The sequence below is a fragment of the Protopterus annectens genome, chromosome 2.part0 (genome assembly GCF_019279795.1).
Source record: "Protopterus annectens isolate FY-2018-M chromosome 2.part0, PAN1.0, whole genome shotgun sequence".
Taxonomy (NCBI): domain Eukaryota; kingdom Metazoa; phylum Chordata; order Ceratodontiformes; family Protopteridae; genus Protopterus; species Protopterus annectens.
In genome coordinates, this window is record NC_056728.1 from 1,831,306,417 (window position 1) to 1,831,378,505 (window position 72,089).

The 72,089-nt window shown below is 41.2% G+C and overlaps 1 protein-coding gene across 4 annotated transcripts; it reads left to right on the forward strand.

The window, feature by feature from the left end:
- Nucleotides 1–2,269: 2,269 nt before the first annotated feature.
- On the forward strand, nucleotides 2,270–32,520 carry ZNF395 (zinc finger protein 395). Of its 4 annotated transcripts, none has more exons than XM_044061862.1 (10): nucleotides 2,270–2,499; nucleotides 8,813–9,048; nucleotides 10,201–10,454; nucleotides 12,322–12,428; nucleotides 14,094–14,308; nucleotides 14,726–14,826; nucleotides 16,744–16,999; nucleotides 19,955–20,047; nucleotides 25,308–25,411; nucleotides 26,584–32,520. In XM_044061862.1, exons 2-10 carry the CDS (start codon nucleotides 8,818–8,820, stop codon nucleotides 26,693–26,695), a joined length of 1,473 nt encoding a protein of 490 aa, XP_043917797.1. In that variant the 5' UTR covers nucleotides 2,270–2,499; nucleotides 8,813–8,817; the 3' UTR covers nucleotides 26,696–32,520. The 4 variants fall into 4 exon arrangements, with proteins under 4 accessions (XP_043917797.1, XP_043917798.1, XP_043917800.1 ...); XM_044061863.1 differs by lacking the exon at nucleotides 2,270–2,499 and adding an exon at nucleotides 2,685–2,767; XM_044061865.1 differs by lacking the exon at nucleotides 2,270–2,499 and adding an exon at nucleotides 3,437–3,852 and having other exon boundaries at nucleotides 16,744–16,861.
- The last annotated feature ends 39,569 nt before the right edge of the window (nucleotides 32,521–72,089 follow it).

Consider the following 72,089-nt stretch of genomic DNA (forward strand, 5'->3'; position numbering starts at 1 on the left):
GGATGTCTTTAGAATCGGTGGCGATTTTGTTTTCGTAACTAGCTTTGGAGGATTTTGAGGGATCTCAGCTTCTTACTAAGGCCGACCAGGGAGTTCCTCCAATCGTGGGATTTTACTCTTTTTTGCAACAGTTTCTTTCTTCTGTTGTAGAGTTTGTTTATGGCAGGGGACCACCAGATTGGCTTCCTTTTTTGGAGGATAGCATCTTGGTTCTGTTAGGGATTGCACAATCCATGCACTCATGTAAGTGCTTATAAAGTGCATTTGTGTGGGATTCAGCAGTCATACCTCTATTGTCCGTCTGCATGGGTGTTGTGAATTTTGCCACTTCTGTCTTAAGAAGCGTGAAGTTGGCTTTGGAGAAATTATTTACGGTGGTTTTACTAATGGGGGTGGGAGCAGGATGTGGATGTCTAGCGTGATTAGCTTGTGGTCAGATCTGACCAACGAGGAATTGACCTCTGATGTGGAACACCGGTTGCCCATGTTGGTAATGACGAGGTCTAGGATATTGCTGCCCCTGGTAGGAGTGTGGATATGTTGATCCAAGGCATTGGAATTTATGAATTCCAGAAAACGTTGAGCGAAAGAGTTTGTACATGAGTAGTTTTCCCAGCTAATGGTGGGTTAGTTGAAATCGTCCATTATTAGGGTGTTAGGTTGTACCCTAATATTTTCCAGTGTATCAAGAAATGAGGAGTGGGAATTCTGGGGCATGGTGGGGGGATCTGTAGCAAGCTAACATTTGGATTGCGGTCTTGCCCAGAGTTAGTTGCAGTTGGATAATTTCAGATGCATTATGCTGAGCAACTAGCCTGGAGGTGTGGATATCCTTAATTAATATGGACATGCCTCCGCCTTTAGTGTTTTGATCCAAGTTAGGTGGCCGAAAGGTGTGGTATGAATTATAGCCTGGTAATGCAGGGGTGCTCTCTGGAGCCTTGAACCAGGTCTATTGTCACAGCCCAGATGTTGATGTTCTCCATTTTAAGGAGTGCCTGAGTGAGTGCATTTTGATGTTTAGACTTCTAGCATTACCTCAGATTTTGCTTGCTTGTACCCATTACGGTGGTGAATTTGTCATTTGAACCTTGCCTAAAAAAAGGCACTATAGGGCTGGCATGATACTTGCCTTCCAGGGCAGCATTTCACACCCATAGGTAGTATCAGTGCACACCAAACTGTATTGATAAAGAAGGGGCAATGCCATCTGATCTCTATATCTGTTTACAAAGGCCATGAACATGCCTGCCATCCTCTTAACCAAGAAATCTGGGCAAAGCCAAAACTAGTGACGGGTGTAATCTGCAAGAAATAGAGACAGATTTTAAATATTCTACCTTTAAACTTAGAAAGTTGCTAAAACATGATTTGCATCAGCATACATTTTCTGAAGCATATGATGTGTGAAACTCAACACATACCTCTCAATTGCACAGATTTTCGCAGAATGTCCAGATTCTTGCCTCATATCTTTGGTTCGTGTTTCACAAAATTGTGGTTTTCTAGTAAATCGGTGACAAATAATTGAAGATTAAAGTAAAAAAAAATAATGGCATTTTAATTTAAGACTTGCTATCCTTCATTCATAGCAATAAATTCACACTTATGTAAAACCTGTTATTCTTCTATCAGTTTTCGAAGTTTGTAAGAGCAATATTTTAAAATTGCCCCCCCCCCCCCCCCATCTGGTCAGTTTACAGGTACGTTCCTTGTCTTTGAAAAACTACCGCGGCTCTGTATATTCTCGTTTCTACATAATTCCCTTGCTCGTATGCCATACTAAATGAACATGCGTATGATTTTTACTTCACGTAGCCAAGGCCGTGATGCATCCATTGGAGTATTAATTTATGATTAATTATAACATTGCCGCTAGTTTACTGATTTGTAATACTGTATTTTAACTGTGCCATCAGCGAGTAGTTTGGCACGATGTCTATCCAAAAACTCTAGCTTTATTTTGGTAACACTGAGGAAGGTGGCAATAATATCTTTTTCGCAACAAAATAGTTATACCACCAACTGGAATTACGTGTCTGTGGCCAGTGCCCTACCCCAGTAAAGGAATTTACACAGTAAAGTGCTGTGAGTAAGTATTTAGATGTGTAAGCAGAGGCTGTCCATTACCAAAGCACAAAAATGTCCTGCCCAGTGTTGTGTTTAGAGAAGACATCGTGATTCCCACTCCAGGCTCTGAGAAAAGCCGGCAGCTGCCACTTCAGATTATTGGCTGTGGGCGGGGGTGTCACCCGGCATTTGGCGGTACACTAAGAATATCTTCCTACAAGAAAGGTGGGCGTGGCGCTGTGCTGTAATTTACTCAGAACTCCATGCCATGTTTTCACAAAAGCCGTACGTGACCATTTGTACTCTACTCCAAGCCGGGTTAAAGGAAAAAAAAAAAAAAGAGAGCAAACGCTTTCAAAACAAGTACGTTTGCCGGTGGTGGGAATAGACAGAAGCTGCGAAGACTCACTGTGGATTGGGAACACGAAGGTGAGTGACTGCTGGGTTACAGGGACAGTCACTTATTCAGTTCTTTTACATTGGGATATTTAATCGCACCATGCATGTTAACTGCTGGCAAGTTGTGCAGGATTGTTAGACACATGGCGTTGCCTTGGCACATCGAGGTGACCGCGGGGTTTACTTTTGGGCATAACGCGAGTGTATTTATTTTCAACACTTTCATCCGCGCAGTTACTGATCAGGCATACCTTTGCTGTGTAGAGTTGTGGTAGTATTTTGGTTCGAATCTGTCTTGGTTAGTTATTTTATTTATATTGTACGTTTATTTTTTCATTTAGCTTGGGGGGTGCATTCGTCTCAGTGTCGTGCATTATGCACAGAGGATTGTTCTTTTGCCTTTACAGCTTCGCAATACGAAGGGGGCGCGCCCCTTCGTCATGCCATTCCTGTAGAGTGTTGCGTTGCTTGTCATGATGAACTATTCGTAGATAACTGAGTACAATTTCGGGGCATTGCACTCATAAATTCAATAAGCGAGGCACCCAAAAGTACGAATAGTCCGTGGTATGTGGGGGGCTCTGCTTTATCAAGCGTAGTTACCGGTACGAACTGGCTGCATGGGTTACCGCCCCCCTCTTAGTTGGCGAAGCAAGTATTGTTGCTCTGGGCTTGGCGCTTGCAAACTTTATTTCGGGGCTGCGCATTGAGCGTGTTGACAGCTGCCAGACTTTCGCTTTTTAGTCTAGTTATCAGAACAAGACGCTTGGTTTATAAAATCTTTCGGGCATTCCATTTTTGCAAATGAGTTTAGAGTACTGTAAATGCATTGTGCCCCACCCATTCCTTGCACTCCTTGAGGAACTGGGTAACTACTGCGCAGTAGCCATTTCGTCTCCATGTGCGTAGCTTGTTTATCCTTCGAGTTAACTTTAAAGCCACACGGGGGGGGGGGCGTGTCACTGCGCGTGCAGTAGTGGGTTCTGGCTGTTGCGCACGTGCGTGTGTGTGGTGGCAGCAATGTGCACGCTTCATGATGTCGATTTCTTTAAAGACAATTACTGTTGTATGTGCACGGAAATCTATTGTTTTGCGGGACGGCTATTTTACGGCTTTGCCAGAGCTTAAGTTCTAGCTGTTTTTCAAACTGCATATCTGATCGCTAAAGTTCCCTTTCTCTTGTAGAGACCACAGTCTCGGTCAACGTATCGTAAAGAGCATTAATGGTTTGGGTCTTTTCCGGAAAGCAACTAAAGTGCGATTACTCCAGGATCAAAAGTTATGCGACATGTATTACGTGTAACGTACTTTGTTTGTGCTGCCCAATATTGTGTACTTGTTTCAGTATAGTCACTTGTATACGTGTATTTTAGGATCGTTAAAGTAAGTAAATTGCATTGGAGTGCTGCACTTTCTCCATCCTCACATGTTAGATTTGTTGCTGTTTATTTATATGTGATTCTTGGTGCGTGGCTGGTTTGGTTGTAAATCATTCTTACTTCAGAGGTGCAGTTGTGCATTTAGCCTGTAGCGGAGCTGTGATTCTTGTATTCCATTCTAATGTTTCATTGGACAGGGTCCACGTGTCTGGTGTATGCTTTCAGTCGTGAATGTCAATCTTTTTATTGTAGATATTTTAATTTTCCATTTCCCTGGTTTAACTTGCCATTCTTAGGAAGCAATAGTTTAAGCAAGTACAGGGGCTAATCAATTTCTTCCAGCAGGTGTGGTATCTTTGAGATGCTAAAAAAACAGCGGAGTTTTTATTTGTGAGGTGGCGCACATGCCCCAATGGTACCAATGGTGGATGTAAATTGTGCAGTAGATTATCGCACTGTGCAGGATAGCATCACATTAGTGCTCAAGGCATGTTGGCACTAGGACAAAATGTACTTCATCTTTTTTACACAGTGGAGCAGGATTTTCAGCAAGGTGTAATCTAGATAAAAAATACTTCTAAAAGAGATGTAGTGCTCTTTCTAGTTTACTGCAGCTGTAAAACATTCAATATATTGGAGTACCCATAAATTAGGGTGGGCTTTTACTGATTTGCTGTCTCTCATATAAGGAACACCATCATACTACTCCTTAAGTGCACTTTTCTTCATATACAATAAACGTGCCAAATGTTGTGTACATGTATATAAAAAACCTTGTCTCTTGTTGGGGGTGGCTGTTGCCTGTTGTTCATCGTAGAAGGCAGTGGCATTGTGCGTCTCTCTCTCTGTCTCTTTTTTTTTTTTTTTTTTTGACGACAGGCAGTTGAGCTTTTTCCCTCTGGCCTTTTAGCGTGTTGTTTTCCTGCATCCATGTAATAGTGGGTTTAAAATTGTTGGGTTTGTTTCAAGTTTAACTACTTATGCATTATGCCTCTCCACGAGAAAACTATTACATGTTCTGTTCCAACTGTTAGATAGTTAATCTTCAGAGATTCAGTCTCACATTGCTGAGGCAGTCGTCACATTGAAATGTAGGGGAGGGGTGGTACTGGGCAGGACTTCTGATATAAGGATGTTAAAGGCATTGCTATGCTTAAGATAATGCCAGAAGTCCATCTAAGTTAAAACTTTTGTTTATCAGAATCTTTTGAATCATGTTTAATTACGGGTTATTTGTTTGCTGTCTTATACTGAAAAGAAGACCTGCGTACATAGACAAGTCTGGTCCACTGAAACTGTACTTCTGTACCTGGAGTATTTGTTTGCTTTGGCCTGCTAGTTATGCTTGCTGTGTTTTTAAGGGGACCGTGCTGAAGCTGGGGTGCTGTTCTTGTTTGCATGCTGTTTGATATCCTAAGACTTGTGGCATTTTTCATCTCCAGTAATGTTGTACCACAGATGTGCAATTTGCTGACTACATATTCACTTGCAAGTTACATTTCAGTAAAAAGCAAACTTGGTGGCTTGCATCCAGGTAGTTTTATGGTAGCTGTAATCAGGTTGGTGAAGCACTTGTTTGTGATCACAAGTCCTCAAAGTCGTATAGTGGTGGTAACGGGGACCGTTATAAATGGAGAAAGGTTTTAAGTAATATGAGAATAAATGTTAGTATCCGTGGGGATTTTAAGATTAATGTGAGTCTTCTGTGTTTTGGATGTCAAGTGTGTGTCTTTTTAGACTGGTTCAGAAGTTAAGAACTCCAAGGAACTAGTATTGCTGTTCTAGTTGTGGGATCGTGATTTCTGTCTGGAATGCTTTAGTACCCAACATTTAGGGCTTCACAGCCTACAACATCTACGTGTCTTAATGTTTTCCTTTCAGGGTTTTTAATGTACTTGTGCGCTTAAAACATAAGTTTAGCAACAGTATATGTTGTTTTGTGCATAGCAGTCGCGTGCTCTCTCTCCTCTTTCGGGTGTTCCGTTATGATCCACTGTGACCCGTCTGTTTCTATTTTTTCCTGTCTTCTGCATCTTGCTGTGTCACACCAACCACCTGCATGTCTCTCTCACCATATAGCAGTTTTGCTAAATTTGCAAATACTTTTACTTGTTTACTTTTTTGTTTTTGCTCACTTTGCTCCCATTTCCTATCTATCACCAGTCCCCTCCTGGCCAGTTGGCCAAGTTTTTTCCCATTACACCTCCTAGTGTGGCCCATCCCTTAATGGGTGGACAGGCAAAGCCTCTGTGCTCCTTGCCTAGCTGCTCCAGTATAGGGTCTGCTAATCAAACCCCGGATGGCTGAGTTGCAGTCAGAGCTCCATCCCTCTACACTACAGAGACAGCCATAAAATTGTAGCTTAGACAAGGCTGCTTCTAGCTGTACAATTTTTGCCCTTTTTTCTTTTCAGAGTAAATAATTTTGATTCAACAAGTAGGTAAGTAAGCATAAGGAGCCTGTAGAAAATTGTACATTATGAAATCAATCCCTTTCTGGTTTTAGAAAATGTCCTGACACTTTCATGTTATAGGGGTGTGGGGTTTCACATTATACATGTGTTACCAGGGATGTCAACTAATAGTTAGAAGCAGCATTAGAAGGTATGGCATTGGCTAGGTTAACATGGTCAGTCCTGCAAGTCTGAGTCTATTCATATTTCTTGGAGAAAAAACATAGGACATTGCATTGCAACTCTAGAATTGAAGTGATTTATTTGTGGGGGTAAGGTTGCTGTTATCGAGTGATTGTTAAGCCAGTGAAGTAAGCCCCAGGAATCATGAAATGATCAGTTAAAACTTTAAACATGAAAATAAAAATCAGACTAAGCACTTTCATCTTACAGCCTCTTTCATCACTTCTTTGTGGGTAATGTGTGGTAGTTTGGTTTCATCAAGTGATGAGATATCCTTGGGGTGGCCTGGGTGGTGAATGAGAGATTTCTAGCAAAATTTTTTTCGTGCTGCGTAAATTTTGTGTTGGTATGTGCACATTGCCAATGGCTAGTGTACGTTTAACCATTGAATTTAACAATAAAACAAGTACTTAAGAAGCAGCAGTAGTACTATGGGAAGAGTGTACTTTTTAATGAGGCAATGGGCATTTTGCTTATCATGCAAATGCCATAAGTTTGGGGGAAAGAGTATAGAAGTCTTGTTCTACAATTGTAGCAATATATTCAATTATTTTGATGTCATAATTTTTTTGAGTATGTAAACCAATTAAATATGGGTGATAGTGTGAACATGATGCTGCCAAGTAGAAAATGAGATAATTGCCAGAGTTAATGCATCCAACATTAATTAGATTTTTTTTTTCTCTATGGTACTTTTTTACATTGATGGAGTGGCATATGCATTGTGATTTTGTGGGCTTAGAAGGGTGCTGGCAGTTGGAGAATAAAGTGATTCGTCTGTATATCTTCATACAGTGAACAGGCAGAGAGCCAAAAGTAATGAAAGGCAAAGGTCCAAAAAGGAAGACCATTTTTATGTAATAAACTGAATAATTCAGGTTTTTAATCAATGTGTTTTTTAAAGAATACAATGCAAAATCTAATCTCTAACATGACTGTAATTTTAGTGATTCATGGGGGAAAAAATATGAAGGACAGGGCAAAATGTGAGGCAAAATTAGGGATGTTGTGCATCACCAAGGACAGTCGAGCACTATGCTGACAAGTAACTGCCCGTGTTCTGAGCTGATTAAGCAGGCTATTAATCTACTACATACATCTATTTGCGTTCAGGATGCAATACTTGTAATCTGATTAAAAGGAATGCTTAGCAGAAGAAATTAATAGTTATTCATAAACAATGACATCAGTAGTACAGAACAGCTGCTAGACAGGTCAGGTCATAGACCAGTATGACTAACAGCTGAAACTGGCTGAGGGTGTCTTGTGAAGATGTTAAGATTTTTAGATGAATACAGTCACACAAATATGCTTTTGACTTAGAGCTATTTTACATTAACTGTAAATCGGTCTGTCAGGGTGCATGTTTATCTAGATACTGTTGATTTTCACTCACTGTAGGTCCATCACTCTGGTATATTAAAACTTGACTTGCATCTTCATACTGTTCCTTTTAATGTAAAACACATGACTGTTGAACCAGGGCAGTGATTCATAGATGTCGCTTTATAATTGTTTTGTATATTGTTTTATACTGGTATTTTAGTTATATGTGGGACAGTAAAAGTGTAACAAACTGAGCTGGGCTGCATACAAAAACATGATAAATGGTAGAAGTGGAATTGTATAATGAAAAACTTTTTTATTCATGTATTTATAACTTGTTGGTAACAGACTCAGATTTAAGAAAGTGAGTCAAACTTTTAAATGTAGTTTAGTATGCATTACTACAGAGTGGTAAAAAGTCCCATTAAGTTGCCTCATTTTGGATAAGTCCATTTCCCCTCTAGTGTGACTGTGCCTTTGGATTGCCACCCTGAAGGACTGTGTAGTTACGAAATCCTGGAGAGATTCAATGTTTTCTAATATTATGATAAGACATTTTGCCACTCTTGTATGCCCATAGATGGGTCACCTACATCCCTGTCCTTGTGGTGCAGATTGTGTTTGTACTGACACTGACTTTGCTGACCAGCATTTGTTTTCACAGAATATCCACATTTTTGCCTCAAACATTTATGTCTGTCTCACATAACATTTATGGTTTCTAGCAAATCTACTTCAGATCCTTCAGAAAGTTTATGAGAGTTGTATTTTAAAATGTGTCCCTATTTTTGGGCCTTGGTCCACTCATTACTTTTGGCTTGTCTAGATTTCTTGTGCTAAAAGGTTGAGAGGTATGACAGGAGACTTATTGTGCTTGTTTTATTCTTGTGTTTTTATTTAATTGGGTGTCTGCTATACTAGAAACTCACTTTTTTGCATTGACTTTCATTTGTTCATATATTAGTAGTTTCTAAAACTATAAAACTTTTTAACTTTTTTACAGTGAAAATGGCAAATTCTTTGACAAAGCGCCTTGGGAAGCGGTCAGTGTTTGGATCCCGAGTTGATCCCTTAAACACTCCGGGAGATGGTATGTTATTTCCAAGCCATTCTGTGACACAGCTGGAGTCCAATGGTGTTCTGTGTTATGCTTCTGATGTACGACACAACGAACGTGTCAGTAAAGACAACACTGGAACAGTCTTGCCGACTCGAAGCAAACTGTACCCTGGTCAGAAAGTAAGTTTATTTATCAAATGTGGAGTTACTCACTGCAGTATGTTTTAACATGCTTTAACTAACTGCAAAGAAAAGGTTGTCTGACTGAGCTGGTGTATGCAGATTTCAATGGTGTTCCTTTTCATGGAACTTGTCTTGTGCATTTGCTTTCAGTTCTTGCTTTTTGTAGATATTTGATATTTAAAACAGGCCATTTTTTCTGTATTTGTTCCGCACTATTTTTTGCAGAGTAGGAATGAAGTATTACTTTTTGTCATATACTGACATACTGTTTTAAGTGTTTCCCACCATAGTCCAGTGCTGACAGAAAATTATTTTCTACTTGTCCTTCGGTCATCAGGTTTACCTGTCAGGGATCCCATTCGATACTTTTGGAGTTTTCTGTGTTAGAATCCAAGGTGGTAGCCACATCATTTGACCGATAATTGCTTGTGCTAATCCTAGGCCTGCTTTAATTTAACCATTCCTGTAGTCGTTATGTGCAGGCTTCGTTATGGAGTAGGGGCTGGATTTGATAGCTCATTTGAAGATGTAAAGGATATGAAGGGAACTGGCTCAGTCTTTTTTTTTTTTGAGAGAGAATTTAACTGTTTCTGTTAAACAACTTTTGTTTGTTTGGTTGCTTCACTGTTTATTTCAGCAGAATTCAATAGTTTTGAGACCAAAGTCATCAGGCCTACCTTGATCACTCCATTTGTTAATATACTTTGCCCCTTGTTTCTTATGAGAGACCTTTTTTGTAAGCTTCAGGTTCCATCCTTCATGATGTAGCCATGTTAACTTTCATGTTAACTTTCACACAAGCCTGAAGAGAAATACTTCCTGCCATTTTATTTCCGTGACCTTGAGTGGCAGAGCTGGTTTCCTGCTGGAGTAAGATTTGTAAATTGCAGTACTAGTGTTGTGTAAAGCACTACTTTATTGCTAATTTTTTGGGGGTTCCATTCTGGCGCACTTGAGTCCAATACATTTGCATACTAGGTAGGCTATGGTAATGATATGTAATGGGGAATAGAAAATGTCTGGCAAAATCTTGCTTGCTTGTTGCCATTATGTACTGTTAGAAGGTAAGACAGGTTAAGAATTAGAACAGTCTTGTTTTTATATAACTATATGTTTGTATTAACTGAGAGTTTTTGTTGTGTGATGTAGGTGTACATTACATACAACGGACAAGAGCTCAGTGGTGTTGTTGAACAACACAATCATGTGGATGATGAAGTGACTGTGTTTGTACCACAGCTGGGGGACCGCACCTGCAGAAAATTTGAGGATGTGCGCCTTACTGAGATGCAGAGGCCATCTGTTCTGTGCCGTCATGAAAGCCACCGCCCTAGCAATACAACATCTGTAATTGTGGGGCCACAGAATCGATCCACATCAAGTAACATTGATGTGCCTAAAAGGTAGGTGTTGTAGGAACAAAAGCATCTCCCTGGGCACAGTCTGAGATTTTCTGCTAGACCTTTAGGAGAGAGATGGGTTATAGATAGTTTTATGAGGGGTTATAGTTGCTTCTTCACAAGCTTGTGTCATGTGCAGCAGAAAGAAATATCACGTCATAAAATACATTATGGAGGTTTGTGATTAAAATGCACCTGATTTTGTTTTGTTTGTGTTCATTTGTAACTGTCTTTTTATTGCTTTTAATCACACAAAAACAAATATTTGCAGTTACTTAACACTTAAGCAGTTGTCTTACAGTTGTTCTTACCCCTTTCCATGCTTTAGCTATGCCATTGTAATAGCATTTGTTGTATGTATGAGTACACTTAATATTTCTAAACAGCATTGTCTGGTATTGCTACGGCTAAGAAGCAAATCCGGTCTAGTTTCACTTTTCTTTTACCTAAGTTTCTTCAGTTACACCCCCCTCTCGTTTTATTTGTCCTTCACTATGCTTTCTTTGTATCTCATCTTTATACCTTATAATATACATTATCTTTGTGCTCAGCATATATTACTTAGTAACTGCATGCTCTCCATATCTCGCCATTAATGCCCCTTGCTTTGCAAACGGGTAACCATGCCCATGGCACTGCCTAAAGGCAGCGTAGGTTGTATACCTGTCCTCTTCCTCCCTGTACCACTCCTCACTTTTGTGTAGCCTAATCTCATTTCACTTTTGTCCCTGTTCATTAAACGTACTGCAGTTTTTGGACCAGTGTTAATTTGTCATTACCAGATTTCAGTTTTGAGGTTTTTGTCTTGGTATTAGCTTTTTATTTAAAAAAGGTTAATCTCTTATCTTAATTAATCTTTTCTTAACTCATAACCAGGCTTAAACTTTTCACGTCTCTGCTATGACCACATAATCTCCGCTACCACCTGCTAGCATTCCCAAATGATTAAGGAAATCAAACATTTCTTCCTTCTGAGCGTTTCACTGTCATTTAATAAAAAAAATACTATAAGCAGAACAAACTAGTGCATAGTGCACACCCCATTCATCCACATAAATTGCCTACTTAGCAGGATTAAATGTAACCATTCAAAGAGCCGAGGACCCCAGGTGCCACTCTGCTTGCAGTCTTTGGCTAATGGATCCAAATTGGCACCAAATTGTCCATCTTGATATTCTGCATATCTACTAATTCCGTTAGATTATAGGGCAAAAAGGGGCAAATCTTTGATGTCCAGTTTCCCCAAGTCTTTAACCCATTTCCTAACTTTCACTCTCCAGCTTTTATCTCTCACAATTTAAGCATTTATTTCACTAGCGTATGTTATTTGATATTTGTTTACCTTAAAGGAAGTAATGTTACAAATGATCAGTAACAATTTTACATCTGTGTAAAATTTCCCAAAAGAAGGAACACAAAATCACTACTGCTGTTCAAGCAGATATCGTGCAAAGGTATCTTGGAGATGAGGAGAGGAAGGGGAGCTTGCTGCTGTGCAAAAAAGCTTTTATCGTTGAAAGTGTAGCGACACTGGAAATGAAATATAATATTTATAATACAACTTCTGCCCAGTGCCTGAAGAAGTAATGCAATCCAAGTTTCTCTGTTTTATTCCAATATAAATACAAATAAGCAGCTATGAAAGCATTAGTCATTCATTATTTGATCTTCAGAACCATATTTTAACTGACTGACGGGTTCACATGAACTGCACCTGTAATTTAGCTGATGTTTTACTGCTGTTGGCTTTTTTACATTATTGCTAAAATATTGCATTCTGAGGTTTACATAGGATTTAACAAACCAGAAAACCTCTCTTCACTGATTGCCATCTTCATTGCACTTTTTTTTTTTTTTTTTTTTTTTACAGGAATGAAGAGTCTGTGGATATGGATGAGATGATGGCAGCGATGGTGTTAACCAGCTTGTCGTGTAGTCCTGTGGTGCAGAGCCCGCCACACACAGAAAGTGGCACAAGTAAGTTCTGTAGAGTCTTGTACGGTGCAGTGTCATGCATGGGTCCCCTCCGGATTATCTGTGGTATGATCCCAGGTATTGTCATTAGTGGTAATATATAATTGTCAACTGTGGGGTGGGTAAGGCCATGGGTTTGGCTAGGCTTAAAATGGTCCTCAAGGGCAGCTAGCCTAGTACGTGCCTGTAAATCTGCTTCATAATGGGTGTTGCTAATGACAGTAGTGATTTGGGGGATTCTGAACAAACGTGACTATTAAGCATTATTAGAAGCTATGATCATCAGTCCGTCTGGACTGTAGTAGTAACCTGCTTGTATGTCTGCAGACTTGTGGGCACACGCTGTGCACTTGAATGGCAAACTGCTATTCTCATTCTTCCTTGGAATTCGGTGGTAACAAGAAATGAAGTAACATGCACTTGATAACTTTATTGGTTTCAGCTGTGTATAGTATGGTAGAATGTATTTAACACTATTTTGGTATGGTTAGTATTGTTTCCACTTAACTGTCTTCATTGTCCTGCTTGGCATAGTTTTTCTTCATTATGTAACCCCTTCTTCCTGTTACTATCAGGTTTTTTGTGGATGGGGATTTGCAAAATGGACCAAAGCATAAAACAGAAGTCCAGTTTCTTTTTAAAATGGACCTAAGCACAAAACATTTTCTTTTATGCAGACACCCACTTCCAGGTATTTGTGTGTTTTGAAAAATGGTAACATAAGTTACTTCAGCCCCCCCACACACACACACACAGACAGACATGCACACGCAGCATAGTTTTAATTGTCCTATCACTTTTTCTGCCAGTTTATCACACTGTTGCCAGGAGACCAGTGCTGAATTATGGGACAAGTGCTGTGGTTGTATACCAAGAGGGCTCCTGAAGTGGCCCCTTTTTAGAGCCCTTGCTGCATGTGGTTAAGTAGTGGGGCTGCTAGTAGAAAACACATCCATTAACAGACATTTCTAGACAGCAGTTTCAGGTGAAGGGGCACAGGGTGAACAGGTAGATAGCTTTTGCAGTGGAAGCCTCAAATAGTGGATTGGGAGGCACAGAGAAGTATGATGGAAAAGGTTAGTCAGTACTCATTTGGCAGATGGACTAGCTGATAAGACCTTAAAGGTTACTGTAGTAGCTGCAGTGCTGGAGAATCTTTAAAAGTGAAGTGAGGCATGGATTTTGGTTGGTCTGTGTCCTACCTTCCAATCTCATCTCTTCATTTTCAGTGGTCACATGCTTTCATTGTATGGTAGCTGACTAATTAGGGTACCATAGTCTACCTACATGTTTTAACTGGTTACATTTTTCTTTGATAAACAATGCAGACTAGCAAGCAGGTATGTTTTCCACTAGTAAAACAAACAATAAAAAAGAATGTGTGAATATTCAGGCTTGCATTCAGAATGGTCATCTGAAATATTAGCAAGAGTGGAGTTCAAAGTGCTTATCTTAAGTGAACACTTGATCTGTTGCCAACAATGCAGTGTTTATTTGCTTGACAAATGAGCATATCCTTGACTTGTATGATTGGACAAGATTAACTGAATTCTTTTTACGTATTTGACTGCAGTTGTTTCGTATAGATAGAATACATACATACATACATACGTATGTTTCTTAACTTGGAGTATGTGGAAATTGTTGATTGTGTTTTGTATTCCATAGCATTCCAGATCCCTGAAGGCTCGTGGAAGGAAAGTGGAGACATTTCAGACAGTGGCTGCAGCACTGCCAGTGGACATTGGAGTTGTGGGAGCGCATCCCCTACATATACAGATGGACTCCCTAGTGAAGCATCTGGTTCACCCCATAGGGACGATGGGTTTGAGACTGACTTGGATTCAGTCCTCTTTGACGAGCCTGGCCCAAGGAAGAGGAAGGTACACAGCTCATTATAGTGTTTGGTTTTATCTGCTTGAAGGAGAAAGGCTATGTTAAGTGTGTTGATTGCAGCAAATGTTTTATTTTTAGTTTTAAAGTGATTGTGAGTAGCTGGGGCCCCCTGCCCAGCCTGTATTTTCTGTTACTTGCTTTTTTAAGTAGTGGAGATTTGCTTTTTAAATGTGTTGCATGCTTATCTGTCACTTCAACGTTATTCAAAATGCATAGGTCTTGGCTGGATAAAAGTGTTTGTTTTTGATGCTGGGTCTGCTGGTGTTAGACATGTGTCTGTCTTATTGGTCTCATTTTGTCATTTGCTGTTATTTCACTAAACATTTCTAGATAGTTTGTTTCTGTATGCCTTTCATCAGCGGGTGTGGTGTCATGTGATCTAACTGGTTTCCTTTGTGCCCTAGAATTCCATGAAGGTAATGTACAAGTGTTTATGGCCCAGCTGTGGGAAACTGCTTCGCTCCATTGTGGGGATTAAGCGTCACGTTCGAGTCCAGCATCTTGGGTAAGAAACCTCATGCATTTCTGTTTGCATGATACTCAAAGACTTAGTGGTGTATTTTATATAGCTCATCAGTGGCAGAGCAGAACAATACCAGCAGTTTACCAGTGGCAGTGCAGAACAATACCAGCAGTTTACCAGTGGCAGTAATTGTAACTTTAGGTCCAGAACTGCACCGAGCTCTAACTTGTCCTGGTGTATGAGTGGAAGTTAATACTACCATGAGGTGACAGAATGATTAGATGTGGCCAGGTGTATACTGGGAGTCCCAAGATAAGCTGGCACTTGGGACATGAGAAACTGCAGCAGAGTATAATAGACAAGCAGCAAAATGTACATGTATTCCTATCTTTGGATTACTTGAACTGAATGAGTGAATGAATGTCATTGTTCATTTTTGCTGACATGTCTGTCTGGATTTTGCTGTGTGCACCAGTTTCCTTTCACATTCTAGAGAAGCTTCATAGGTGTGTGTGTGCTGTGATGGATTCATTATTTTCCAGGATGAGTTTCTCTGGCTTGTGCCCTCTAAGTGGAGGGATAAGCTGTGGCTGTTACCAACAATTTATTTATTTATTTATTTTTTAAGTGACTAATAAAAAAAATTGGTAAATTTAATTACGTTCTGAGTATTGTAGAGTACAGCACACCTTTTTAATTCAATGGATGATTGTAGATATGAAAATCAAAGGGGTGTCATCACTGTCCTGTTTTCAGCATGTGAGCTTCACTTTTCATCTCAATGGAAGTGCAGCGTAGGTGATTTTTTTTGTGTGGGGCAGACACATCACACTGCTGGATGTGCAGGGGGTGGAATTTGTTATAGAAGTATGAAGGCTGAATTGAAGGTAGTGAAAGTAGAGATGTCATTGACCTTGATGGAGTTTTGTCAGAATGGCTAATGAAGGTGGAGTCCCTATATAGAATTTTTTAAGGGGGATGGGGGGGCACAGTGTCTGGGTATGCATTATTGTTAATTTGTTCCCTTGTTTTGTTCAATATGTTCATCTGTCCTTTCACAACTACATTAATCTGAACATGAAGATTTTTTTTTTAATCAGGACAGGGTCTTGTGTCTTTATATTTGAGTAATACTTTGCTCCATGGTGCATTTTTGCATGCAGTTAGAGTAACTTAAACCAGATGGAGTAGTGTAGCCTCCGACTCTTAAGCATTAAAGCTAGCTACAGTGGGAGTTCAAGTTGAAAGTTTCAGGGTAGCAGTTGAGGTCCTTGGTGCATAGAATATTTAATTGTGAGTAGGATGAATGTGTAAGTTATCTGGGCGTTTTTCCTATTCTCCAGTTTACAATGATTTCAGTTTCTGCAGAATACTGCAACATATATTAAAAATAACCACATTCTAGTAACACTTTTTTTTGTATTTTAATTCTTGAAGCATTGTGATTTAGTGTGTGATCTCCCGTGCCTGATAGGAAGCTGCACATTCCTATCTCTTGTAATGTTGGTGACCAGAGTTCAGAAATGAGTCTTGGCTTTCTGGTTGGTCTGCTGCAGTGAGGTGAATTCAGCAGCTGGCAAGTTTACCCAAAGAGGTGGAAGTTAGTTATTGTCCCTTTTTGAGAGATGAATCTTTATGGAAACCAGAAGTATAATTTGTACTTTACAGGGAAAAGTGTAGCAGGAACTGTGGCTTATGTACTGGTGTGTGTGTCTTTGTGTTCAGTTATTAAGGTCTTTTATTGTGATGGTGTGACAAGGCAGTGATCTGCAGTTCACTTTCTTGGGAAATGACTGAGTCAGTTGGACATGAAGGTATTTAGCTTCTTTATAGATCAGCGGGATTGAATGGTAACCTGAGTAGTACAATCATTTTCCATGTTGTAGTATTTCTCTCTGGTGTTTTGTGAAAGGTCATGTATTTGTAGTGCTTCTTACAGTGCTTATTTCTCATTTTCAGACTCAGTCCTGATTCTGACCAGAAGAAGAGGGAGGAAGATTTCTATTACACTGAAGTTCAGATGAGCTCTGAGAGACCTTTCGCCAGTACTGGCAGCCCCAGTACCACATCTCCTCCGGTAATCTTTCAGCAGGCTCCAGTAAAACTAGACATTCAAGGATCCGAACACCATGTCATGGACTATCCTCTCACTAGCCTGCTTAGTCAGTCGGCACCAGGCTCCTTTTGGCACATCAAGACAGATCACGCCTACCAGGTATCTGATGTTTACCGAAACTGAAGTATTGGTCACTGCTTGGGGCTGTGTTTGCCACTTGCCCCATCAGTGGAACCCTGGAACAGGCACCTGCTGTCTTGCTGACACTGGCTAAGTCTCACCGAGTAGCACCATGTAATGGCAGCTTCTCTAGGCTAAACGTTTTATTTTTCTTGCTTTCTTTTTCTTGGTAAACACTCCATGAATTGTGTTGGTGTTCTGTGTGGTAGTCTAGATTATCTTTGTCACAACTCATTGCTGTGTGTCTTTGCAAAGTTTATCAGCTGAGCAATGCCAACCTGGGTGCAGTTATAAACTCCTGACCTGTTGTATAGCTTCAGTGGTAACCACTTGTGCAGCTTTTTAGTATATGGTGACTTTGGGCTCAGGGCCCATAGCAGCATAGATTTGCAGTGAACATTTTCAGCTGAGTTTTAACTTTTGGCTGGATGGCACATGAATATTGGCATGACTCCGCGGCATATGTTAGGCTTTGGAGGGTCTAGTAGTACTGTGAAGTCATTAACAGTCAAACTGGATGAAAGGTGTGCTGATGTGGTACCATCATATTTACTATTGTAGCCATTCATTTTTAAATGCTTTTGTTATGGATGTTGCTAAAATAGAAGGTGTAAGATGTCCATTTTTAGGAAGCATAGGTTACATTTCTTTGGGGGATATTTTTGGGTTTCCACACAGTCTGGGTACACTGTTTTAGTCTGTTTATAGTTTTTCTTAACTATGATTTAGCAATTGTTCAAACTTTTCTTTTGAAAAGATGTGAATGGACTCTGCAAGGTTGGATGAGTAATTTTGCAGAATTGGTTTAACCATAGGATTGTGCACTTGTGAAATAAGATCACACTATTGACCCAGTAGATGTTTTAAGGGCAGCATTTCAACACCTGTTGAATGTGTAAGGCCTTTTCTTCGTGGTGCATCTCTGGTTAGAGATCCTTTACCTTCTTGAAAATATAATGTCACTTGCCCTCCTTTTTGAGTCCACTGCATTTGGAAATCTACAGTCTTCTAGGAAGACTTTATTTCTAGTAGTTGCCTCAGCCAGACTAATCCTGGAACTCCAACCTTATCCCTGTCTCAGCATACCTTATCTGTTTTTGAGTAGAGGGTTTGCTGCATAATCAGTCTTTTTACCTCATGTTTAAAGTGGCTATAGAGGCTAATTTAAACCAGTATGTGCATTTGCCATTTTTCTACTTGTTTCAAAGTGAGCATCTTCATTGCTGTGTCAATAGGTCAGGTACTAAAACCAAAATGATGAAAAAAATTGTTTTATCTCATTTGTTACAGCTTTTGAAGGTAAAAGGAATGCTAAACTACCTATCTCAGTCACTTTATTTTGTTTTGTTATGGTAATTGTAAAAAAGGATGCCATGGAGCACATCTTTTCATAGCTTTCTTGACATCCATTGCTTTGTTTATTTTCTGAAATGCATTTCTGAATGATTTTGGTGCTGTGGCTACTTTGGTAGACTCTGAACAGCTTTGCTAGATATTACACTTTGGACGTGTCCTATAGGCCCAGATGCTGCTTTTGAGACACTATTATTTTCCCTGTTTCTGTATGCACCTGACATATTTCTCCTTGAGCCTTTTACTTGCTACATCATGGGGCAGGATTTGATGGCCTGGAAAAGACTAATGTGGTTCTGCCGCATCAGTAATAACCATTTATACAGCCAAAGTCTTTCTCCAAGAACTCATAATTGTTTTCCCAGTGGTGTTGCTGTTGCAGGAACACACCACCTGAAAAACATTTGTGTCTTCTTTAGTATCCGTGTCCAGGTGGGAATGTACCTGTTTGTATTTTTAGGAGAGGCCTAGGGATCAAAAATTGCTGCTGCAAATAGCAGGCAACAAACTTTTTTTTAATAGTTTGCTTAAGTGTGTATACAGAATTCCATGCAGTAAACTGCCGGCTGTAAAAACAGTGGCATCAAAGTGCACAGTTGGTTTAGGGAACGCCAGTCACTATGTGAGCTTAAACAGTGAGTAATGACAGTGTGCTGTGTTTTAAGACCTGGGTGGCAGATTAGTGATCAGGAGAGGAACAGTGGCTATTAGAGCAACTAAATGCACTGATAAGCGGCATGTTGCAAACAGAAAGGGCCATAAGCAAAGTTACATTTCATTCAGTCAGTTTGTTGGGTTTGTGAAGTTTGTTTGCATGTGTGGAAGGTATATAATTTGGGCCTCCGGATTTTGTGATGCAAGTTATTTATAGCATTTTTTTAGACTGACTTGTAAGAGGTTAGAAAAGTTTTATTGTTGGTCTGGATTTATTAAAATAAGGGAGAAGGGCTATGTTTGAGATGTGCTTTTTCAGGTCCACCAGAATCTTGAAAGCTCAAAATCTCAAATTTCAAAAGACAGAGTCCAAAGTCTCAAAAGTTCAAAATATTGAAAACTCAAAATACTGAATCTCATATCGAAAAAACACAGGGCACCAACACTTAAACTATCATCTTGATTTGTTGGGAGTATATTTTCTTGAACAAAAACTGGACTTGAGGAATGTTAAGCTTTCATGTGACACCCTAGATAAGTTTAATCTTTCAGGCTATACTAGACCTGAACACTCTTCTAGTGCAGGGTTATATATAGTTTGAATATGGAAAGTTCTGCAACTCTCTGGCTGGTACAGCAAGAGCAAGAAACCACCCACCTTGTTTGTTTTAAATTGTATAAGTTGTTGAAGTAGAGACTGTGGGAAGTGCACGTCTTTACCACAGCACTAGTAGATGTGTCACACTTACACCTCCATAAGCCTTGATTATAGCAGGTACTGCAATTTATTGGCTGTTGTAAGCACCAAATCCATTTGTTTGCTTAGGTGGGGTGGCCCCTGAAAGTCACAGTTGGGTACTTTTTTGTGTGTGTGTGTGTGTGAGAGATCTTTTGAATAACAAACGTTCTTGTGTTTTCTTTTTAAAGGCTGTTGTTCCTATTCAGATTCCAGTCACACATCAGATTCCTGCAGGATTTAACTGGACAGTGGCTAGTGCACCAGTTTCTGACCCCTCTCCGGTAAGTTGTGATCTTGTAAACATAGTTCTCTCTCTTATGTGGGTGCTTAATGAAGAGGTAATGATGTTTGTTTTACCGTATAAAATAGTAGTGGTGTTCTAATGTATGAAGTGGTCGCGATGTTCTACCGTATGAAGTGGTAGCAGTGTTTTACATAAGGCAGAACTTTAGAGTCTGCCAGGTTACATTTTAAGGTGAGTTCTCATCAGCGGGCTCTTAAGTCTAGGTAAAGATAGGTCTGTCTAACATTCAGGATAAAAAGTCTTGATAGAGTGGGGTGATTTCTTGTTTTAAGTAGGTTGAGTTCTAGAAATTTGCATGAGGCACAGATGTCTTATCTTAGAGTTCTATATGTTTTGCTCATAGATAGGTAGTAGGCATGCTGTTCGAGACCCCTGAGGAGCTTAGCTCAGTTTCCCAATTGCCCCAGAGCACTGTCTGGTTGCGCAAGTTGCTCAGTCACACACTAGGCAGATGAAGGCTAATGGAATCAAATCTTGGTCTACAGGAAACCACTTGTTAGCAGCTCATAGCCTTAATCCTCTGTACTGTCACAATTCACTTAACACTTCATCGCCGATTGTTATTTCCATATGTTTCCTGCATCTCAGTAAAGGTTTAGATATGGTAAAAAGCAAGTGTTTGGTACATTGTATAGACAACATTTATGTTGAGTTTGTCTACCCCTTTGACATACTAACAAAGCTATTGTAAGACTTGTGTTGCAGTTCTGTGCTTACCTTATCCACAACAGCATGTAGTGCCTTTTGCCACCTTTTGTGCAGGTCATACAGCACAATGTTTGAAATTAAATCCTTCATGAAACACTAATTTTTCAGTATGTGAAGTTACCAAAAAGTTTCCACTTTACCCTTAGTAATGTGGACTTTACCCCCCCCCCCTGCCCAGTAATGTCAATGGTTAAGTTATGTGGGCATGTACTTGATTAAATGTTTACAGATTATACAAGTAGCAAAACTTCCCAAATATTATTGGTAAAATTGGGTGGAAAATACATTGCAGCAGTGGTGATATAACTTGTGATCTACCTGCAGTCTCTAGTCTTAATATTGTCTCCAATAAAATCATTTTTATGGAATGACTTTGTGGTAGGTTCATAGGTTGGTACTAGACTATTAGCCCTAGGGCTTATACAAGGCCTTCAGTCCAAACCCAGAACCAGCAACCACCAAACTCTGACAACAGACACATCAGACTATGCATGGAGGGCTCACATGACAGGCAAATGCATTCAAGGCAAATGGAGCCCAGGACAAATTCCCCTGCATATCAATAAAAAAGAAATGTTGGATGTACAGAATGCACTGACAGCCTTCAAATACCTTATCCTGCCAGGGCAACTCCTGATAAAGACAGACAACACCACAGTTATGTGGTACATAAACAAGCGGGGGGAACTCACTCCTACCCACTCTGCAGGTTGCCATGGCTCTGTGGAACACAGCCTTAAGCAACCAAGTGCACCTCCAAGCTCAGTTCCTGACAGGCAAACAAAATTCACTGGCAGATGACTTAAGGAGAAGTCTAATGGACCCACACAAGTGGAAACTGGAACCAAACTCATTCAAACTTCTAATACACAGGTGGGGGACACAGAGGTGGACCTCTTTGCGTCCCCCCCAAAACCATCAACTAAACCAATTTTGCACCAGAATTTCCCACAGCCAAGCTTGGAAAGTGGATGCCCTGTCCTTCACATGGAAAAACCTCTGTCTGTGCCTTCCCCCTCTGCCATGACTTCCAAGAGTACTCCTCAAGATCAAACAGGACAGGCCAAGAACAATCCTTATTGCACCAGACTGGCCACGCCAGCACTGGCACTCACTCCTACACAGTCTTGACAGCAGTGCCACCCTGGCACCTACATCAGACCCCCTTTCTGCTGTCCCAGCAGGAGGGACAGATTTTGCATCCTCAGCTGCAAACCCTGAACCTGACAGCCTGGCTTATTCCCTGGATACATCACCAGCAACCCTCATAAGACAGGTGTTGGATGTTATCCTTGAGGCCAGGAGGCCCAGCACTAGGAAATCCTATTCAGAAAAGTGGAATAGATACTGTTCTTGGAGCCAGTCTCAAGGGAAGGACACAGCCATGCCCTCCTTGCCTCAAATCCTAGATTACCTAGCAGAGCTGCTCGACAAAGGCCTATCCTTCTCATCAATTAAGATTCATGCCTCTGCCATCGCAGCTCATTACAGTACTGAGCCACCCCTCTTCTCTCACCCTCTGATCAAACAGTTCCTGAGAGGAGCTAACAATTTAAGACCCCCAAGGAGAGCTCCCACTCCTGCCTGGGACCTCTTTGTACTAGAGAAGCTCGCTTCCCCCTTTTGAGCCTGCTGCTACAGCAGAGTTAAAATTCCTCTCTTGGAAAACAGCCTTACTGCTATCCATCACGTTAGCAAGAAGAGTGTCTGATTTACAGGCCCTTATGGCTGTGGAATCCTTCATTATCTTCCATGCGGACAGGGTTTCCCTCAGGACTAACCCATCTTTTATGCCCAAGGTGGTATCCAGTGCGGCTTTAAACCAATCCATCCATTTGCCAGCCTTTTTTTCCTAATCCTCGGAATAAAGAGGTAAGGATCCTGCACTCCTTGGATGTGTACAGACAGCTCACGTTCTGCCTTGACAGGATTAAACCTTTCAGAAAATCTGACCAGCTGCTAGTCAGCTTTGATACAGGGGCAGATGGCAAGGCCATTTTGAAACCATTTCTAAATGGATAGCACACTGCATCCATTTCTGCTACAAACACGATGTAAAACTTATCCCACAGTGGATCAGGCTTCATTCCACTAGGGCTAACTCTACAGCTTTTCTCAGGGGAGTCCCTACCAGGGATATCCTGGAAGCTGCAACTTGTTGGAGTTCTGTACACACCTTCACCAAGCATTACCACTGGCCTATCTTTTCTAAATCCGGAACTGGATTTGCCACAGCGGTCTTACAAGGCCTGCTAGCCAGCCCTACTACTTCTTGACTGCCTCCACCCTTCCTCAGCTTTGAGAATCAACCCAAGTGTGATGACTGCAACAGTGAAACACTAAGAACATAGTAAAGCTGTATACACTTACAATAAATGTAGATGTTCGAGTGTATTCACTGTTGCAGTCCTGGTTACCCTCCCTCCAGTCCCCTGTCTTTCTATACTTTCTACCTATTCTCTTTTTTTTGCCCATATCTTACGGAAATGGTATTTACTTTTTACTGGAGGTGTTCCATGCCATTTGATTGCTTCCTATTTTGGGGGCTCCTGACATCTAGGGCAAGAAAAACTGATGTAATGGAGTCGGCTGCATGTTTTATACCCCTGATGACCTGACGTCATGGATGAGGCGACAGCATCCGGCTCAGAAATCTCAAGACTCTGGTATTCAGGCCGACTGAGGGCTACCTGCAGGCAGACAACCCAAGTGTGATGACTGCACCAACATCTACATTTATGGCAAGTGTACACAGCTGTACTTTCTTTGCTCTGTTCATTTTCTTGCTGATTTACCTTGACCCCTACAACATACACTGGGTCAGGCATATAATAAAGTGAGCATAATTTGCTGAAGAATTATGGTAGGACCTGCTATCACTCATTTCTATATGAGGTACAGTGGCTGGAGTCTGATTTAATGTTACAGCTGAGTTATACTTGCAGGCCAAACTGTCTTTGTTTGAGATCAAATAAAGGAAAATCCTACAGTAATCCAAACCGTCTTTTCAGAGGTTCTCTGCTGTCTCCGGGAAAAAAGAAAAGAAAAATAATTGCCAAGAACACGATCATCCAAGACAGCAGTAAAAAAACACTTCAAGTAGCTTATTTTATTTATTTTTTTGAGTGGACTCTCTCAAGGGTGGATTTTTGCTGTAGCTGTGGTTCAACATTTAATGTGCTTAATGCTTGTTCTAATTTCATTGTTCTAATTTCATAGCAGTTTTGTTAGGATTATGTTACCTGTTTGGGTTATATTTTAGTGTGTGTGTGTGTGTGTGTGTGTGTGTGTGTGTGTGTGGGGAAAGTTTTAAAACTTCGAACTGCAAATGGTCTAGACCTTAGAATTTAAGTTCTGAAACTGAACATTTTGAATGGAGATCACCATACAGACCAGAATGGAAAGTTTACCGTCTTCCTCACTGTAGTGCGATCTTGGACTTGGTATATTTATTTAGCAGGGGTTTGCCCCCCCCCCTGCAAAAACATTAAAAGATGTATTTTGTTTATTTTTATTACAATTTCTAAGTTGCAAAATTTCAGTCTTGTGTTCTTGACCATTTGCAGATCGAATTGAAACTTCAAGCTTCTAGAGTAGATCCATGCGCGCGCACACACACACTCACGGCTTGTTGACATTTTTTTTTTGCTTTGTTCTTTTCAAGTCGTGCTTATAGCCCCATCCATTTCATAGTTAAGGACAGTTACTTGTCTTGATAATACAGAGACCTTCATTATGGACAGTGTAATGTAGGATGATTGCAGATGGTCAGAAGGGACATCTAATTCAGCAAAGTTAACAAAAAACCCTGGAACACCTAACTTTGACACAATGTGGTTTTGTTTGTGGCAAGAGGATGTAGTGCAGTAGGCAGGTCAGTGGACTCTGGTGCTGTAATCCTGTGACTGCAGAGTGGATGTTTTAGCTGTTCTGACAGGACTGAAGGTGAAGTTCTGCTGAAACACAGCTGCCACATAAGAAGTTTTTCTGGTATTGGGTCATGAGATGTTGTTGCTTGGTCTTGGCTCTCTTGTGGAATCCTTTTTGATGAAGCACATAGTCTCCTAGTGTTCTGGTGGACAGGATAATGGCACATCCGGGATGGCAAATGTGGTGGTGTATTCATTATGAACAGTGTCATTTTAACTCTGAGCTGGCAGAATGTCCATTGCTCCCTGTTGGGAGTAGCAGAGCAGTGTAAGCTAGTTTAGGTGTTAACAACCTGTGTGTCATACACATCGAAACTGTACAAGTACAGCTTTGGGCTGTAGTAATAATTAGATCATTCATAGAGCTGCTACTAGTTGCTTTATTTAAAGACTGGATTTGTTTACCTCTAAGAACCTTGTACAACACATTTCCCCTATAGTTCACTATTCATTATATTGTTTTGCATGGGAAACTTGAAGCAGACATTTTGTTATTGCTGCTGCTGTGTACTATATCACTTCATAACCAAGTCCAATAAAAAGAAGCCATTGTTTTGTAGATCGTTGGTGTATTTTATGTGTCTTTTCTTTTCCCCATAGGTTCGAAGCCGGTCCCTGAGCTGCAGTGAGCCTTTGCAGCAGCAAGTCACATCCCCCAAATCCTCAATTGTTGCTTCCCCTCCAAGAGCACATAGTGGTAGCAGGTGAGTGTGACGATAGTATGCAGAGTGGTAGCAGGTGAGTGTGACGATAGTATGCAGAGTGGGGGAGTTTGCAGAGTGGGGGAGTTATCTGAAGGTAGCTTAGCGGGTAAGGGGAGGTGGGCATCTGAAAGTATCTTGTAGAATGAGGAGTGTGTGGGACGCCTGTATCTTGTAGAATGGAGAGTGTGAACACTGTTTTCTTCTTGGAAGACGTGTGAGATGTCTTGTGTTTTTGCCCGTGCTTCTGCTGTCTTGGTGAATGTAAGAATTGTGAGTAATCTGGTATAAGTGTTGTTGCTGCTGTTTCATGATGACAAAGCAGTGGACAGAAACTGGGATGAGAAACTGCATGTTTATCATCTGTCCACACAGCCTGCTTAAATCTGTTTGGCTGGATAGAGACAGTAAGTGGCCATTACAGCATTTGCTAGTTTATCATTCACTTTGTCCTTCTTTGGCTTTGTTTGCTTTTCTGTTTATTATTTTCTCTCTGTTCATTGTGCTGAACTTGGACCTCATCAACACCCTCTTCTCCTACTGCTGGTCTGCTGAGTCATTGTCTGGCACTCATTGGGATGGGGGGAAAAGATCACTATCATCAACTTGGAGAAAGTGTCTTTGACCTTAGGCCAAGTTTGACAGCTTATGTCATTGTCATTCTCTCCACATCCGCCCTCTAGCGCGCGCACACACACACACACACACACACACACACACACACACTTATACATATTTTTATAGGAAACAGACATCTGAGCACACACCATCCACAACATCTGAGCACACAACGTCCACAACAAAGTCATTTGCATCCAGACTGGTGACATTACTAGAGTAAGATGTACTTGCAACTTTTTTTTTAAATTTTTGACGGACTCTTTGGGCTTTGCTTGTCATATTTTCTTATCCTAGTAGGTGTATCTGCCCCTTTTAGTGCTTCTTATGAACAGTTAAAACCTATCCCTGTCAGGAATAATTTGAATTTGTTAGGTAAGTTTGGACTGTTTCCATTGATTGTAATTCTCTTAAAACAGATTGGTTGTATAATGGTAAGATCTTCTCTGCATGTTAGGGTGGGTTTTGCTTAATGAGAAGCATAAAATGAAAAGTGTTGCACAATTACAGATGCAGGCATAGAGAGCAGTGCAAATCTGATTTCTTTTCCTTTGCAGAAAAGTTCGTGGTGAAGCCAAAAAATGCCGCAAAGTTTATGGCATTGAGCACCGGGATCAGTGGTGCACTGCCTGCCGCTGGAAGAAAGCCTGCCAACGATTTTTGGACTGAATGTGTTCCTGTGAGAGTAAATGTCTTGCCAAATGCCTCAGAGCTACTCAGTGCTGTGAGTAAGGCCATGGACTGAATGAAGTTTTAATGGCCTAACTGGGTCTGACTCAGGAGAGGAGACGAGTTGAGTTTTAGGGGTGGGGAGTGGCTTTTGATCTTTCTTACAAGAACAATTGCTGACTGACTCTCTGCCACCCTGTTTTACTTAAGTGGCAATGGAAACTGCACTATGAAAACTGGCAGAGCTGTGCTCTGTCGTCTTTGAAGAGTGGAAGAACTGTTGCGCTGACAATGGAAAATCTCTGTCCAAAAGAAGCCATGTCTCAGTTCAAAGGACACCAAAGTATACCTGCTGACAAAGCTTCTGCAGTTATAGAACACTGATGTGCTTCTGAATGCTGAAGGTTGAATATAGCATCTTGCACTGGAGTTTCTAACCTTGCATTGTTTTTTATAGTCCTATTTTGAACTGTTTCTGTTTAAAAATGTCTTTGGGATGGTAAAGTCATTTATGGGACCTTTTTCAATGCTTTCCTAAGTATGATGACATCATAGAACTTTCTACTGATTATTCCAAATGAGTTGATTAGGTCTGCTCTGTTCAGTTAATTGAAAAGAAAGTAATTTCTCATTCATTCCTGTGGGGTTTTTTTCCTGTAGAGGTTTTTTGTTGGTTTGTGACTGGTACAGAGATGTATGTTGATGGTTAAGTATGTGTTTTCTTCCTTTTGTTATAAGATGGCAGCAGACAGAAATGTTTATTCTTTAGATGGGGGCTTTCTGGAGTAGAGGACACTAATCTTTATTGCATGTGTGCATCAAGTCATAACTGTATTGCTTAACAGCTAAGACATGTGTCCTGTTTGATTATGCCTTGCATTTAAGACTGCCATTTACTAGGTTCTTTCATTTAAGTAGCCCTCTCCCATTTAAAAAAAAATAAGTAATTGTGACACTTAGCTTTCAAATCTGTGGTCATTCTTGCTATGGCTTGTTGCACACTATCCACTTCTCACTGTTGTGAGAAATGAAAATGGAATCCAGCTTCACAGGCTAACCCCAAAAAGCAGCTGTTTGACTCTTGATATTTTGAGTGAAACTCTGAAATGAAAAAGCATCAGTACAGCTGTGGACTTGCCTGTTTTGTTTATTTTAATTACTAATTTATTTTCTTAGGCCAAATTTTTTAAATGTGTTTTAAAGTATAATATATTGAAATTAAGTGCATAAAAGGCTGTTCATTGTGAAGTTCATGCAAAAGGGGACAGAATCAAGTTCTTCCTACTTTATTACTACTTTTTGCAGAGGGATAGTGATCCATACTGTGATGTACTGGCCAGAACTGGATACTGTGAGGTTTCTTCTGTATAGCCAGTGTGGGATATATTGTGCATTCTCTGCAATTTACCATAAGTAAACTGTCTGCTAGAAATGGCTGCATCTGTTTGACTCCCTTGAGCTTATAGTGAGTTGTAAGAATAACTTTACCACAAGACTGTTTTTACTAGTTAATGAATTATGTATAAAAGATGTGTGCAGCAGCACCCACATGTCCATTTGTTCAGAAGCACTGGAGAGCTTAAAAACTGTTTCACCTGCCTTTAACTCATGTGTTCTTAAGGCATTTTGTATGGACTGTTTTTATAATGGCTACTTCATCCACTTGTACATATACAAGCGACCCAGTGGTACTCTGAAGTCAGTGTAGTTTGTTGGGTCTTAAGGTGTGGTACGAGTAAAAATGTTTTTGTAGCATTCCTAGGTCCCTTTCATCATCGGTGGTGTGTTAGAATGTAGCTGCTGCACAATCCTGTTTTCATCTTGTAGCCAGACTGAGATTGATTGTGCTCTAAAAGCTAGAGGTGCAGAATGTGCCTGACATCTGATCTCTTACTTTCTTTCTGTAGTTTCACTATTTGTCTGTTAAGGGTCTTGCAGTGCTGTTGAGGACAGAGTTCTGTTGCACTGCATCTGTTCCGGAAAGTCTTGGACAGTTAGTGTGAGCAGTGGGCATTTGTTGGTTGTACAGAGTTCTGTACATAGAACACTGTCTATTAAGCCATACTTCAAAAGGCTGAATATAGATGTGCTGTAACAAAAATCTGGTGCTGCCTTCATCAAGCCGGGCTAATAAAGCTTCACGTTAAGAAAAAAAAAATGTGTGGATGGTAGAAATATGTCCGTAACAGATGAGGTGTGGTGTTCTTTGGAACCCCCTCCCCCACCTTTGTAGGCAAAAAAAGCTGTTCACCCATCCAGCATCCTCCACTGTAGTTTTTCATTTTATGCTGAAATTGTTTCCCCTTTGGCACGGGCATGTACCAAAGTGTACAGCTGCATGAACTATATTGATGCAGTTCTGTTTTATGTAATGTACACATTTTTAAAAGTTTTCTTTTTAAAGTAGTCTCTCTTTTTCTCATCTGATCTTAATGTGTTTTTCAACTTTTTGCTCTGCTGTTGCCTAGAGAAGAATGTACGAGTGTCGGTCACAGCTTCTGCCTCAAGTAAAATAACTGTGTGTGTGTGTGTGTGTGTGTGTGTGTGTGTGTGTGTGTGTGTACATCCCAGTAAATGATGCAGGTTGGTTGATACGTTAAGTTCTGTTAATCCAGCTCCTGCTACTGTCTGGGCTCATCATGTGACAGCTGTACACAGCTACTGTAAATGGAGCTGTCATCTTCCACCATATTCCCCTCATACTTCAGAAGCACTAGTGGTAAGGGACCATTGCATGTGTGAGATCCCTAGTGGTAAGGGATCATTGCATGTGTGAGATCCCTGAGTAGAGTGATGAATGCAGTCCAGATGTCTAATGATATTCCCCTCATGCTTCAGAAATGTGCACTAGTGGTAAGGGACCATTGCATGTGTGCGATCCCCGAGTAGAGTGAACGCAGTCCAGATGTCTAATAGGCAGCTGTAGACACACATTTGTAGTCTCATGAAGCATCATGCACTGCTTACTTTTTTTTGCCAGTATAGTTTTATCTGTAGCACCACCTGCCTACCCCATTGCATGCCATAGAACTCTTGCTACCAGCCATAATACTGGGCATATGACTGTGCACTCTGTACCACTGTGCTGGCATGTATAACAACACCAGTGGCACTAAGCTGTTGGGGTGCTAGGTGAGATCCTCATCATGTACACACTGCATATATGTTGGCATGAATGGTTCGTTCCTGCCTTTGGGTTTCAGCAGGTCAAGTGCAGTATTTTGGCCATAAGACACATGCCAGGTGAACACATCTGGACTCTTTCCACCTCTTGGAGTCCTTGTAGAGATGCACATTTCTTGGGTTTTCTACATACTGAATATTTTATCTAAGGCAATGCCATTATAACTTTCCTTGGCAGTAAGTAGGGAAAACTGTTTGCAAGGCAGGAAGCTTTGTACTTGCCCCATGACCCCATATTAATTTTATTAAAACTGGAAAATTTTGCACTCAAATTTAGCTGTAAAACAGATTTTTAACAGAATAAGGAGGAGGAGTTCTGTATTCTTTTGTTGCACTTTTACTGTGAAACCCTGTGACTGTGTTGCATGTTACATATAGGAAGAGCATCAGCGTATTTTAAGTTAATAGTTATCATATTAGTTTCATGTTTTCTGTTGGTCTAGAATGTCAAAATTAATTCTTTGTTCATTTTATTACTTGGATATTTTAAAGAAAGTGTTTTTTCAAATGTTAGTTTGACTCAAAATGGACAGAAACCTGTGTGATATGCCTAACAAAACCAGCGGTAGGAGTGACACCATGCACTTGACAACACTGTGAAGCCCTTGCAGATGCAGGCTTTTCTATCGTATATGTGCACATGGTACTTGTGGCTTTGTAGAAGTCAGAGCATGGTTTCATTCATTAAGTGTTTCTTGAAAAAGGTGGTTGGTAAACTTTCTGTCGCATGTAAGTACAAGATACAGTTTCTGGAGTATTAAAATAGTTGTTTAGTAAAACTATACACATCTCAATTTTGAGACATTGCCCTGTTTTTGGATGCATCATTCACAACCCAGTATTGAGTTGTGCCTATAACCTCAGAGCCACCAGTGAGGCAGTTCAGTTTTTACACAGCTGAACATGTGACCATGTTTAAAATGTATGGAAGCAAATTTAGAGTGCTGATGAGGCACCGGTATCAGCATAGATGGAGGGCGCTGCACCTTGCCTTTTTTTTTAATTAGCAATTTTGATTTCTGTTAATAGCAGTTGGTCATTGCTGAGCAGAGAGCATATGCTTTGGTTTGGTGCATTCATCTGCTGCCATTCTCTTGTTTTGTGAGCCCTGTGTTTTTACCCTTCACATAACGTGTGTGTGGTGTGTGTGTGTAAGGGTATTGTAGATGCCATTACATTGTCCGAGACCAAACATAGTGGTACTCAGTCAGATAGTTCTGGTTTGTTTTGTAGGCAAATTCACTTTTTTGGGGGGAAACTTTTTATTTCTGACAAATGATTTCTTCCTCATGTAAGTCTTAGTTCAGTAATGCAAGGTCATGTTCATACTATCAGTCTGTGATTTAAATGCACCTGCAACACACATGCACTCACTGTAGCAGGCCTGCATTAAATACATGCACAGAGTAACTGCTTTAGCATGCAAAATTTAACTGTATTAAATGGTACCGAAGATAAAAGCTTTAACATACAAGCCTGAACTAAGTAAACACATAAGACGCTGAGTACCTTAAGCCTACAAGGCTGCTGGTATAGCTACACTTGGAACACATTTATACTGACTTATTAGCACTTGTATATTTGTGCAGACTGGTATTCATCAGAGTAGTAAGTAGTGCTGAAAACTAAGAGGGTAGAGCATGTGTAGCCAGCTGCTGAAGTTTGTTCATTTGTGCAGTTTGTGACAGCATAGCTAACTTCCTAATCTGACGAGATCCAGGAATGCAAGACTAGTTGGTGTAAGCATCCATCCATTCAGAGCAGTGTCTCTTTTTGTACTTTTGTAATTCTAGTGCAGAGTAACCTTCTGTCTGTGCAGACTGCCCAACTAGCTGGAAATTAGTGATGCAGGCCACTCTGTCTCTACCCAGATGGAGTTTTTTTTTTTTTTTTTTAATCAGTGCTTTGCAGCTAGGGTTGAAATTGAATAGTTTGTTCTAAAGTTTTAAAATTGTGAATCTTTCATTTATACTCTCTCATGGTAGTGTTCAGGAGATAGTCCCACACTCCACTTTCTCACTTTCTGTCCAGTGTGTATTTTATTCCTGTTCTGGACACAAGATTGCCAACATGTAGGAGAAATTGTGGCAGATTATTTGATGGTATGGCGAAGGCATTAGCCATTTGCTGTCCTGATTGTAACTGGTTAAGTCGGTAGGGTGGTATGTATATACATGTGCGCTTACAGCAGTTGAAAAGTATTAAACAAAAAAAAAAGTCTGAATCTTTTTACTTTGCACTCGGAAGGAATGTGGGAGGTAAGCAAGTGGGAAGTTACCCGATTGCTGTACAGTACTCTGGTGTTTTAATTGAGCTCTGTTATTCACTGTGCTGCTTGTCAGCACAAAAATGTATTCTTAGTATACGTGAAATTCTGTACAGAAATGTATGATTTAAGAATTTTTTACTTGCTGAATTTCCTTGTAAAAATAATTTTACTGTGAAGAGGATATGAAAAGCACATCGGAACAAGATGTTTTTTAGATGCAGAGAATAAGAGTGACCTTTGCAGGAGAAGAGGGGTGCTGTGCCCCATTTTTTTGTGTGGGCTTCCAGTCAGTACTGCTCAGTTTCCATTCGTTTGTAAATATATAATGTAATTCCTTACAATCTAATGCAATAAAATTTATTTTACAAAAATGTTCTTGGAGTGGTTGTGTTCTTTCATTTTTAAGCTGATTAAAGGAATTTGAACTGATAAGTTTAGCAGCTTTTCTTTCTGAATACATTTTGGTTTACGGATATATGATTCCTTCTTTGTGGCTTTATTATGAGGCAAGACTGTCGCATTTCAGTTTATTTTGTGGTCCATATCCCTCAGCCTGTAGACAGCAGAAATTTGGACATCGGCTCTTAAGGTAGGTACAGCCAATTTTAAAAATCTGTTTTTCATGTGCAGAAATGTAACTCCCATTTCCATTAAAATTGATGGAATACCCCCTCCTGTAGCACTTCAAAAGCTAAAAATGATAAAATTATGCAGAATTTAAGCATCTTTTACTATGAGGCAGATGACACGATAGTAGTGCAGAATAGTCATGCTTTATTTAGATTGCTTTGATTGGTAGAAGTGCTAGTCTGAAGGAGATTGGAGACTGTGGAGTGGTGGCAGGGGAAAGTGTAGTTAGGCAGCATAGGATGTTGGTTTGTAGGATGACATTGGTGATCAATAAGAGGAGGATGAGTGTGAGGGCAGCACTAAGGATCAAATGGTGGAAATTGAAAAAGGGTAATTGTGAGGTTCTGTTCAGGGAAGAGTTAAGACAGGCACTGGGTGGCAGTGAAGAGTTACCGAATAGCTGGGTAACTACAGCAGAGCTAGTAAGAGAGATGGCTAAAAAGGTGCTTGGTGTGACATCTGGAAGGAGGACACGGAGACCTGGTGGTGGAAAGAGGAAGGAGGACAAGGAGACCTGGTGGAGGAATGAAGAAGTACAGGAGAGTATACAGAGAAAGAGATTGGCGAAGTGGGATTGTCAAAGAGATGAAGAAAGTAGACGAGTATAAGGAGATGAGGTGCATGGCAAAGAGAGAGGTGGTGAAGGCTAAGGATAAGGTGTATGAAGAGTTGTATAAAAGGTTGGACACTAGAGAGAAGAGGAATGAAGGTCAGCAGGACTAAGACAGAATATATGTGTGTGAATGAGAGGGAGGATAGAGGAATGGTGAGTATGCAGGGAGTAGAGGTGGCAAAGGTGGATGAGTTTAAGTACTTGGGATCAACAGTTCAGAGTAATGGTGAGTGTGGAAGAGAGGTGGCGAAGAGTGTCAGGAGTGATTTGTGACAGACTAGTACCAGTAAGAGAGAAAGGGAAGGTCTACAAGAGGGTAGTGATATCAGCTATGTTATATGGGTTGGAGATAGTGGCATTGACAAAAAGGCAGGAGTTGGAGCTTGACGTGGCAGAGTTGAAGATGTTAAGATTTGCACTGGGTGTGACGAGGATGGACAGGATTAGGAATAAGTATATTAGAGGGTCAGCCCAGGTTGGAAGGTTTGGAGACAAAGCTAGAGAGGCAAGATTACGTTGGTTTGGACATGTGCTGAGGAGGGATGCAGAGTATATTGGGGAAAAAGATGCTAAGAATGAAGCTGCCGGGTAACAGGAAAAGAGGGAGGCCTAAGATAAGGTTTATAGATGTGGTGAGAGAGGACATGCAAGTGGTTGGTGTGACAGAGCAAGATGCAGAGGACAGGAAGAAATGGAAATGGTTGATCTGCTGTGGCGACCCCTAACTGGAGCAGCCGAAAGAAGAAGCTTTGATTGGTTATATGACTGGTGTTTGGTGAAATAGAATTTTATATCTAATATTTTAATAGTACCCTCCAGAAAGATGTCCACCCCTGGAAATTACCACACTAATATACCCCCTAAAAGTAGACCCAGTGGTCAGGGACCTAGGAACGCATGTTGACAGTAACATGACCTTTAACTACCATGCACCTACTATGATGAAATAAATCATATGTTGCACAACTTATAAGTAAGGACATGGCATCCAGGTTCATGGAGGTCATTGTTCCACTGTACTCTCATCAGACTAATCAACTGTGCACAACACATGTAACTGACCAGGCTCTTGAGACCACGGAGGTTCCTCACAGAAAGAATACAAGGAGTAAACACCAAATCCTATGCAGACTGCAAAAGTTTGGAGACCAAGTACAGGATACGGCTTTGAAACAGAGTGATCAATGCCTACATCCTCTGACCCCTTACTGATGGGTTTTACACATCCTCTAAACAAATAGCATCTGAAGTACCTGTTCTAAGGACCTAAACCTCATTTGCGACATACCAACACCTCCAACATGTGCTGTTTGTGTCTTGGAGATTACCCCTTCTATGGAACAGGCTTCCCATTGATGTGAATTAAACTTACACTTGAATGTAGTTAAAAATTAAGTTGGACCAATGGGTAGATAATGGCACATTTACCCAGGGTTTGGCACCTATGTTCCTAATAGACAAGGTCAACCTGTGAAAGCTTGGGGTTTACAACTATTGGCACGCTAACAATATTTTGGTAAATTTGGGCTAAGCTTTGCTAGGTGTAAAATGGCTCTTGGGGCTGATAGCCTAGTAACCACTTATTAACCTATATCTGCAATATAGTTTTCCCATGTTGGGGACTGGCAGTGACCATAAGCATGGCAAAGGATTGTATGAATTGTTTAAATGAGAAGAAAATACAACTAGTCTGTTAACTTGTATGCTTGGTTGGGGGAAAAAAAAATCATCAGAATTTAAATTCCAGATGTAAAAATGAAAAAAAAAAGTTATCACTGGAGCAACAAGGAAGCCAGTATTACTATAGTACCATAGCCAAAGCTAATTGACTCGCCATTCATATGAAAGTCTAATTGATGGGGTTATTAATTCATAAGCTTCTCATTTTGAATTGCATTAGTCTGCACATATTTGTAAAACTAAAATGTTTGCTGCAACTTCCAAGTCAGATCAAGAAGCATTGTTGATATCCTATTCCCATGTTGCAGTATTCATAACGTGAGGGATTCTCTGCCTGGGCGACCCAAACGTCCGGCCGGTTTACCAAACTGCTATGTATGTGCGATGTTACACATAGAACAGCTGTCTTCCATAAAAATGACATCTGCACATATCATCCTCAGAACTTCTCTGCCACCAGTCCGAACAATAGCTTCCACCGTTTATCTGATCAAAAGTTTTCTACAATTCAGGGAAGTGCCCCATTGGGGAAAACCTTTATTGCACTTTTGCTACTGCATGCTTCTAAGAGGTTAATGTCATCGTTCGTTCCTAACTCTGCAGTTGTCTGTCTGTCCTTAACATACATCTTGAAAACCAGAGACTAAAGGGACTATTGCTAGGTATGGAAGGTACTCCAGGTCCGTAGGGTGAGCCCCCAAAGAAAAAGTGAAAAAGGTAAGGGATGAATCCTGTGATCCGGGACATCCCTCTCGAGATCGGTGAAAGACCAGAGGTACGTACGGTGTCTGGTCCTCCTCCTCATGTGGGTACTGATTTAGAAGCCAGGGAAGGTTCCTTCTGCACATCCACAGAGGTATCATAGCCATCCACTATGGATGGTAAGGGGGAACCGCAGTCCACTTTTGACATTCCTCGTAATATTGCTCCTGCCCTTTTCAGTGAGGTTTTGCTGACATCTGGTCCTGAACCTAGGCCTTCGCCGGCCCTTCCATCCCAGGATAGGGTAGGCTTTCCTCTCAAGGAGGAAACAAACCAAACCTTGTGTCTCCCATACATGAACAATGATTGATTCCCCAGATTTCTCAAGGAAACTTGTGCCTTTCTGACACTTGGGCCTTCTAATTTGTAACCTCCTACTCCAACATTTCCTATTTCCCTTCCACCCAGGAGTACTTCTGCCTCAGACGATGAGTCATCTTCAGATGAGTCCCTGGCTTACTACACTCTGTAGACTTTCCTCTTGGTTATGCCTCCTCTGAAGTTGAATCCAACAGTGTAAACTCTCCTGAAGACATTACATTTGGAGAAACTATTTCCAGAATGAGGGAATTTTTCAAGTGGGAAAGCTCCCAGGTTTCGGAAGTACAAAAGAGGTGCAGTGATCTTACAAATAGATTCTCCTAACCCCTTCAGGCATCTCACCTGTTTGCCAGCTTTTCAAGATGTTTTTTCTTGCAGCATACAAAAATCCTGACTCGCAACCTCCTGCTCTCAAAAGGCCAGACAGGTTCTGTAAAGTCCCTGAGGACAGTAGCTAGCTGTACAAATGCTGTCTTGCAGACCCAGCTGTGATATCTCTCTCTCTGCTGATAAAACCACTAAATTACTGCCCTCCACCAACCTCCTGCCCTCAGATAAGGACAGGAAAATGATGGAGCGAATTGGGAAAAAGGTCTGCACCTCCTCTACTTTGGCTTTTAGGGCCATTAGTTATCAGAGACGCATCTAACTATGTTCTCATCCTACTTTCACAGGTCTCTGTAAGTTGCGGACAGATCTTCCAAATTCTACAGCAAAATCCCAGCTTTCTTCCCTCGTGGCTTTTCTTCCCAGGTTACTAGACATTCCATAAAATGTAGTTATGATGCAGTTGAGGTGTCTGCAAGATCAGCAGCATGTGTTTCTGTCCTCAGGAGGTATTCCTGGCTGAGATTGTAGCCTTTGAGGATTTCAAGGCAAAACATGGAATCACCACTGGACAATACCTCTCTGTTTGGTGCTAATGTTTTAGCCCTGCTCAAATCCCTTTAAGAGAAAGCAAAAGAACTTCTGGAAAGTGAAACCTATTTTTGTTTCCCCATATATAAGTACCATAGGAACTACCCTTCTAAGTCTAAAAGACGCCCCTTCCCAAAAACACAAAGGCAGATGCAGGCAGACTCTTCCTAGGTCTCGGCCATCACCTGCTCTAAAGGCCCCACTTTCTGGACAAGCCAGGTAGTCTGTGACTACCTGGCCACTCTCTCAGAAATCTGCCTTTCCCAGTACCTTTGTCATTTTTTTCCAAATGAACAAGCATTATCATATAAATGGGTCATGTTTATTGTCGAAAAAGGTTACTTCATGACTTGGAAAACCATTCCTTCCTTCATGGGGATCTCACAACTCCCAAGGGACCAGCTTCACCTTTTCCCTCAGGTCATTCAGGACTTGCCATCACAAGGGACCATACAAGAGCTTTCCTCCTTGGAAAGGGATTCTACTTCAGGATGTTTTTAGTTCCCAGGAAAGATGGTTTTTGGAGGCTAATTTTAGACTTGTCCCAACTCTATCTGTTCCTTTAAGTCTCCACCTTCAGGATGCTCACCCTGCAAACTATTTCCACTCTTGCTACCTCAGGCTTACCTGATTTCTTTAGACCTCAAGGATGCATACCTCCACATCCCCATCCACCCTGTGTTCAGGACATTTTTATGATTTTCTGTTGCTTCCTCTTATTTTCAGTTCTGTGCTTTGCCCTTTGGACTCTGTATGGCACCAAGGGTATTCACAAAGTCTTTGGCTCCTGTCATTGCCTTTTGCAGAATCCAGGGAATTCTCATATACCCTTACCTGGGCAACCTGCTTATTCAAGCAGAACATCCAGACACTTTGCAACAAGATATTCAAACCACCTCTTTGCTCCTCGGCCTGGGATTCACCATCAACTACAGCAAGTCTTCCCTTTCTCCTTCCTAGGACCGTCCTTTCTGGCTGCCAGGGAATTCCTCAGAATGCTAGGGTTCATGGCTTTGGTTATATAAATGCTGTCCTAGTCAGACTCCACATGTGAAATTTTCAGTGGTACCCGAAAATACTTTGGTCCCAGCATGCTCATAATCTAGAGTTTGTCCTCCACTTCTGCCCAGCCTAAAGAAGGAATTGTTTTGGTGGATTCAACAAATTTCTCAGAATCCAGGACTCCCCCTTCAGCCACTTCATCCAGTTCAAGAAATGTTAAAAGATGCTTCAGATCTGGGATGGGGAGCAACACTAGGGAACCTAAAGGTCCAAGGCCTGTAGTCTCCCTCCATAAGGAGTAATATATCAACATCAAAGAGATGAGAGCTCTGATTCAGGCCCTTTAAGCCTTCATGTCATGTCTTCTACCAGGCCCCTTGAAACTGTTCACAGACAACACCACAGTTCCCTGGTATGTGAACAAATGGGGGAACAAAGTCTTATCTACTCTACAGATTAGTAATCCAAGCCTGGGAGATAGCTCTTCAAGCAAAGGTAACTTTGACAGCTGTTTATATTATCTCAACTCAAAATGTTCAGGCAAACACACTGAGCGGACCCACATAGATGCTCCACAGGGATGTGTTTCTGGACATTCTCCATGGGCGGGGTATGCCTCAAATAGATCTCTTTGCCTCCCCTATGAACAGACAACTTCCAAAGTTTTGTGCCCGAGTCTCGCATCCTCTGGCTTGGAAGATGGACACCCTATCATTCTCATGGGAGGGGATGTTTCACTATGCATTCCTCCCCCTTACACCTAATACAGAAAGACTGTGTGAAGATTCAGAAGGACAAACCAAAAATCTTGTTAGTAGCCCTCTTTTGGCCAAGACAGCATTGAGTCCCACTTCCTGTGCAATTAGCCAAGGGCAATTATCACAAGTTACCTCACAGGGTGGATCTACTCACACAAGACAAGGGATTTCTAATTCACCCACATGTAGAAAATACTAAAAATAACTTTGTGGGTGATGGGCTTCTGATTCCTATCAGGCTCCTTTTTTCCAAGGAAGTGCTTCTAGTCCTGCAAGAGGCCAGGAAGCGTAATACAATGAGATCCTACTTGTCCAAATGATAGAGGTGTTCTCTATCTGGTGTCTTAAGGAACTAGATCCATTTTTAGTGGATATTCCCCTGGTCCTTTCTTATTTGTGTGAGCTGCTCAAGGTTGGACTGGCTTATTTTTCAGTTCAAGTCCATTTATCAACCATTTCTGCATGTCTGCCTTTATCTCTCCCCTTAGCTTCTAGACTAGAGGTTAAGCTTTTCTTAAAAGGTGTCCTTCACATCAGACCTCCCAGAAAACCTGTTCCTCCTCCCGGGGACCTAAATTTTGTTTTGGAAAAACTGACCCAGACTCTTTGAGCCTGCAGCCTCAGCTTCTCTAAAATTGTGGACTTTGAAAGCTATGTTATTGGTACCCATCACTCCTGCTAGGAGAGTTTCTGAACTCCAAGCTTTAATGGCTTCAAAACCCTTTGATTTTTCATAAGGGTAGGATGTTTTCATACCAGCCCTTCCTTCATGCTAAAGTGGTTAATGACTTGACCAGTCTATTCACTTACCTACCTTTTCCCCATTCTCCTCAAAACTCCAGTAAAGGGTGCTACACACCTTGGATGTACACAGACAACTTAGATTCTGTTTGGATCAAATCCATTAGAAAGTGTGAGCAATTGTTTGTTGCCTTTCACCCCAGGGAGTTAGGAAAACATGTCTCTGTAAGTTTCATTTTGGATCTCTAGGGCAATTTCCTTTTGCTATGTCTCTGAGGAACCCCCCTCCCTCCCCCTATTAAGGCTCATTCCACTAGAGCGGTGGCATCCTCTGGAGCCTTCTTTAAAGATGTGGACACTGCTTCTGTCCTGGATGCAGCTACTTGGTCCTCTGTCCATACATTAAAAACACACTACAAGCTGGACCCATCTCTAGAACCAGAGCAGGATTTGCCAGGGCAATTCAGCATGGCTTTATGGAGACTTCCTGTGCTCCTACCCCCCTTTCCCACTCATGAGCTATGGTATTCTCTCTCTCATGTTATGAATACTACAACATGGGAATAGAAGGACATAGAATAGTTGTGTAAAACCTTATCATAACCGTAGATGTCCTTTCCCATGTTGCAGTATTCTATCCCACTCTCCTTCCCCCTTGGTTCATGCTTATTTAGATATTACCTAATTGCCTCTTATCCTTGGACTGGTGTTCTTACTGGGACACTCAGTTCTGAGGATAGTGCATGCAGAAGTCACTTTTATGGCTGATGTCAGCTGTTCTGTGTGCAATGTCACACGTACCTAGCAGTAGCTTAAGTCTTTGGTATACTGGCCAGACGTTTGGGTCGCCTATGCAGGGAATCCCTCATGTTATGAATACTGCAACATTGAAGAGAGAGACATCTTTGGTTATGGTAAGATTTTACACAACTATTCTTTCTACTTGTTCGACACTTTGCAGTCCTCATAATCATACACTACAGGAGTCTTTTTTTCTCTAACTTGGCCCAAAATATGGCCTCTAACCTGACACATTAAAGTCAATACCTTACTTAACCATCATTTATGAACAAACACATAAATGTACTAACTGCAGGTAATAATGCTATACCTCGATGTAACATTCACGCAACCAGCAAATACTTCTTGAGGTTCATTTACAATCATGTAGGTTTCATGTGAAGCCTACATGATTACAGCAAGTTAGCACGATAAGCCGCAGTGCTTATTGAATATGCATGCTGCTAGTCACATTTACAGGTGGCCAGTAGCAGTGTTTGTAGCTATGAAATGGTACTGCGAGTCATGAGAGCACAGTGTAAACAAAACTCCATGCCTGTAGGCAGACATATTTATGCAAAGATACCTTATATGAAGTAAGGCCAAGTGAATTATAAGAATGTAGATGTAGGGGTGTGAAACTGAGAGAAAGTACATAGAAACAATGTCAATAGTGCAGATATTAAGTATGGGGGAGGGTAAATGAAAAAAACTTCGTCAGTTAATGCATTCAAATGTGATGTCATAAAGAAACATTTTCAACAGAAAGACACCCATATTGCTGTTAATAATAAATAATCCTGTTTCCAATTATTTACCCATGTACATAACTTAAAAAGGGACATGTTAGCAATAGGTGTGAGAACAACATAATGTAACATTGTAAGAAAGGGGAAGAAATATGACATTAATACTGATGGCATGCCTAGTTGAGTTAACAGCAAGGACAGTGCATTTACTGAATAGGACATGTACATGCAAAGAATGTGCTGTATCATCCACTTCATCCTGTGTAAACAAGGCATGAGCCTTACAGTAGCTGTATCATGCACAACAGAAAAGAACGTACTATTTGTTGTCATTGAACAACCATAGATAGGGTGGTATATTCCCTTGACACATCTTAGACAAGTATGTCTTTTATATACATCATAAACAGCAATATAATAGCAATCAAAATACACAAATGGCAAATGCCAACACAGATCTGATGACATTTCAGTAGTTCAAGGTCTCAGTTTGTAAATGGAGCACATCAACTACATGATTATACTGTGTGTGCTTTCAAGACATTACAGCGAACACTGCCATAAGATCATGTAATCAACACAAACACACAGGCCAATTACACTTTGGTCTGGCATCATGCCATACAGGAAGACATGCAAGTCCTCACATCCAATAAATCTGTACAGTGAGAAGAAAACAATTACAGTAAGACATAAAAGTTTGGAAGACGACACACAAAAAAAAGCCATGGACTATCAACATGTATATGAATCAGATGGAAGTCTTAGTAAATGTGTGAGATTCCAGCTATATGAAGTCATTACATCTTATGATTGTATTGCAATCTGTATGAGATAAAAGGGCTGGAGGAGGTTTCTTTTACTGAAATTGTGCACATTATAACACTTGTACATGTCATTCATGCATAACAACACTAGCAAATGTGGGTTTTGAACACCTGACTGTGACAGCAAAAGCTACATAATATTGGAAAGAATAAATTAGCCGTAGTGACAATGGGGCTGCAATTGTGTGATATTTTGGTCTTTGCAGCCATGACATCATTTTACTGCTGCAAGGGAGTTGCTTGCCTGTTGTTTTTCTTTCGGCTTTTCCCAGTTAGGGGTCGCCACAGTGGAACTCCAGTCCGCTAGTGATTGGCAGTCGATTTCTATGGTGCCAGCCCGATGCAAACCTTCAATGAAGGCACACCCATTCACGCATGTTTTTCGAACATCCACTCGACCGTGGGGAGGACATGCAGACTACACACAGAAGGCGCTCCAGCCGAGAATTGAACAGGAGACCCTCTTGCTGTGAGGCGACAACGCTACCACTGCACCACCGCGGCTTAAGGGAGATGTTTGCCTGTAATTTCTTTAAAAGACTGTTGCTGTATATCTTTCTTACACAACATTGCCTGTTGCCCAGTATACCCAAACACACGTGATGAGAGAATGGCAATCAGCCCTGATGTGTGGATAATTACAGATTCGAACACATATCTTACTAAGGCAACAACATATAGAACATAGTGTCATATCCTCACACCACAGAAAATGCCTTAGTAGTTCTCATGGGAAAGCCAAATGTCATCCCATGATATTATCATTATCCAATAAAAAATTTCTGTGTGAAAAATTAGCAGACATCATTGTAATAGGAATCCTCAGCAGTGTATGTACACAGCAGATAGTTGTCTGGCAACATTGTTACTTACCTGCACATTTACAAACATACTGACACAAGTAAGTCCAATGAATAATTGCTGGATTTGAACAGACTACCTAAGATCACAAGATACAGAAAATTGCCTGAATCACGCATGCTACATGCCATGTTTTACAATTGTGACAGTGGACATTTAAATGTATGACATCACCATTCTTTCATACATTGGTGTTCTAAAAATGTATGAATGTGGTTGAAGTGCATAGTAACACTATATAGTACAACAGAGCAACACACGCCCCCCCCCCCCACACACACACACACATATGTTAGTCATTGCTGGATTCATAACTCTTCCTTCTATACTTATGCAGTCAAGAGAACACAGTATCAGCAGCCAGTGATGCAGGATGACTCAAACAACCACTGTAATGTAGTTCATTTTTAATAGCATGATGTAAGCATTCTGTTTCCAAAACTGTTTATTGTTTTGGAGTAATAAAAAGTTATAGGGTAATCCTATGCCAGAGAAAATTCATCTCCTAAGTGGAAGTTTACGTAAGGGATGCTGTAATGGACACAATTGTGCATGACAGTACACATGGTCACATTAGTTAACCAATGTTGGATTTAAACCCCCTTCCTGTCTATTTACACAATCTATAAAACAAATTAGCTGCAAACACCAAAGGAGAAAGCTGAGTTGTAAGGGCACAGTGTGACATGAAGACCTTATCAGTGTGATGCAGAGAAGATGTTTGTGGTAGACATGGAATAAGGGGCTGGGGGCATCCTCTCCCATGTTGCAATCTTCCCCTAAATGAAAGTTGATACAGCACATCTGTTCAGGAAGCTGTACATAACTGATATTGAAGCCACACCTGACTATGTGATGACAGATGCTACATGAAGTATGAGGAGGTTCCCCACTGTGAGATTTGAAATTCCTAGCTATCTAGGTTGTACAATCTAGAGAACAAAGTATTAGCTGCAAGCGCCACAGGACAAGTGTGACTCTTAAAGGGAAAGAGTGCACGTTTGACAGGATAACCTTAGTGTTCTGCAGAGAAGATATGTGTATTAAAAGTGGGAATAAACTGCAGAGGGAGCTGTGTCCAAAGTTATAAAGTTTTTCCCTGAATGGAAGTCAACACAGCACATCTGTTATTGAAGCTTTATTTCTATGGGCCTAGGACGATAAGAGACACAAGTTCACCACTGAGATTTGAACCTCCTGCCTATGTATTTGCATTTAGAATGCAGTATTATACACATGCAGAAGAGAAGAATTCTGACTCTTCAGGGAGAGAGCACACGTTTGACATAACCTCAACATTATGTTGCAGAGATGTTTCTTGTAATGGAGGGATAAGTGCAGAGAGAGCTGTCTCCTAAGTTAAATGCATTCTCTTCAGTGGAAGGTGACACAGCACATTTAACATTACAGCACTAATTACCAGTCACTAGACCACTTCCATTCTATTAGATGAAAATTAAACCTTCTATCATCCAGTTACACAGTCTACAGAACACAGTATTAATTACAAGTGCTACAGGAGAAGTCTGACTTTGAAGGGGAGAGAGTGCTCTTTTGACATGAACTCATAACTGTGTTGCAGAGATATTTCTGTTAAAAGTGGGATAAAGTGCAAAGAGAGCTTTGTCCAAAGTTAAATGTATTCTTTTCAGTAGGAGTGAACAGAGCACATCTGACATTGAGGCATTACTTGCTGCTCTCTAGACACCCCCAACATGCACACAAGTTCGCACATTGAGAATTTAACCTCTTACCTATACAGTTATACAACCTAGAAAACACACTATTAGTCACAAGCACCACAGTTTTATGTAGAGAGAATGCACTTTTGAAATGATGATCTCATCATTGTGTTGCAGAGAAGATGTTTCTGTTAAAAGTGGGATAAAGTGCAGAGGGAGCCGTGACAAAAGTTAAATGTATTCTCTTCGGTGGACGTGGAAAGAGTGCATTTGACGTTGAGGTGTTAATTACTTTCTGCCCTAACACACACAAGTTCCCCATAGTGAGAATTGAACTTCCTACCAATTTTGTTACACAATCTACAAAACACATTAGTTGCATCACCAGAGGAAAAGTCTTAACTTACCAATGTGAAAACTGTACTTAGTAAAACTTCATTGTTTAGAACAGTGGTACTATTCATCACAGGTTTTGGGACAAGTGCATGTGTTTGGACAGGGCAATGTAACAGCACTGTGCTTGTCCTGTGTAATAACATACTTCTCTGCTAAGATTTCTATACTGTCATTCATAGACATTGTGTTACTGTAAGGGATGCACCTGTTTCACAATATGGGATGCCAATGACAATCACAATTGCAAACCGGTGGATTAATAATCAAGCAATGCTGCCAGTTCATTCCAGGATGATTGCATTGAAATGGAAACATTTATAGTGTCACTATCCTTGTTTTGTCTTTTGCTTTTACAATGTGGATTGACAATACAGACAGATAATTCCTATATATGACCGTGCACTGTAAAATGACTGATGGATTATGTGTAAAAAGGTTAACGACCATAGTAACAGTTAACAGGTGTAACCATTGGATTGTACCCATAAAGTAATACACTGACTTTACTAAGTCAGCATCACTCTGAAATCATAATATTTAGTTTTCAAAATTCAGTAAAAATGCAGATGTTGACAACCTAAATGAAGAATTACTTGTAATTTTTTTAACTCTTTGCCTGAAGCACAGCACTCATACGCTCCATTGTACTGCTGATGGCAAAGTGTTAGTGCATGTGTATTCATATCTTGAGGTGTTGAACTTAGAATGGCAATTAGTAGTAGCCTGCATTCTGTGCCGACTTTAGTGCAAATAAGCAGTACATATATCCGACAGTGTCTGAATCTGATAGAATGCAGGACAGATATGTGTTATGATTATGCTTCAGATGTCATGATTTACACAGTTGTCATGACTGCTGCAGTTCTTCATCCCTTATATGTATACTACAGGGTTATTATGATGCACATGTAATTGCTGGTTGAAACATAGCTTATGGAAACAGTCTTGAATCAAGGATGCTCATTTGATGACACAGAAGGGGTGGGAATATGTAGACTGTTGGTGACAGGAATACATATACATGCATAATAAGAGATTATTCTGTGGTTCATTTCTGCACATATTTATTTGTGTTGTGTTACTGATTGCTTTATCATACTAATTATTCAGGCAAGACCTGTACAAGGCAGACCACAATAGGAAACAAACATATTAATGCAGCAGCTCAGAACTATCACCATTGTCTCCTTTGTTAGTTGCCTTGGTCAGTGTGGACATGGCATAATTTTGGCAATATGATGCAGGACCTTTTCAGTCCTGCTGATTTGGGCTCAGAGGCCCCTCTCCATGATGTCCTCCATAAGCCCTGTCAACTCCCGGTGGGTGATAAAATTGCCACCTCCATTACTACTGATCCCGGTGGGCACCACTGCACCAGCAGCCAGGACAGACCTACCTGACACAGGTGGAATAGGTAGGGCAGGGGTTATGGAGACAATGCTGACAGGTTCTGACCCAGATGCGCTGGGTACCTGTGCTTTCTGTGGTGGTACTGCCACAGCTACCTGTGGTGGTATGGTGGTCCAAACACCAGTGGTCAGTCTACCTCCCTGTGCTGATGGTCATTTTGTTTTCAGAAACAATGTATTAAAAAACTATTAATAAACAACAACAAAGGACAGATAAGGGTGAGAGGGAGACAAAGAAAGAGAGAACTAGATCAATGGCATGTCATATTACTTTATTATTATTTATTTTATTGACATTTGCGATATGAGAAATAGGTGGTTACATCTTGATCACATCCAGATATAATGGGAAGGCATTAATATGTCATAAAATCAATCAATTAGAATGGTATGATATGACTTATAGAATCATGTATTTCACTGTGTCTTATCAGATATCTGCTTTCTAAGGTAATAACTACATTTGCAAATATTGAATTTTTAATGTCATGCAGTATTGAAGTTAAAATATCTTATAAATAGCAGTCTTAAAAATGAATATTTATTTATGGGTATTGAACCCACACAATTAATCTTATATACTCATTGCGTAATGCAATCACTAAGAGCTATTTGAGTAAGCATGTAGGCTTGATATGAAAGTTAAGGTATGTCTGCTCAAGATGATATGCAGCTGTACAGTAGAAATAGAAAAAATATATATATGAAAGCATAATGCAAAACTGCATTGGCTGGCAAATTAATGCCATATCATAGACAATTGGATGGGAGAAAGGAAATTCACCCTGGGATCATGTCAGTCGCCCTGCTAGACAGGGTTCTAGGGAAGTAAATAGTGTGGAAGAAATAGCCAGGGAATTATGGCTAGGTTTGTATAGGCCCTAGGGACAATAGCCTAGTACCAACCTATGAACCTATGTTATGGGTCAGTATAATTACACAATTGAAGGGTGTTTGCAGTCTTAAATTCATTCTCCCATTGCCTCAGGAGGTCCCTCTTGTGCCTGTTCATGCACTGTTGTGGTGATGACATTGCTTCCCAGTGCATGGGATGCCAGTTGCACTAGAGATAGTCTTGGCTAAGCTATTCAAATTAGCCTTATACTGAGACCCCATATATTCCCTCTGCAGTAGCCTCCAGTTATGGGGCTTCACTAGGACTGCCACAAAAATACTGGACTACTTTAGTACCCCACTTTTGTGCTCTGAAATGATCACCATCCCTTCTAATGCCAGTCATGTCTGTAGCAGCCAAGCTAGAAATATGGGCCTGAATTAATGCTCAATTTAGATCTCACAAGTACAGCGTGTGCATAAAGACAAAAAGCCTTGCCAGCTGCATTTGTGCTATTGGAATCACAGCAATGGCTTGACAGGCACATTGGCACCAAGTGCATCAAGAACCTCTGTTTTTGATTCTGGTAGGGACTGCCCTGCCAATGCTTTTATCTAAATGAGCATATAGATCTCTAGCACAGGTGGCTGCATATTCTGGCTCCATTGTTGGGTTTACATGGGTTAATTTAGAGAGTTTGTCATACCATTTCAGAAGATTTGCCTTTTTGAAGTCCCTAAGAAGGGTGGCATCCATTACCAGAGGGGTAGATGTTCTGATGATAACCATTTTGTGGTCTAACTTAACTAGTGATGAATGAACCTGGCATAAGAACATGCTGGAGTCAAGTTTGTGATAGCTAAATCCAGGACGTTACCTTTGATGAGATTACTGATGATTTGATCCAGGGAGTTTTCATTTATCCTGTCTGAGAAACTTTGTACATACCCTATATTAGAGGTGTAGGCACTCCAGTCTGTGGTGGGATATTTGAATTCACCAAGGACTGAGGATTTTAAAGATAATATGGGGCATGGAAGGAGATTGATAAGATGAGATGAAAGTTTGACTTTCCTAGTGTGAGATGGAGTTCTAAGAGTCTGCTGTGTGTGTAGTGGGATCTCTGGGTATCACTTTTGATGAAAATATTTCTGACAGATGCTATGACTCCTCTGCAGTTACCAGTGGACCTAAAGTTGTGATAGACACAGAACCCTGATGCAGAGCATGTATGTATTCAAGATGCACACGTGCTTCCACATCAGGCAGTTTTATTGTTCAGACTTCTGACATTAAGAAGGGATACCTCAAAGCTGCTCAGTTTGTAATTAGGTTTGTGGGATAGGTTGATATGCTCATTAGATGAACTCTGCCTAAAAAGGCACCGTGGAGGCAACAAAGGCTTTGGCCAGTATGTGTAAACCTTGAACAAGAGGTGTAGATCATCCTTTGAAAAGCAAGTAATTTCATCCCAGTGAGAGATACACCGGACCCCCTTGAATGACTGTAGCTATTTTGCTAATTGCTGAATATGACTACCTGAGCATTATTCCCAGTGAAGGCAGCCTTTCAATGCCAGAGTCTTAACATTACTGAAGACAGTGTAGCAAGTTTCAACAAGTTCGTCTGCATGTCCTTCATGGATTTTAATGCCAGGTTGTTTACTCCCAATTGGACTAAAATTATGCCATAGTCTTATTTACTGGTGGAGAGGGACCCAAGGACTCTAGATGTGTCAGCAATCATGGCTTCAGAAAAGCAGCTAACTTGTTGGACATTGGAGAAGTATGATGGTGATATGCTAATGAAGGGATGTGTGAAATAAGTGTAAGAATAGGCTTCCATCCTTGTGAAGCAGAGTCCATCCCTAACCCTATTCAAATGTAAACTTGACCATTGGATGGGAAATTGAAACTTCACCCTGCTCTGGCTGCCATATCTCTGATAGACAGAGGCCAGCAATAAATATTCACAAAGTAATATACCCCCCCATAACCTTTAGCAACCTCCTAACTCACATACCCTTCCAAATAGATGTCCATGTTACATGGGGGCACAGTTGAGTTGGGTTGCATGCCCAGGCTTATAAAGGCTGTAGTGGTCGTTAACCTAGTATATACTTATGAACCCATGTTTCTGGGAATTGTTGATACCTACTCCTAAGAATTCCAGGAGGCTTTGGTAGCAATTTTGTATAGCATCAGCATACAAATGTTAGTGTTATCAGAATAAGGATGTTGCTATTGTATGGGTAAGGATAAGAAAGTGTGATGCTCACTACATGCAGTGGATTAGAGATGGCTGTCTCCAAGTTAGCTACATGTTTACACATTCTTCACAGACAGAATCTAGTTCACGTTCAGTGAGCATGAGGCAGTTCTTAACACTGGCTTGGATACCAAGGGTTAGAAAGCTGGCAACAGAAAGGTAGGTAGTTTGCTGTCTGTCCCTGTTCTCTGTTGCTCATACCTCCCAACCTCTTAGAGTAGAAATTCTGGACAAAACCATAAATAATGGGGGGACAAAGACCCAAAAATAGGGACAATTTTTAAACATTGCTCTTATAAACTCAGAAAGTAGATAGAATAACACATTTTGCATTAGCATGAGTTTTCTGAAGGGTATGAAGTCTGAAACTCAAATGTCTGTATTTTCTGACTTAACTCTTCAATGATTTGTTAATAATTTGCTAGAAAACCACAATTTTATGAAAAATGGGTCAAAACTATGAGGCAAAAATCTGGACACTGCAAAAATCTGTACAGTTGAGAGTTATACTGTTGCTATTCTTTTTATGAAATTAGAAAGGTAAAAGGATGGAGATAGACATAGCCACACTAATGCATAGAAAATAGAAATTAGCAGACTTACACATCTGGTAGCAGGTTAATGCAGATCAGCGTGTTTTACCACAAATCAGGACAAATAAGCAAAAATAAATAAATAAAGCAGACTTTTTCCAGTTGCTGGTGACATGAAAGAAGACAGATATTTGCAGTAATGACTTGGGGGGAAACCACTTGCACACAGTAACCACTATACAACTAAAAATATTGTGGTGATACACTCAAAACAGCTAAACACAGCTGTGCTCAATAAATAGAAAACAGTAAAAAGTAAGGATGAATAAAAAGTAGCTGAAAATTAGTCCAATTAATGCTGGGCTATAAGAACCACTATTTTCTCAAGATGGCTCCCACACTTGGTCAAAAACCAGCTAAGTGAAACCAGTGCAAAAACAGATTTAAAGCAGAAAAAAAGACAAGCATAAAGCTGAAATGTGAGATAATTAGCAAAACTAGTTTAAGTGCAGTAAAATGATAATGATAATAATAATAACATCGCTGAATTATCACTGGTATATCAAATGTTCAGAAACACCTAACCACTTCTTCGGCTGATACAAACAAGCATAACTTCTCTGAAAAGACAACCACATAGCTGTTTTCAGTGAATATGTGAATAACAAGCTGTAAAAAGTACAAGCTCAATGAAAAGCATCTGTAAATGAGACCAATTACTGTAGGGCTTCCCAGAAAATGCATCAATTAATGTACTGCCTTTACAGGAATGACTATTTTCTCAAGATGGCTCCCACACCAAGCCAGAAACAAGTTAAGTGAAACCAGAGCAAGTAGTGTTTTAAATGGAAAAAGGTAGTCAAAACAGTTGAAATTTTGCAGAAGTAGTAAAACTACTTTAAGCGCAGTTGAAAAATGAAAAAAAAAAAAGAACCCGGAGTTATTTCTGATATATCTCTGCATCAGGGCCAGTACTGATCCTGACCACTGCAATGTCATTGTCGGTGCCTATCAGGTTTGCGGTTATGTTTCAGGTATATGATGTTTCCTTGATGTAAATTGTATTGAGCACACTGTTGTTGGTGCTGATAATCATAGTACTGATACTAGGGGGCTGGGATTTTGGCACTGATGCTGACTCTGGTCTTTTTGGCATCAGACTCAACATGTGTGGTCTGGGGTTTTCAAATCCATGTTTCTCACTCTTGCCCCTGGATTCTCTATGCCCTGCATGGCGTGCAGGAGCTCCAGCAGGCAATATGTCTGCCGTGCATTCCAGGAACAGCTTGCAGGGGCGTACACGAGTGCTCCTGCACTAGTCCTGCATGGACTAAGCCCCTGTATGAAAATCACCCCATTTGCAGTAGAAATCCAAGCAAATGAGGTGAATTTGCGATCCAGGAAGCTTGCAACCAGCCGTGCAGGACTAGTGCAATCTGCAGAAATGTACTCGGTTAGTAACCAAGTACATTTCTGCAAAATCCAAAACGGAGCTGTGACAGCTCCAAATAAAGGCTGCATATCACTCAGGAAGCATGCCAATGGCCAAGTATAAGGCCATTGGCATTGCAAACAGCCAAAAAAAAAAAACTTTTTTTTTTTTAGCCGATATTGGCTGTTTAAGCGTACGGCAGTGGTGTGCAAACGGGATCGGGGGAAATAACAAAATAAACCTAAACTAAGCATTCTAACTAAAATCACTATTCTGCCATGCAAGTCAATGGCAGGCAGAAGACAACATGGCCAGTGAGTAGTGGTTGCTAAGGGGGGATGCTCAGTTTGAGACATGTAACCATGCATTAGCAGGGAATCCAAATCAAATCAGGGTAATGATAGTGAATCCCACTTTTCCCCAGCATGCTAGTCAGATCCCAATAGTGTAAGAGTAGGAATAGCTTGGTGCAAGCCTAGGAGTTAGCTGACATCATGGGGGTGTGTGTGTCAGGCATACTGTAAGCGGATTGGAGACCTGTGGCTCAGCTTTGCTCCTAGCTTAGCACAGCTAAGCTAGGGGGTGTGTCTGAATCTGCCTAGCACTCTTTACATTGTCTAAGCGGGTGTGCTCACCACGCACCAGGTTTTAAAGGAAGGAAAAAAAGTTAAACCAGGAAATAGCAGCACTGTGCACATTGGAACACTCTGTTTGCGTGGCGCACACCCGGGCTTAAACAGGAAGGTAATGGGAAGGGAAAACAGCAGTAGGAAGGTAATCAAGGAGAACTAGCATAGCTGGCAGGTGAAATGTATCAGAATCAGCCAATTAAATGGGCAACAGACCAGCCCAGCTCAAACACTACTATAAACTATGCAAACACCTTCCCATCTGGTTTTTCCCATACTCTACACCACCGGTGTTTACAAGCAGGGAACTTTTAACAAACCTACAAAATGAGAGGGGCTACAGCAGGCAACATAGAAGAGGCTGAGGGTGGAGAGGATGTGAATGCTGCCGATCAACCCACAGTGAGGAGACAGAAAATGGTGCACAGACCCAGGGTAACCTACCAGAGGCTACATGAGCTGGAGATAGTGGAGCGCTATAAGGTGGACAGGGACCTCCTACAGCAAATTGTTGAGTTGTGCCGGCCACACCTGACACACCAAACTGACCGAGGGGAACCCATCCCAGTAGATACCAAGGTATGTGTAGGCCTAGGAATACTAGCCACAGGTACCTCCCAAAGCTCAACTGCGGATATCATGGGGATCTCACAGGCATCAGCATCCACAGTATTCCACCAGTTCCTGGATGCCATGTCAGCACTTGCCAGTGAGCACATATATTTCCTCAACACCCGTGAGGTGTTGGCGAGCAATATGCATCTCTTCCACCAAATAGCAGAATACACTGAGGTAATGGGTGCTATAGATTGCACACATATACACATCAAAGCACCACCTCGTGATCAGGGTAGGGTCTACATCAATCGCAGGGGCATCCCCTCCATCAACTGCCAGGTCGTCTGTAATGCCCAGGGCATTATAATGAATGTGTGTGTTGGCTGCCCTGGAAGCTATCACGATCCCCACATTTTGCATCTGACAGAGCTGTACCAGAGATTTGCCAATTGGGGACATCCCCTACAGTCACCTAGTGGGGAATGCTGGTTACACACTGGATGATGACACCCATCAGAAATGCACGCACACCTGAACAAGAACACCATAATGAGGCACACACACAGACCAGACATAATAGAGCATGTGTTTGGGATGCTAATGTCATTGTTCCAGTATCTGGACACATCCGGTGGAGCCTTGCAGTACTCACCAGCTACATGTACCCAAATTGTTATGGTATGGGCCATGCTACACAATATTATCCTGTGGAAACAGCTGCAGCAGGAACAGCACGGGGCAGGACCACACAGCCCCCCACCAATGCCAAGGCCTGCACAGGCACAGAGTGACCCAGAGGAGGAATGACCTGAGCCTGCCCCAGTAGGCAGATGGAGGCATGCCCAGTATACCGAGGCCACGGCAAAGAGACAATGCATAGCATATACACTGACACAGTAGGGACCCAGGGAATGACACCTCTCTCTGACTCACACATACAGTAAAAGGGATGCCAAACATGATACTACCTGTGCTCAACCATGTATGGGGAGTGCACTACGTGCATCCAACATAGGCAGCCCTCCAGCACCATCTGCAACTCTGGCACACCCACAAGGTAAGTCAATCAACTTACCAATTGCCAAATGGAGTAGAATGTGTTGTTACCCGTATATATGGTATGGATGTGAGCATGCAAGGGAATTGGGTGACCGAATGTTATGGCAGCAGACAGTAGACACCCATAGTGGCACCATGACATCTGTAACACAAACTGGAGTCACCATAGTAGCCAGTACTACACAGGGTGACAAAACCCACTGTAGGAAATGTGCTGGGTGACATGTGTGTCCATATGACTCACACATGCTAGTCAGGGAGGTTCAAATACCCAACAACAGTCTCAGCCACCAGGACAGGTGTAGACAAACCCTAACAGAGCCTGTGCTATTGCCTCTGAATGATGGCTATGGGTAACCCCCCCAGGCCTACACACACAGACTACAGCAGGTCAGGCAGTGGGATGTTAGTTCTGAAGGGTAGGAAGTTAAGACACTAATATGTATGGCAACCAAAGCTAAGATCTGTAGTACACTGGTATGCCTCTAGTCAGCATGATAGGTAAGAATACAGAATGAAATGGAGTAGTCCGATCTTGTAGCCCAGGCAGGTATAACCCTAGCCCTGAGTAGCATTCTGCCATTGCCCAGAATGATACTGCAGTACAAGGACAAAAAGATTGACTTCAACAATTGGCTAAGCTTCTGGTGTCATTCTAAGGGGATCCAGTATCTGTCTGCTTGGGATGACATGGTCGACAGACCATGATGCTTTGCCACAGATGACCTGCACCTGTCGCCCTTGGGATTCCGGATAAAGGCTAAGGCTCTTGCTGCCCCTATAGTGCCTTTTTTAGGCAAGGTTCAAATAACAAATTCATCACTGTAACAGGAACAGGCAAGCAAAAACTGAGGGTAATGCTACTCAATGCTAGAAGTCTAAATCTCAAAATGCACTCACTCGAGGCACTCCTTAAAATGGAGAACATCAATATCTGTGCAGTGACTGAGACCTGGTTCAAGGCTCCAGAGAGCACCCCTGCACTACCAGGCTATAACTCATACCACACTTTTCGGCCATGTAACCTGGACCGAAACAACAAAGGTGGAGGTGTGTCCATATTCATTAAGGATATCCACACCTCCAGGCTAGTTGCTCAGCATAATGCATCCGAGGTTATCCAAGTGCAACTAAGTCTGGGCAAAACTGCAATCCAAATTGTAGCTTGCTACAGATCCCCCACCATGCCCCAGGATTCCCACTCCTCTTTTCTTGATGTACTGGAAAATATTAGGGTTCAACCAAACACCCTAATAGAGGCGACTTCAACTACCCCACCATTAACTGGGAAAACTACTCGTGTACCAACTCCTTCACACAACGCTTTCTGGAATTCATAAACTCCAATGCTTTGGATCAACTTATCCACATCCCCACCAGAGGCAACTATATCCTAGACCTAGTCATTACCAACATGAGTGACTGGTGTTCCACACCTGAAGTCAACTCCTCGTTGGTCTGATCCGACCATAAGCTAATCACCCTTGATAGCCATATCCCGCCCCCACCCCCCATTAAGGAACCATGGTAAAAAATTTCTCCAAAGCCAACTTCATGCTTCTTAAGACAGAAGTGATGAACTTCATGACACCCATGCAGATGGACAATACAGTTACAACTGCTGAATCCTACACAAATGCAGTCTATAAGCAGTTACACGAGTGCATGGATCGTGCTATCCCAAACAGAACCAAGATGCTATCCTCCAAAAAAAGGAAGCCAATCTGGTGGTCACCTGCCATAAACAAACTGTACAGAAGGAAGAAACTGTTGCAAAACAGAGTAAAATCCCATGAGTGGTGGAGCTCCCTGGTCAGCCTCAGTAAGAAGCTGAGATCTCTTATAAGATCCTCCAAAGCTAGCTATGAAAACAAAATTGCCACTAATTCTAAAGACAACCACAAAGCATTCTATAGCTATGTCAAGAATCTCGATGGCAACACCCAGATCTGCTCTGAGTTACAGCACAACGGCACGAAAATTACAGAATCAACTGATATTGCCAGCATCCTGGCAGATAGGTTCAGTGCTAACTTTACCCCCCCCCCACCCCCTAAAGGGCCCATATCTATACAGGAATAATGCAGAGTTTCTGTAATCACAACTATGCAGGTGAAAGCTGCACTCTCTAAAGCCAAAAACACAGCATCCATGGACCGGACAGCATCCCAGGCTGCGTTTTACACGAACTTCAAAATAAACTGGCTCCCCACTTAAGCACCATGTTCAATAATAGTCTCACATCAGGCTTTGTGCCCACTGAATGGTGCACACAGCAACAGTCATCCCACTCCACAAAGGGGGAGCCACCAATGATCCTGGGAACTATCGACCTATTAGCCTGACAAGCCTGGTCTGCAAGGCCATGGAATGTTTCATCATTGAACTCATAAACAAAGACATTGGTAACCCCCAAACTCTGAATCCCACCCAGTTTGGGTTTGTGAAAGACAGATCATGCCTTCTGAACTTGATCGACCTCTTTGAGGCAGTCACCAAAGCCGTAGATGAGGATAAGGTGGTTCACACAGCCTATCTTGACCTCACCAATGCTTTCGACACCATCCCCCATTCTGGAATTATAGCTAAACTCACTAAACTAGGTATAAATCCCTACGTCACAAGATGGGTTGCCAACTGGCTCACTGACAGAACCCACACTGTAAAAGTTGCAGACTCCAAATCTGACCTCAAAGCAGTGACAAGTGGAGTACCACAGGTTTCCGTCCTGGGACCTCTCCTGTTTGGTATCTACTTCTCTGAAGTACAGGCTAACACAGAAGGTCTCTGGCTAATGAAGTTTGCAGATGACTGCAAACTAGGAGCCATAGTGAAGTCCCCAAATGATGTGGACATCCTACAGAAGGGCCTCGCTGAGACAGATGCCTGGTGTCAGAGCCATGGCCTCAAGCTCAATGCCAAAAAGTGCAGTGTCATCCCCTTTGGTAAAAACTCTTCACCCATGAACTACCACATAGGCAGCAATCTACTTAACACCCAATGTGTGATAAGAGACCTTGGGACCCAGGTGGACAGTAGTCTCTCCTTTGATAGTCACATCACCACAGTAGTCAGGAAGTCCTTCAACGTGGCACACCTCATCATAAAAGGGTTCTTATCCAGGAAAAAAGAGGTCATTGTTCCCTTCTACTCAACACTCATTAGACCCATTATAGAGTACAACTCCCCTTTTAGAATGTACCTCACAAGACATCTGCAGCAGCTGGAAAGGCCACAGACGTACCTCACAAAGAGGATTACTGGCCTCAAACAAATGCCCTACACTGACCACCTCAAAAAACTCCAGCTTTACTCAGTAGCATATCGCCTACTCCAAGGTGATCTCTGCCTAACATATAAAGCTATGTCAAACCCAGAGGTGTTGGACATGCTACACCTAAAGAAATCCCAATCCCTCCGAGCTACATGCTCTAGGGACCTACACTTTGTCACCACAATAAACAGGACATGCAGGAGGGATAGAGTCCTGTCCCAGAGACTTCCCATACTCTGGAACAGGGTACCCATCTATGTCAAGCAAAGTTCTTCATTAGCACTCTTCAAGAAAAATCTTGATGAGTGGATAGGAAATAGAAAATACACCTCAGGGATCACTTCTGTATCTCTGCTCAACAGCAGCACAGGAAAATAACTTTCTTGGTTGGCATAAGCCAGGGAACCTTGTTGGCTACGCTTACATAGGCCCTTGGGCCGATAGCCTAGTACTTACCTATGAACCTATGAACCTGACATACCAGTACAGTCATAGCAAATGTATACAAGTGTCAAGTGTGCCCCCCCAATCCTGTGTAGAAATGTAGAAATAGTCAGTTGTATCCACCCATCCCACATAGTAATGTAATAACAGTCAGGTGTGCCCCCCCAATCCTGTGTTGAAATGTAGAAATAGTCAGGTGTGCCCTCCCATCCTATGTAGTAATATAATAACAGTCAGGTGTGCCCCCCAATCCTGTGTAGAAATGTAGAAATAATCAGGTGTACCCCCCCATCCTACATAGTAATGTAATGACAGTCAGGTGTGCCCCCCAATCCTGTGTAGAATTGTAGAAATAGTTAGGTGTACCCCCATCCTATGTAGTAATGTAATAACAGTCAGGTGTGCCCCCCAATCCTGTGTAGAAATGTAGAAATAGTCAGGTGTGCCCCCCAATCCTGTGTAGAAATGTAGTAACAGTCAATGCCAAATGATCGATGGATACCCTGCAGAAACAGCATGCTACCTGTAGGTGTACAACACAAAGGTCAGCACTGCAGTACAAACTACCTGGACTCGATCCACACATTCAATACAGATGGGCATACTGGGCATGCTCACACAGAGAAATGAAGGCAATGTCAGTCAACAACATACTGAAAGGTCATACTGGGCATGCTCACACACTTAAACACATGAAGGCCATGTCTGCAAGTACCAGTGGACCAGACACATCTGGCAGTCGCAGATGTTAGTGCAGACACGCCTCAGTATGCACAACTCATGCCTTGCACACACAGTGGATAGGAATACAGACATATATGTAAAGACAACACACTATAATAAGCCAAAGGTAGACATACATAGATGCGTGGAAGAGGGTGACTGTGACAAGGAGCCATCCAGAACTGTTCCGTCTAACACACAGCCAAAGGCCCCAACCACATGAGGTTCAGATGTCACTCACTGCAGATACTAGCCACTGGTATCTGTCAGCATTACAGACTATGTGGTGCATGTGCTAGCTGTGCAACATGACTGTACAAGGAATAGTCATCTAGCAGCTGTATACACGTACCTGTGAAATATGACCCTGTGTGTGCCAGCATGTGGCCTGCCAACCTCTAGATGAAGGGTTATGGCCCATGCACACACATTGCCCTCCCCATAGCCCTACTATGACAAGCCTGCTGAGGTAATCTGCTGTGAAATATACCTTTGGGAGAGTTGTAGCTTGGTAATCTCCGTGTTGTGTCCCATAACTGCGTACTGCTGTAGTGTGATAAACGAGTTAGGTAGGAGTTCCAATCCCAGACATGGCAACTGTGCATGTGTGTTTGTGTGTGTCTGTCTCTATCTGTGTAGAGAGCAATGTTTTTTAGGGTAGTCACACTCCCTACAATAGAAATGCTCTACTTTGGTAAGGCTGCTGATGTCATCCACCTAGAAATACATCTCTGGGAAGGCTATAGTCCAGTAATCTCCATAGCACATGCCATAACTGTGTACTGCTGTAGTGTGATAGAATAGTTAGGTAGGAGTTCTAATCCCAGACTTGGCAAGCATGTGTGTGTGTCTGTGTGTCTGTCTGTGTAGAGAGCAATGCTTTTTAGGGTAGTCACACTCCCTACAATTCAGATGCTCTACTTTGGTAAGGCTGCTGATGTCATCCACCTAGAAATAAACCTCTGGGAAGGATGTAGCCCAGTAATCTGAGTAGAGCGTGCCATGACTGTGTACTGCTGTCGTGGAATGTAGAACTCTGGTAGGGTTCTATTCCCACCTATGGCAGTTCTGGATGTTTTTTGTGTGTTTCAATGTCTGTGTAGGGAGCAATGCATTTTAGGCTAGTCAAATTCAGTACATTTCAAATCCCCTACTTTGGCAATCCTGCTGATGTCATTCACTCTGAAATACACCTTTGAGGAAAGAGTTCTCCAGTAATCCCTGTGGTGCGTCCTATAACAGCTTTATGCTGTACTGTAATATAGACCTCTGTTAGGGGTTCTATACCCACACGTGTCGGTTGTGGATGTTTTGTGTGTGTATCAATGTCTTTGTAGGGAGCAATGCATTTTAGCCTAGCCACACTCACTACAATTCAAATGCCCTACCTTGGCAATCTTGCTGATGTCATCCAGTGTGAAATACACCTTTGGGAAAGAAGTACTCCAGTAATCTCTGTGGCGCATACTATAACTGCGTAGTGCTGTAAAGTAATAAACTAGTTAGGTAGGAGTTCTAATCCCAGACATGACAGGTATGTGTGTGTGTGTGTGTGTGTGTGTGTGTGTGTGTGTGTGTCTTTGTGTGTGTGTGTGTGTTTGTTACTCATATCCTGTGTGGAGGTGGTTGTGAGTGTGTAACAACTGGGCCCAATGTGGAGCGGGTTTTGCAAATTTCTTATATGGTGGTCCTAGTATATATCACAATGTCCACTGTATAGGGATAACATATGTGAAATAGCCGAGAGTCTGGGGTGCAAATCCATACCCATACATGTGACATCAAGACCAGACAAACAAAGTTAGCAACCCCAGTATTACCCAGAGAACACTCTCAACCCATGTCTCATATACTCACACATACACTTGCCTAGGCAACTGCCACTATGTTGGTAGTGCACTGCATATTGCCAATTGATAGTTACTATGGAGTGATTGCAATGACTTACAGAGGGCATGGCACCCTGTCCATCGTTCTAATAGGCATGTACATGCAGACAGTGCATCTTCCCCATGTCCCCCACTGGACACCTGCAACACCTGTGGTGCCATCAAATGTGACCCACAAAGGGCATACCATGCCTGAAAACATACTCTGTATGGACAGATGCCACTGACACCAGGGAATGCCATTAGCATGCTATCAATGTAGGTGCAGGGTACACCTGTTGTCCATTACCAGTTCCAACCACATGAGGCCAGGACTAGCACATCTGATGATAACCTGTGTACACAACATGCGCCAGACACCCCAGGTACAGTTCCACATGTCACTGTACATGCATATGGGAGTTGTGCACATCACAGACACCGTCCATGTCATGGACTAAGGATCACATACATGGCAAGCAATGCACAGCATTGGCCACACACACAGTCACCCAGGTACTGGATGGTGAATACAATACCCACCTGTGTGGGCAAATACTGAAACTACACCCCTGAGCCACAATGCAGACCATTATCATGTTGGGAGGGTAGCCTAATGGTTAAGGTGTTTCCTTACAAACACAATGTACAGGGTTTGATCTTACAGGGGATAATTGGCTAGGCTTAAAATGGCTCACAAGGGCAGTTAGCCTAGTACTAACCTATGAACCTATGCCTGATGCCAAGATATACCCATCACCTAGCCTTGTATAGCCATCTGGCACAGTCTACCACCATACACCCATGAAGCAATGCACCCATGCATGTCAGTACTGGCACCCTGTGTGTGTGTGTGTGTGTGTGTGTGTGTGTGTGTGTGTGTGTGTGTGTGTGTGTGTGTGTGTTGTATGAATATATGATCACATTCACACTCACTACAACCCCCATTGGCATACTGAAGCATGCTGTCTGATGTCAGACACCTCCCCATACCCTTTGCCCATATAACCTCTATATGACCCCTGTGGTGCATGTGATACCTGCACAGTAATGTGTTGTGGCAATCTCACTAGTGATGAGTTTTATTCCTGGTCCTGCCAAGTGTGTCAGTGTGTGTGCATCCCTGTGAGAGTGTGGCTGTGTTGACGCTGACACCTGTTCATGTGAACAGGCACTTGTACTACACCTACCGTATAGCTACCATATCCCTGTTGCAGATGTCACTCACCATCACATATATGTTCTGAGGGCTCCTCAACATGTAACGTATGTGGCGCATCCAATAACTGCTTAGAAATATGATAGCACTACATAGTCATCAGGGGTTTGATACCCTGTGCTGGTAGGTGTGTGACAGAAACATGCTTAGGTTTTACTCTCCCACCCCTCCCTGACTTGTCTTTGCCTCTGTCTGCCTCTCTCACTCCCTCTCTGGTGGATGTGGAGACCTACACCTGCTTGGCTTAGGAAGCAGCATGTGTATTTTAAAGGACAACTACGAGAAACTGCCTATCATTTCTGTATTTGCACGTAATTTCTCCCCCTTGCTAATCATCCAGTCACTTTAAAATGTCATTTGGTTTCTATAAACATTTTTTTCAACTGTTTTTGATGTTACTGCTGATCGTTTATTGGTACTGAAATCCATTTTAAAGTCCAACTTCCTCTCGCGCCTGTTGGTTTCAACGACAAATCACCCATCAGAAAGAGAGAACTTTTCTATTGAATCTACTTCTACACGCCCACTCTTCGTTTTTTTCACCCGGTACACGCCCACTCACTAATTATTCATGACTTCCCTTCATTTGCATTCAATCATGCCCTTCTTAGTGCATAAAACAAGCCTTAGACACAGGCAGGAACTTCTTTCTTATAAATCTGTTGCCACACGTCTTTATTTCTGTAGCGGATCGTTCTGTTTCTACAGACTTCACACATATTCAAAACCTATTCTAAGAGCTGTCGTTTTGTGGTGAAGTACCAAAAAAAAAAATCTCGGAGAGCTTCAGGATCATCCTGCTTTCTTTTACCTTGTGAGTATTTAAAATTACATGTTGAATGGGGAATAATGAGCGATTTGTTTTCTGTATTCAATACTGAAGACAGGCATAATGTGTAACTCTGGATGTTAAGTGGCAGTAAGGTATAAAACAGCTACACTACATTTTTTACAGAAATCAGAACAGTTGATGGCCTTAGAATCAGTTACGTGTATGCTTTTGCTCCTGTAATTGTGATTTCTGCATGCTGCTTTATTCTTGCCTGTAATTTTGGAGACCACTTGCAATCTGGGCTGCATATTTACATTTTTTTCCCTGTTTGCCGGATCGTAATTCTGTTTACATATTCAATTATTTATTATTTTGCATTTCTTTACTGTGAAATTAAAGTGGACAAAGGCAGATTTTAATTTTAACTTGAGGGTTCAGTTAAAACAGGTTTTCAAAGTGAACAATGACTTTTTAATAATGTCATTTACTTGTTCTCATCCTGAAAGTGTGTTTATCTTTATAAAGGTCTAGAGAGAGTAATTATGCAGAATGCATTTACTTTGGATATGCAGTGTAATAATTGTAGAGCAGTAGTGTCTTATCAGTTAATCTGTTTTGTCGTACATTTAGTTTTGTAATGCATTTCAAAAGATAAAAAAAGGTTTTGTCTTTTTTATTGTAAGTTAAGCTTAGAAAAATTATTTATAGTTAATATATTACATACTCTTGAGGAACAGTTGGCATAGGGGAGTAGCTGAGGTACAGGGTTTAATCATGACCTCTGTTTGTTGGCTAGGCATGTAATACTCAGCAGAGTAATAACCTAGAATTTACCTATGAAGCTATGAAATGACTCTCCAAAGTATTGCTACCAAATTTCTGTTAATGTTTGCTCGTTCAACCATTTGAAAAATAAAAACAGATGTATGTTTTTATCTGTTGTTTTTATCAGAATTCTTGAAGCTGTGCATCACCTAATGATGCTGTTTTGCCCAAGAGTGTTTCAGTACATGATGTTTAATTACAGCCTATTGGAAATCCATTACTTTTGTAATTCCCAGATTCTCTTCCACGTGATTTGTGAATAGCGTTTTTAATGTAGTTCTAGTGTGCTTTAGATATATTCAAGCTTTAAACATCAATTGCCGTGTTCTGCTGTGTTGTAATAGGTTAGTATTGCATGCGGCCTGCGTATTATTACAGTGTATAGAGTCTTCTCCAGGTTATTTTAATGTGGAAAATAACCATTGTCTACCACGTGCTGAACATGTATGCCAAATACATTTTTATGTGTACCATAGCTTCCTACATTTTAATGTCCCAAAAAGCTTTATTCTGATGAATGCAATATTTTCTGGTCATTTGAATGTGACTGTGTTTGGTGCAATATTTTCTGGTCATTTGAATGTGACTTTGTTTGGTGCAATATTTTCTGGTCATTTGAATGTGACTGTGTTTGGTGCAATATTTTCTGGTCATTTGAATGTGACTTTGTTTGGTGGAATATTTTCTGGTCATTTGAATGTGACTGTGTTTGGTGCAATATTTTCTGGTCATTTGAATGTGACTGTTTTTGGTGCAATATTTTCTGGTCATTTGAATGTGACTGTGTTTGGTGCAATATTTTCTGGTCATTTGAATGTGACTGTGTTTGGTGCAATATTTTCTGGTCATTTGAATGTGACTGTGTTTGGTGCAATATTTTCTGGTCATTTGAATGTGACTGTGTTTGGTGCAATATTTTCTGGTCATTTGAATGTGACTGTGTTTGAAAAGTGATGCACATCATTGCGTGCAACAGTGCATTACTTTTGTTATCTAATATTTGGATTTGATCTATCAAAGATACAATGATGAACTGTTTCTTGAAGACATATTTATATACTACATTCCACTTAGGGTATCTGTTCGGTTGGTAGTGATTAAAAGAGTTTAGTAGTGTGTTTGGTAGACTAAGTTTTGGTTTGCGATGGCTTTCGTAAATTACTTTTTTAATAGTTGTGTTTTAAAATGATACATATGGAGAATATACAAGCCCAAGGGAACGAGTCTCCCCAAGCAGCTGTTTGGCTAAAGTGTTATTGCCTTTGAAAAGCTGTTGCATGATGGCTGTGCTCTTATTTTTGCACTGTGGTTTTATCATTTCATAAAAGTAATGCATTCTTAAATTCAGTAAGCATATCAGTTTTGTGCCTTATTCTCCTTACCCACATGTGCTGTATGTAATCGAAATGTGTGGTACGCATGGAATGAGTCGTGCGGATATGTTGCACATATCATTGTTATATGCTGTAGTACAGTTACGATGTGTGGATTATCATGAGTTCAGTGGCCCCCTTTGGTATGTACTTTAACAGCTACATCCAAAAATTTGAAACTACACATAGTTTTCACACTACAAGAATACAGGGTGTAAGTAAAATGTCCTGTGCCGACTGCCTTAAGGCCCTGTCCCTGTAGTTTGTCTCCTACAGACTATTGAAGGGAGATCTATGCCTGGCATACAGGCCATTGCCATACTCCACTCTGGACTTCTTGCATAGCCACAACAGAATCTGCACCTGAATTGCTGGTTTTAAGGACTTAACCCTTACCTGTGATATAAATAGGACCTGCTGGTGAAACAGGTCTGTTAACCAGAGACTACCCTGTCTCTGCAACAGTCTCCCTATCCATGTGAAACAGATGCATGTTGTACAGGAAATTCATCCCTGGATTGGCACCCCTGTCTCTAACTGACACAGGCAATCTATAAAGGGTTTATCTGCCAGGCCACTGCATGTAATAATTTCATCGCCCAAGCCACGACTTACATTTATCAAGGCTATCTGAACTTGTCAGGGATTTAGGATGCATGGTTAGGCTAGGCTTAATAAGGCCCTTGTGGTCACAAGCCTAATAAAAACCTATGAACCTGTGAATGATTGAGATGTACTTGCATATTTCAAAGCACAGTCCATTAGGTGCATATGCTTTATAACTTGCCTGTAACAACTAAATTCACTGCCCAAACCTTCTACCAAGGGTAGACATCACTTTTTCTTCAAGTAATGAAATCAGTAACTGAATGGATAACTTCATTAAGTATCTAAACGATTAATTAAGAATTTAATAAATGTATATTTACAAATAGATTTTATTTTCTCTCAGTTTATTTTCATGTTTCAACACAGGTAGCCTCACTAATTGCATTCCTTATAACTTATGCTTAAGCTATCATGCCTGACTGCATTGATGAATAATTAGTTAAATAAATTACCTAAATCAACATAAAATGTAATTGTACTTATTCAGTATTCCTTGTACTATTAGCCTCTTCCTGGTTATGCATATTAGATGGAAACTCAGCACACATGAAAATGTTTCAATTTTTTATATTTTTCAGGAGATGGCATACTTACAAGCACCAAGTAATACTGGACATATAGAATGGCATAAAAAGTGTTGTAGTGGACAACCTAATTTCTAGGAATTTTCTAAAACTTGCTTTTTGTCAGTCTGTAAACTTTGCAAGGTCTCATTTGTTTTCTCGGTCCACTGTTTTTTCCCATGTTAGAAAACCTGATGGATGAATTGGTAAATGCTTTGCATTCACACTTTCCTGTTTCCTACATAAAGGTGGAAAGGAGTTTAAAACATATCTGTTTTCCTGGCCAGTTCCCAAATACCTGAAGTTAAAGTTACAGTCTACATCATTCTCTGATACGCACAGTGCTATATGCACAAATTTCAGAAGGAGTCATTACTGAGCACAGCGTGGCTGAACAAAGAGCACTTCTGGCTGAGATCAAAGACTGAAACATCTATTATTTTCATGAACTTTAATCAAACAATGACTTAGGAATGGGGTCAATCCCAGCCATGGTATTAGACAGCCATGGTATTAGACCATCAAATTTTTTTGAGAAAACGTGGGCAGAAATGCAAAATGAAGTGAGAGATATGTACCTTCTAACAACACATTGAATATAACATGCATATTGCTCTCCTAGTAGCCATATCTGATATGGTTTACAATTTACACAATGTTGTATAAGAATTCTTCTTCTTTCATCTTTTCCCAGTTCAGGGTCGACACAGCTGATCACTTGTCCGCTTATAACTGGCAGTGGAGTTTAACAGAAGGCACACACACACACACACACATGCACTCACACTTAGGAGTAATTTAGAGTGACCAATACACCTACAGCATGTCTTTGGGATGTTGGAGGAAACCGCAGCACCCAGAGAAAAATCACGCGACCACAGGGAGGACATGCTTACTGTGCACTGAAGGCACCTTAGCTGAGGATCAAACCAGAGAACCTCTTGCTGTGAGGTGGCTATTGCTGTGTTTAACATATGCTAAGACTTCCATATTAGTGCATATGTAGTGTTCCATTTTCAGTAGTTGTGAAAGGATTGGACATATTACTGTTGTGTTCACTTGGCAAACTGTTTAATTTCACTACTCTGTTATATAAAGCTTGCTGGGAGGTATGTTTTATGTTTGTGTTTTGGAACACTAAGGCATATTACTGAAGAGGGCACCTTAGGTAAATGTTTGCTTTGCGCCACTACATACTTGGCCAGTTACTGTAGGTATCCCCTGGGAAATAGATTCATTTAGATAGTAGCACATGGTGGCATATATTTCTGAAGTGATTGATTGAGTAATAGTTTTCTTTTTTAGTGCTTCTGCATACATTGGCATATTACTCATGGGGTGATTTAGAAAAAATATTCAATTCACTGTTAGAGCATAAATGCCCAAGTAATGGAAAGCTCCTTATGCTACACCTTTCACAGTTGTGCTTGTGTAGCTCAACATACTCAGGAAGGGGACACTTGGTTAATGTGCCATTACTGTGTTTACAGGTACTTGGGCATAATTGTGAAGGATCACTTGTCAATATGTTTCATGTTAGCATTTGTGCTTACTTTGACATATTACAGAAGGCATTGCCTAGTCACACATGCATCTGCATAGGTAAATATATAAGGAAGTGGTTGATTTGGAAACTGTTGTTTTTTGTATTTTCTCCATACTGTGGCATATTAATGGTAGGGGTTCATGTGAGTAAATGTTGCACTTTTATGTTTGTGCTTCCTTGCATATATTAATGACGGGGTCACTTCGATAAATGTTTTATTTTTGTACCTGTGAATACTTGTATATATAATGGTCACCAGTCACAACCAAAGTGACACATAGCTCACAACCCAGTGTGCCACCCCAACAGCCCCTAAGGCAAGAATATGTACCCAGCACTTTAGTCATTGGTGACTCTATAGTCAGGCACACTGATGTCCCACTCTCCATGCTGAACAAGGAGAAAATTACAGTCAGTTGCCTGTCGGGTGCCAGGATCCGCCACATAATGCATGCACTCAAGTCACTCCACAAGTACAAATATGACTCTGTCATTGTCCATGTTGGAGTGAAAGACTTGAGACATACCTCCCTGGACTACATGAAAAGAGACATGGAAGAGCTCTCAGATCATGTGGCCCAGGCAGGTATGACCCTAGCCCTGAGTAGCATCCTGCCTTCACCCAGAATGATACCACAGTATAAGGACAAAATGATTGATTTCAACAATTGGCTAAGCTTCTGGTGTCATTCAAAAGGGGATGCAGTATCTGTCTGCCTGGGAAGACATGATCAACAGACCATGATGCTTTGCCACAGATGGTCTGCACCTGTCACCCCTGGGATTCAGGTTACTGGCTAAAGCTCTTGCCACCCCTATAGTGCCTTTTTTAGGCAAGGTTCGAAGGACAAAACCACCACCATAACAGATACAAACATGCAAAATCTGAAGGTAATGCTACTCAATGCTAGAAGTCTAAACCTCAAAATGCACTCTCTCGAGGCACTCCTCAAGATGGAGAACATCGATATCTGTGCAGTAACTGAGACCTGGTTCAATGCTCCAGAGATCACCCTTGCAATACCAGGCTACAAGTCTTACCAAACATTTCAGCCACCAAACCAAGACCGAAACACTAAAGGTGGAGGAGTGTCCATATTCACCAAGGATATTCACACCTCCAGGCTAGTTGCCCAACACAATGCATCTGAAATTCCCCAGGTGTAACTAACACTGGGTAAGACTGCAATCCAAATTGTAGCTTGCTACAGATTGCACCATGCCCCAAGATTCTCACTACACCTTTCTAAATATACTGAAAAATATTAAGATACACAACCAAACTCCCTAATATTGGCTGATTTCAACTACCCTGCCATTAACTGGGAAAACTACTCGGGTACCAACACCTTTCCCCAGCGGTTCTTGGAATTCATAAATTTCAATGCCCTTGATCAACTAATCCATTGTTCCACCAGGGGCTCCAATATCCTAGACCTGGTCATTACCAAGATGGGAGATAGATGCTCCACACCAGTGGTCACCCCCTCATTGGTCAGGTCTGACCATAAGCAAATCACCCTTGACATCCACATCCCACCCCCCAGTAAGGAAACTTCCATAAAAAATTACTCCAAAGCCAACTTCATGCTCCTCAATCATATCATAAGTGACAAACTTCATGACACCCATGCAGACGGGATCTGAAAGTTCGACTGCTGAATCCTACACTAAGGCACTGTATGAGCACATCTACTCATGCATGAATCGTGCCATCCCAAATAGAACCAAGACGCTCTCCTCCAAATAAAGGAAGCCAATCTGGTGGTCCCCTGCCATAAACAAATTATACAACCGAAGTAAAAAACTGTTGCAGGAAAGAGAAAAATCCCAGAATACAAAAAACTCCCTTACCAGCCTTAGTAAGAAGCTGAGATCCCTCATAAAATCCTCCAAAGCTAGTTACGAAAATAAAATTGCCAAAGATTCCAAAGACAACCACAAGGCATTCTATACTTATGTCAAGAATCTAAATGGCAATGCTCAGATCTGCTCTGAGCTACAACAGAATGGCATTAAATATACTGATCCCAAGGATATTGCCGATATGCTGGCAGATCGATTTAGTGCCAACTTCACCCTCCTCTCATCCCCTAAAGGGCACATCTCAATACCAAAATATTGCCAAATTCTGGTAATCACGGCCACACAGGTAGAAACCGCACTCTCCAAAGCTAAGAATACAGCATCCATGGGACCAGATGACATCCCGGGCTGTGTACTACATTAACTACAAAATGAACTGGCACCTCACCTAAGTGTCATGTTTAATCATAGCCTCACCTCAGGCTTTGTGCCTACTGAGTGGCGCACAGGTACAGTTAACCCACTCTACAAGGGGGGATCCACCTTGGATCCTGGGAACTACCATCCCATCAGTCTGACGAGCCTGATCTGCAAGGGCATGGAACACATTATCATGGAACTTATAAACAAAGAGACTGGCAACCTTCAAATACTGGAACCCACCCAGCTTGGGTTTATGAAGTGCCGATCTTGTCTCCTGAACCAGATTGACTTCTTCAAATCAGTCTCCAGAGCTGTGGACAAGGGTAAGGCACAGCGTATCTGGACTTTGCCAAGGCCTTTGACACCATCCCACACTCTGGAATCATAGATAAACTTACTAAGCTGGGCATAAAACCCTACATCACTCGATGGGTTGCCAACTGGCTTACTGACAGAACACAGACTATAAAAGTAGCCGACTCTAAATCCAGCTGCAGACAGTCCTGGGACCGCTCTTGTTTGCTATCTACTTCTCTGAAGTACAGGCCAATACTAAGGGACTCTGGCTAGCAAAGTCCGCAGATGACTGCAAACTGGGAGCCATTATTGAATCCCCAAATGATGTGGATATTCTACAAAAGGGCCTTATGGATACAGATGCTTGGTGCCAGAGCCATGGGCTCAAGCTTAATGTCAAGAAATGTATAGTTATCCATTTTGGGAAAAAACAAAAAATGTATAGTTATCCCCTTTGGGAAAAAACAAGAAATGTATAGTTATCCCCTTTGGGAAAAACCATGTGCCCATGAATTACCACATAGGTGGCAGTACACTAAACACCAAAAGTGTGATGAGAGACTTGGGGACACAGGTTTCAGCATACTCGTACATATTAATGAAGGGGTTTACATGGGTAAAATATTCATTCTATTCGCTCTGCATAGTACGACTAATTACTGAAAGTATGACTAGTGTAACAGGTTCATTTGCATGCTTGCAAATGTCTATACATTTCATGAAGAGACTGCATGGGTAATTGTTTCTTTTTTGGTGCTTGTGCATATATGGACATATGACTTTAGGGGTCGCTCGGGGAACTATTTCATTTCTGTACACATACATAGTTGAACGTATTACTTCTGGGCTCACTTGGATAAATGTTATAATTTGGTGTTTGTGCATACCTGGCCATATACTTGAAGGATCCTTAAGGAAAATGTTTCACTTTTTTGCTTGTGTATGCTGGGACATAGTCATGCTTACTTCAATATATTAGTGAAGGGTTGTTTAGCTATATGTTTCATATTGATATTTGTGCTTACCTGTTCATATTAAAGATGGGGTCACCTATTTTCCGGTGGCTCTGCATAGATGAACAGATCATTGAAGTAGTTGCTGTGGTCGCCGTGGTGATTATTGTATTTCAGTACTTCTGCTTACTGGTACACATTATTAATAAAGGGTCACTCTATTAAATGTTTAACTATTTCTGCTGGTGCATGCTTGGTGTTTTTGCATACTTGAGCATATTAAAGAGGGGGATGCTAAGTTGATTGTTTGCTTTTCTGTGCTTTTGCATACTTGGATATACAAGTACAGTAATTGCTGTGATTGTCTTAATTTTGTGTTTCAGCTTACTTGAATATATGAATGAAGGGACCACTTGGTTCAATGTGTCACTTTTGTGCTTCTGCATACTTGCACATAGTACTTTTAGGTGTCACTTTGCAAAAATGGTTCATTTTGATGCTTGGACATGCCTCAACATATGACTGAAGAAATTGCTTGGGTAACTGTTCAACTGCTAAAACTTATGAGTGGTTGCATTTCGGTACTTGTGCATAGATGGGCATATCACCGGAAGTGTCATCTGATGAGCTGCTTCAGTTTACTGTTTGTGCATATTGCGAGATACCAATGAAACATTTGATGTAGGAAATAAATTATTGCTGTGTCATGGAACTGCTTGTGGAGACATGGTCTAACTGCAGTACTGATCACTGGGCAAAAGAGTTCATGTTGTCACAGTCTTGTGCTTGCTCATATGTTAGCCAAACTCTTGATGGGGTTGCTGATAGCAATACTTCTTTTATGTGTCATGGAACTGATGTGTGATTAATAAGGCAAGCTTTTAATGGGAATGGGTAACTCCATACTGATTCTTAGAACAGCCTAACAGATAATGGTCTTCCAATTGCTGATTCTGCATTTACTGTGATCAGTTCATGGCTTGCACTTGCGCATGATGATGAATACCTATATCCTCACCTCATCTGCCACATAGACAGCTTTGCATCTATTAATGAATGACCAATGAAGGGTATTTTACAGGTACAGTTTCTGTTACAGCAATTGTAAAAACATTATATTACTTTGGACTGCTCTTAACATTAGATACTGCTGTATGGACTTGTTCATGGGACAGTGTGAGGCAGCGTACACAATAGTACATAAATCCATGGCATGTTGTCATAAGGGTGTTCCAGGAAGGTCGGTCTATGGGGTATCAAATGTGAGTGTCTGATAGTAATATTTATTATTTTAGTTAATTTATTATTTTAGTTATTTATTTATTTATTTTTTTTGGTATTTATTCCTTTAGTTTCCATATGTTTACCGGGTTAGTCCGACTGGACACAAAGTGAACGTTTTCATTAGAGACCCGTGGAGAAAAAATCCAGATACATTGTAAAAAATATAAAAAATTAAAAAAAGTAATACAAATTTATATAAACATAGCTATCTTGTACAAAGGGCATACAACATATAAAAGGAGTAAAATCACAGTTTTACAATTGATGCAGCATATAGTGGTTAGAATACTGAGAAATAATTAAACAAGATATCATCCAACAAATATGTAACCCAGACTGATATCTTCCCCCCTCCTTCTCTTACTCCTTTCCCTACTCCTCTATCCTTCCCCCTTCTTTCTCTTACTCCTTTCCCTACTCCTCTATCCTTCCCCCTTCCTTCTCTTACTCCTTTCCCTACTCCTCTATCCTTCCCCCTTCCTTCTCTTACTCCTTTCCCTACTCCTCTATCCTTCCCCCA

Excerpts from the sequence above, each read along its gene's own strand:
- ZNF395 (XM_044061861.1), top strand. Across the intron at positions 17,000-19,954 it reads AGACAGATCACGCCTACCAG|GCTGTTGTTCCTATTCAGAT; the intron begins GTATCTGATGTT and ends TTCTTTTTAAAG. Across the intron at positions 25,412-26,583 it reads AGAGCACATAGTGGTAGCAG|AAAAGTTCGTGGTGAAGCCA; the intron begins GTGAGTGTGACG and ends TTTCCTTTGCAG.